General features: G+C 32.7%; 6 protein-coding genes across 8 annotated transcripts; 3 read left to right on the top strand and 3 right to left on the bottom strand.

The window, feature by feature from the left end:
* Positions 1–10,484: 10,484 nt before the first annotated feature.
* On the top strand, positions 10,485–16,467 carry LOC129875243 (plant cysteine oxidase 2). Its single transcript, XM_055950697.1, has 5 exons — positions 10,485–10,977; positions 12,079–12,197; positions 12,436–12,601; positions 13,055–13,273; positions 16,077–16,467. Exons 1-5 carry the CDS (start codon positions 10,785–10,787, stop codon positions 16,187–16,189), a joined length of 810 nt encoding a protein of 269 aa, XP_055806672.1. The 5' UTR covers positions 10,485–10,784; the 3' UTR covers positions 16,190–16,467.
* A 7,416-nt stretch (positions 16,468–23,883) lies between these two features.
* LOC129874097 (probable WRKY transcription factor 72) lies at positions 23,884–26,747 on the top strand. Its single transcript, XM_055949323.1, has 3 exons — positions 23,884–24,019; positions 24,659–25,195; positions 25,870–26,747. The coding sequence occupies exons 1-3, from the start codon at positions 23,927–23,929 to the stop codon at positions 26,593–26,595; spliced, it is 1,356 nt and encodes a 451-aa protein (XP_055805298.1). The 5' UTR covers positions 23,884–23,926; the 3' UTR covers positions 26,596–26,747.
* Positions 26,748–27,916: 1,169 nt separating this feature from the next.
* Positions 27,917–32,787, top strand: LOC129874254 (ubiquitin-conjugating enzyme E2 2-like). Of its 2 annotated transcripts, none has more exons than XM_055949514.1 (6): positions 27,917–28,062; positions 28,997–29,130; positions 29,255–29,280; positions 30,066–30,155; positions 31,024–31,112; positions 32,417–32,787. In XM_055949514.1, exons 2-6 carry the CDS (start codon positions 29,006–29,008, stop codon positions 32,543–32,545), a joined length of 459 nt encoding a protein of 152 aa, XP_055805489.1. In that variant the 5' UTR covers positions 27,917–28,062; positions 28,997–29,005; the 3' UTR covers positions 32,546–32,787. The 2 variants fall into 2 exon arrangements, with proteins under 2 accessions (XP_055805489.1, XP_055805490.1); XM_055949515.1 differs by lacking the exon at positions 27,917–28,062 and adding an exon at positions 28,083–28,255.
* A 1,225-nt stretch (positions 32,788–34,012) lies between these two features.
* On the bottom strand, positions 34,013–36,137 carry LOC129874252 (homeobox-leucine zipper protein HAT7-like). The gene is made up of 3 exons (XM_055949513.1): positions 35,994–36,137; positions 35,157–35,533; positions 34,013–34,369 (listed from the first exon to the last, which is right to left on the bottom strand). Exons 1-3 carry the CDS (start codon positions 36,112–36,114, stop codon positions 34,034–34,036), a joined length of 834 nt encoding a protein of 277 aa, XP_055805488.1. The 5' UTR covers positions 36,115–36,137; the 3' UTR covers positions 34,013–34,033.
* Positions 36,138–44,496: 8,359 nt separating this feature from the next.
* LOC129874001 (binding partner of ACD11 1-like) lies at positions 44,497–50,398 on the bottom strand. 2 transcript variants are annotated; one of them, XM_055949208.1, is made up of 5 exons: positions 50,296–50,398; positions 48,354–48,511; positions 47,722–47,797; positions 46,040–46,153; positions 44,497–45,292 (listed from the first exon to the last, which is right to left on the bottom strand). In XM_055949208.1, exons 2-5 carry the CDS (start codon positions 48,467–48,469, stop codon positions 44,798–44,800), a joined length of 801 nt encoding a protein of 266 aa, XP_055805183.1. In that variant the 5' UTR covers positions 48,470–48,511; positions 50,296–50,398; the 3' UTR covers positions 44,497–44,797. The 2 variants fall into 2 exon arrangements, with proteins under 2 accessions (XP_055805183.1, XP_055805185.1); XM_055949210.1 differs by lacking the exon at positions 50,296–50,398 and adding an exon at positions 50,092–50,220.
* A 9,758-nt stretch (positions 50,399–60,156) lies between these two features.
* On the bottom strand, positions 60,157–61,873 carry LOC129874206 (transcription factor PRE6-like). The gene is made up of 2 exons (XM_055949458.1): positions 61,624–61,873; positions 60,157–60,487 (listed from the first exon to the last, which is right to left on the bottom strand). Exons 1-2 carry the CDS (start codon positions 61,750–61,752, stop codon positions 60,335–60,337), a joined length of 282 nt encoding a protein of 93 aa, XP_055805433.1. The 5' UTR covers positions 61,753–61,873; the 3' UTR covers positions 60,157–60,334.
* Positions 61,874–64,241: the final 2,368 nt, after the last annotated feature.

Genomic DNA, 64,241 nt, shown 5'->3' with positions numbered 1-64,241 from the left:
AAGCCTGCATATGACTACTAACGAACTCTCCTCTATTATCAGTCCTGACATATTTAATTGCAGTATTAAACTGAGTAAGAACCATTCTAAAAAATTGTTTAAGAGTTATCAACACATCCTTTTTTGTATTTCAACAAGAAAAGCCACACAATTCTGGAATAGTCAGCAAAAATAGTAGGGAAAAACTTGTTGCCATCAAAGGTTGGAGTATTATAAGGACCCCAGACATCCAAATGAAATAAGGCAAATACTTCAGTAGTTCTATTAGTACTACTAGGAAAGGCAGTTTAGTATGCATAACTAGTGGACAAATTTCACAATTATTTAAAGTTAATTTACAAGAATCAAGATTGTAGCCAAACATGTCTTTTATTGAACCTATAGAGGCATGTGCTAATCTTTTATACCACAGCATGATATCTTCCTTGTTACCATGTGCAGTAAGGCTCTTAACACTTTCAGTGTCTCTACTGGTAGATTTGATAGCGCTCTACTTAACCAAAAGAGAAAGTCTATCATCCTCCTTACCAATTCCCTTCAATCTCCCTTTGAAAATGTCCTGAAATAAACAAAATCCAGGATAAAAGAATACAAAAAATTAAGTTCTCCGGTGACTTTTGAAATAAATAGGATGTTATAATAAAAGTCTTGTACATATAAAATATCATGTAACTCTCTTGTGTCTGTAAGTTTACAACATCCAGTATGTGTTATCAAAGTCACACCTCCATTTGGTAAGTGTACTTGTCTGTTATCCCTAGGTTTAATATCTTTTACATCATGTAAAATATCTAAACTAGATGTCATATGGTTAGTTGCATCACTATCAATTATTCACTTTCGATCTTCTATTTTAGATGTAGAAGTGTGAGCTATACATGTCGTGTTGAACATCATATTAGGTGAAGAAGTATCATTGTCAAGCATCTTCAGAATTTAGCCATGTTGATCACCAGTCATCTGAGGAGCTCTTGGTAAATCTTTGGGAATTAAATGATTTATGTTTGTGCCTTTTATCCCTGATTGCATTGGTGAAGTTGAGTTATCAACTTGCATTGTGTTTGCAGATCTCTTCTTCTTGAATTTCCAATCAGGTGGATAACTCATGGAGCCTATAACAATCATCTGCTACATGACTCTGCAGCTTCCAATAGTCATATTTTTTATCCCAATTTTTCTTACCTTTATAGTAATTCTGTGAATTCCCTTTGTTATAATGATGAGGCATTCCCTTTCCAGCCACATGACCACCAAAATCTGTAGTACTATCTTTATGAGTAGATCAAAGATTCATTCCCTTTCCTACCAATAAAGCTGCTAAATTTGTACCCTCACTACTCATCGAGGAGGATTATAGCACCTTCTTTGGGAAGATGCCACTTACGAAACAAAAGATAGTGTTTTTTAAATCACAAATAGTCAACACCATTGCGAGTCCATAAAATACACAAAACTTGAACCAGTAGTTATTACAAAACTATTATCTTCCGTTGTGCAAAATGACAAGCCAACATATAAACGCAGTACAAGTATGACTTGAGTTAAAATCATACTCCAAAATAGCAAAACTAGTCACTCTGTTCAAGTTACAAGCATATAGTTTTATTTTCACAAGCCTTCAAAATTTCATACATAAGTGTCACATGTATCATGTACAAGTCCCCAAAATATTTACAAAAACTAGATGCATACGCAGATGTGATCTTCACAATGGCTCCAAAAAGTCTACTCCAAATGGTCATCTTCATACCTCTTCCGCACATTATCTATAATAAAAAATAACTATCGCTAAGCATAAAGTTTAGTGGTATAAAAACTTTGGGCTTGGAGCCATTAAATTCTTCAATTCCCTTGTTCATCGCAGGTGACTCAATAAGGTAAAAGTAAGCCCAAGTGAACAAGTATATCAAGTATCAAATACAAACCTTGAAGAGTTTCAAAATCAATATCAATATTCGAAGGCTCAAGTATCAAGAAACTTATAATTCAATTTGAAAGAGTTGTCAAATAATCAATTTCTCCCAATAGGTACGTCATGCCTTCACACTAAGCACAATCAATATTAAGACGGATCGAAACCCCAAAATCAAGAAGGGTCGTCACCCAATATCAAGAGAATCAAGAACCATGTTGAAAGTGGATTTTCACTCGTACTCGAGAATGGAAGAAACACTATCGTCAAGATGAATGTAAATCCAAAGTCAAGATGGGCAAAATTCGAATCGTGAGGCATGCCAATATCGATGACAAGTCACCCTAAGAAGAACGATAAAGTCCCAACAAGAATGCAAAATGATCAAGCAATTCGTACAAGTAGGCGGTTTAGCGAAAGTTTTGCTATACTTGAGATATTAATCATACCATAATACAAGACAAGGAATAATGAAACAACCCATCAAGATACTTCAAATTTTGGAAAGTAAAATATTTCAAGTTTAAATTTATACACGAACCTTGGCGTTTTAGCACATAATAACATGTTCTACCACAACTCGAGGAACTCAATTCCTCTTCGCCATAGACCAACCAAAATTTACTTCGCCAAACAGTTCCTCTTAGCTTGTATAAGCACATATACACCTTAAATACAAAATAAAATATCTACTTAAGTTTATGAGTCTCATCATATCGAAACTAAACATGAAATTAATAAAAATCAACCCAAATTATTCAAACTGGATTCTGGACAGCCCACTGTCTTATATTGTTGCTCAGTTTCGAAGGGATAAATGGGAGAAATAGGATTTGTGGCCTCAATAAAAGTTATATACTTATGTCTTAGGGTCACATACAATTTTGAATAATCCCTACAATAATTTTGTATAAGAAGATATGCCCAAAATACCAATAGCAGTTCGTGTAGAATTTTTGAAACAAAATCTGGGCAGCACCTCCCCTATATTTCATCACCCTTTTTTGAGCAGATAAAAGCAAAACTGGGTTTTATAGCCTAAATAAAAGTTATATCTCTATTAAATAGCTTTCCAAAACATCTTGAATCACTCGAAACGAAGCTTTACACAAGGAGTTATACTAGTATACTAACTGTAGTCCCATTTTAAAAATGGGTTTGGTAGCAAGAACAAGAACCTCCTCGCTGCCCCAATTATAAATTTTATGTTGTTAAACACCATTACTTAGATAATTAATTTACGAAACAAAATCGGAAGACTTATCTTGTTCTTGTTGCTGTCGTTACTCTCTCTTGTCCTCTAAATTCTCTCAAAGTCTAAGTATAATTTACTGAAGAAAATGACCTCTTAGTCATCTTAACATGTATATATATTCTCCCTTAAAGTGTGACATGTGTTCAGCCCCTAGGGTGCCACTTCATCTATGCGCCCAATCCAAAACTGCCACATGGCAGAGTGGGGTCCACTCCAAGTAGGTGCATCACCTACTTATTTCAAGTAGGTGCTACGCCTCCTTTTCCCTCTTTCGTGGATTCGTAATCTCGTCTCACTTTAAGAACCTATATAATCCTTGCTACTTAAGCTCGATGTGTACTCAAGTAGCTTTGTTACGTCAGACATCCCAATCAATAGCTTACGCAAGTGGGTTGATTACCACGACTCATTACTTGGCCTCCAACTTCTTCCAAATTCCTCTAGACTTGTTTTCAACCGTCCCAACTCGCATAGAACTTCATAGATAATGTGGATCACCTGGCAATCCTTTAGAAAAACCATAAAAAGAAAATTAGGGTGTTACAAGGATGCTATAGATCTTTGACTCTCCCTCTCAACAAGCATGTTATGTGTCTTGTTGATGATAGATGTAGGTTCAACCATCAAAATTTGACTTCTCGATTGATCATAGTTCTTATTTAAGCAAATTAAGAATTGCATAAGTTTTTGTCTTTCCATATGCAAAGTGAAATCCTTAGAAGTAGGACAATTACAAGGTAGAGGAACAATGCTAGAAAATTCTTCTCATAAGTTTCGTAGTTTAGAGAAGTAACAAGGAATACTATCATTACCTTGCAGTGTAGTAGCTATGGCTTTGTGTAATTAATAAATCCGCGAAGCATTTACCTTATCGAAACTTTCGCGAGGATCTTCCCAAACTGCTCATGCACTTATTGCATAGATAATGCCTGTGTGGAATCTTGTATAACTGAACTCATGGTCCATCCTAAGACAATTGCATTGCATCGGTCCTATTGATGCCCTAATTTGACTCTAAAATCCTCTTTTTTTCCAGCTGCCATCAATGATCCCTAGCTTGTTCTTTCCAAGCAGTTGGATTCGCATAGCCCTGCTCCATATGGAGTAATTATTGGATCCTGTTAACTGCATCAAAATAATGAAAGCATCGGTGGTGTCGAAAGGATGTAGAAACAAAGTGTGATTGTGATCGAACTTTGCAGCCGCCATTGTCGAATCTTAGTTTAGCTTGAAACTTTCACAATTCAGCTTCAATATACCTTACAATTGTAGGTGTTTAGCTCTGATACCATGTTGAAATTATATGCAACTTGATCAATCCAAGTTCACCATTAATGGACAATCAATGAAGCAAAGTAGAGAGTAAGAAGAGGAGATGTTATTCTGTAAATTGGGAAATGATAATCGTGCCTTTACAATGTAATAGTGAAGTGTATTTATACACTGTTAATTCCTCAACTAACTAACTACTTTGTGTAACAACCTAACTAATTACTTAACCACCTCCTAATAGAATTTATACATCCAGTGAATTGATTCCTATTTCACTAATTGATCCGTGCATATGAATGCACGCAATCTATTGCATATTTTTCTAACGGAACGATGTCAACAATATTACATTTTATATAGTATTTTGTTATGATCCTTTCAATTCGTTATTTTATTTTTGATGTACTTTCAGATGTTTTTTCTTAAGTCGAGGGTCTATCGAAAACAAGTCTCTACTTTTCTAGATAAAAGTAAGATGACCTACGTACATTTTATCCTCCCCGAACTCTATTTGTAGGATCAATATTATTACACGAGTATGTTATTATATTATTGCATCTTCTTTTCTTCTAATTCAGCCAAAGAATGTTTATAACGAGAAATCGAATTCTGACAAGGAGTGATGTATATATTCTCCCAATAGATCAGAAAAAGAATCCTATAACATTTTGAATATCAGAATCGACGTGTCTAATTTGAGCATCACTTTAGTCTAATTATTTGGGGGGGGGGGGAGGGGGGAGATAAGTTTTGGATTCATCTGTTTAGTCGTAGGTGTATGATGCTAAGAGCCGTACATACCTAACAATATTGTATCTGTATAAATATGTGCATCTTTTCTTATTCTGTCTTCAAATATTACATACCCTTCTTACCTAAAGTCAAGCATGTGTTTTACATTTTGGTCGATATATATCTAAGATAATTATATATCAAGAATGAAAATACCAACTATTTTAGTCAACTTTAAGTGCCTTTACATTTTGGCCACCAAATTCACGTCACTCCATTATCAATTGTGCATCATGGAGAATATTTTTGTTCAAACATATACTACTAAGTATACGTGGTACTTGTTATTTGTGTTTTTTAAAATTCTTTTTCTGTATTGTGTTTTTTTAGTTGGAGCCTGAAACCAACTCTGATTAAGGATAGATAATTTCAAGCATTACTTTAACATGAAAATGTTATTTCTATGCATAATCACTTATCAGACTAAATTGTGAATTCCATAATTACCACTACTTCTACTTCGGTTCAACCCTATTTTTAATCAAGTTGACTCATTGGAGATAATCGTGAAAATAATGCCATTTCAAGTCATATTTCTTTTTTCTTCATAAAGGATATGAATCATATACTAATATCCTTGTTGAATGCTGGAAGTTGCTCCAAACAGTGAGGAACCCACAGATCAGCCATAGTGAACGAGATCAGAACCAGATGGTTGATATACTAGCAAAGGAGGCCGTAAACTAGCGCAGGATGTAGATTTTATGAAATGGACACTTCCCTCCGTGTTTGTTTTGAAGACACTTGAAGAAGACAAGGATGGAAATAATTTTTCTACGCATAAAATGTATGTCCTTAATCCGGATAGTATGAATTATGTTAGTAAGCGTTATGATGCTAATATAGTAGGAAATGCTCATGTTTGTACTGCCTCCGGTCACGCTTCTTGTATGGATGCATATTAGTTATAGTGATAAGTGTGAAAAATACACCTGAGCTATTGTTTAAGTGTGTTTAAAACTAATAAGTGATAGTTTAAGTATAAAACTCACATTTTCAATAGTTTAGGTATTAAATTAAAAAAAAATAGTTTAAGTGTTTTTTTGACACTTATATCTTATTTATAGATAATGAAGATAAGTGACAAAAACACACATAAATTATTCTCCTTTTTAAAAATAAATTTAAAATATTTTGCTCACGCACTTCATCATCCCCCCGCAATCCTCATCCATTTATTTTTTAAAATTTCTTTTATAAAATATTTTTAAAAAATCATACTTCACCCCCTCCCTCACTCCTTCCTAAAAATGTTATTATTTTTATTTTGTTAAAAAATAAAATTATACCCACCCCATCGTACCCTCCACTCGTAATTAATATTTATTTTTTATATATATTTTTCTCGTTTTGTGTTAGATATGGTGCATATATTTTTAGGAAAATATTTTTTCCTACTTGCGTACCGAATATAACAGAAATAAAAAATTATTTTAAGAAAAGTCTTGCGGCAAGTAAAAGCTACTTTCCAAAAATCATATTTATATATTTAACACAAAACGAGAAAGAAAACTGAAAGCGGAGAGTTAGGTGGGGCGGGGTAGATTTTTTTTTTTAAAAAAGAAATATCTAAATTATTATTTGGAGGGGGAGATGAAGTAAGAATATTTTTAAAAACTTTTATAAAATATATTTAATAAATAAAAATAAAACAAAAAAATTAGGGAGGGGGGGGGGTTATGGTGAGAGAAAGTGGTGGAGTGAGGAATGAAAAATATTTTATATTTTATTTTATAAATTTTTTTGGGCGGGAGATAGCAATACTTTAATCTTTAATTTTAACTAATTCTAATAATTTATTTAATTTTTGTTAAGGTGGAATGTTTTGTCCATGTGGAGTGTGATGTGATAAATTTTTTTAAATTAAAGAAAGCGTGTAATACATACACCATGATGAGAGTAGAATAAAAGAGAAGAGTGTGTTTCTCAAACTAATAATTGATAATTTAGGTATCAAACTCACACTCCCAATAATTTAGATATGAAACTCAAAAAAGAAGAATAACTTAAGTGTGTTTTTGACACTTATCTTTATATAATATAATATTTCCCTTTTCGACCAACAGAAAAAAAGTCATATTTTTTTTCTATGGGCAATACTTTTCATTTTTTTTAAATATATTGCAATTTGATATCATGTGGATGTAGTTTTATCCAAATTTGTCAAGTTGAAAAGCCATATGCATACCAAATTATTTCAAGTGGATTTAGACCCTAGATAGGAAATTCGTTTCTTAGTCGTTGGTCAATTAGGGAATAAATTACGTAGCTTCTTTATAATTTTTTATTTTTTTTTACAAAACAAACATAATTTCTTAAAGTTAAGCACAAATCAATTACATAAAGAGTCGAGGTGTAACACTTATTGGTTAATGCTTAAAAGAAATAAGAACGGAAGTCCTCAGGTGAATTCATAAAGAGGTGTGTTTTTTATTTTTTTGAATTTATACTGCTAGACAGAGAATGTCTAGAAATTCTTTTATTAAAATAAAAATCATTAATATAGATAAGTAGAATAAGGGGGGCAATGCCTTACCTTAATAATTCTAATATGGTAAAGAACCTTTACTAATTAACTAGCATGAAGAAAATAAAGCTAGAGAGAACTAGATATTTTATGATCATCGCGGAATTTGTAATACACTGTAGGATAATATTACAAATGATAATGCTTATAATAATGCAAAAATATAAAATTCAAGAAGAAAGTTGTGTTATCCACCTCAAACTCCCTTTTATAAATGTATAAATTAAAAAAGATAGATAGTTCATCTAAAGTAATCTGAAGTATATATTTTCCAAACCTGTCAAACAACACTTGATAGTTCATTACTTTTTGAATTTATTAGATAACTCTGTATCTCTCTTCTTGCTTCAAGAAATTAATTAATGAAATAAATATTTTGTATTTATCATTCTTTTCTTTAAACTTTTGTTAATACTCTATAGATTTTTTATTATCAGTTAAAGTAAGAGGTTAAAGTTTATGTATTTTATGTAATTTCAGTTCTTTTTTAAAAAAAGGAATTGAACACTCGTGATCATCAAGGGGGCAATAAAGCTTAAACAAATTTCACTTTCACCGCTACACCAGGAAATTATTTTATCGCCAAATTTTCAATAAATATTTCTTATATTCAATTAATTTTTTAATATAAATACAAAATATACGTGAAAGCTAACTCCAGCCATAACCTAGATCCACATTGATCAAAGTTCAATAATCCAAAGTCAAATTTGTATCTTTTTCAAATAGTCCTGTCATCCCAACTAAAATATCCCATGTCAATAATCGATAGTTTGATAGTTTGCGTGATGCATATGTTATTCATGATGAGCTAAAGATATGATTTGACCATTTACAAATAAACTAATTGTTTCTAGTATACTTTCACTCAATTCTCAACCCTCTTGAAAATTACAAAATGTGATCAAATAAATAATTAAATTGTGCAATTATATATGATTATACTCAAATTCAATTTTGGTATCTCCTTCCAAATAAAAGCCTTACAAATTTTTCCAAACAAATTATTAATTTTTATTCATTTTTACTCATCACATTTTATTTTACGAGAGTTAATTTAAATAATTATTAAAGCTAAATTAAATATTTAAATTTTAAAATTTAAATAATTTAAAAATTATATAAAATATACTATAAATTATAATTATTTTTATTATAATACATCTTAAAATTATAATTAAAGTTCATGCAATTTGTTTAAAAAGTATATGAAAAAAATAATAAGATGCAATTAAGGAATTTTAGTGAGGATGCGTGGGGTTGGTTAGTCCAAAACTGTTGGTTGGATTTTACGGCGGATTAGGTATTTACAGACAGACGGGACTCGGGAGGCCTTATGAAGTACTATTCTCCGTCTCATATTATTAGACGGAGGCTTTTAATTTTATATAGTAATTAAAAAATTATTAATAAATTGGAAAATTTTATTATTTTGTTTTTTATTTATATTAATATAATATATATATAATATAAAAATAGCTGGTATTGAGAATTGTTTATCATATTAATTTTAAGAATAAAATAAAAAAAATTAATTAATTCTATTTTGATTTAATAAGTGATCAAGTAATATGAGACAAACATTCTTAGTAAGGTATCCATCTAATATGAGACGAAGGGAATATAATGTCCCTAATTAAAAGTGTTAATTTTAATTTTTTAAATAAATGGTCGCTGGTTTTAGAGGCAATTTTAAGTTTAAAAAAAGAAACTTTAATAAGCCAATAAGTTAACGAAACGTAATTAATACTCACTCTATTTCATATTAACTGAATTTTTGAGTCTTTTTTTATAATTCAAAACAAGTGAATTATTGAAATTTAAGATAAATGTCTAAATCTTTTTTTTATTCTTGCCCTTCATTTACATTGTCTATGTGATAAATCCAAGATAATTAATTGCTCATATATATAATTTTACTTTAAATTATTTCTATTTTCAAATATAGTTTGACAATTACTAAAAAGTTAAAAATTGAAAATAATGTTCAATTTGTATTTTAATTTTTTTTTAATAAATATATATTATCTTATGAATTTAATTAATATGAAATAGAAAAAATAATTTATTTTTCACTTTATAATTCCTTCTCCATTTTCCTTTTTCTTACTTTTTTTTTAAAAAAAATAATAGAAAACAACTCTGACGCCGTAAGGAATATTTTGAACCTTTTCCCACTTAAGAGGATTTACAGTTATTCTTATTATATATGAGATTATTCCGAATTTCAAAAGTTAACTAATTTTTTATATTATTTTTGTCGGGTTTATAGATATTTTATATTATTAATTATTATAATTTTAAAACTTTTATATTTAATTTTCTCGTTGAAATTACAAATTTTAATTTTTAAATTAAAATTGTACCTCTAAACAATTTGATATAATAACAAAGAAACCAATAAGATGCGGTGAGAAATTAAAAAAATACATCTAAATTCATATCTAAATTATTAAAAATCAGTCAACATTAACATATATTTTTCAAATTAATGAATAATAATTTAAATGTATTTCTCACATTTTAAATAATTTAAATATAAAACTATAAAAAAAAATTTAAATATAAAAAATTCTACTCATATAAAAATTCAAATTTAATTTAACTCAAAATAGAATAAGTAAAAAGAAGAAGTGGAGGGTGGTGATTTTTTTGTTTGGGGAAGGAGAAAGCATAAACAAAAATCCACTGTTAGAAAGAGCCCATTGGAAAATGGCCCCTGGTTTTTCATTTTCCCCCCCTCTTTTCATTTTCTACTATACGTATGGAGCTCTCTCACCCATAGCTATCCACTATTCTCCATTTATATATATAATATACACCTCAACACCCTCCCCCAATTTCTACTCATCTCTCATCAAATCAATCTTCACGCACAGCAGCATGAATTTCTAAATTTTTTCATTCCTCTGTTTCTCTTAATTAATTTGTAAACAACTCATACATGTACAACACTGTTCATACAACAGTAAAATTTTGTTGCTCTTTTTTTTTGGATTTTCTCGAATTAATCAATATTTGGATTAATGATGACGGAGAAAAATGCGTGTGATCGAAAGGGTAACGAGAACGGAGAGTTGAAGAAGAAGCGGAAGCGAAGGAAAGTAGGAGTCTCAAGGATTCAGAAACTCTATGGAACTTGCAAACAGGTTTTCGCTAATTGCAGACCTGGCGTTGTGCCGTCACCGGAAAATGTTCAACGTGTCAAGGCAGTTTTGGGTATGTTGTTGTTGTTGTTTTTCTATATATAAATTTGTAGTTGTTGTTTAATTTCTACTTTTTATTGGGAGCATGTGTATAAAATGTTGCCGCAACAATTAGCTTTGAAACAAAGTGGTGTTTTGAGGTGCAACTTTTAGAAACGGGGCATGATCTAGCATTGATAGAATTGCCATTGCCATTATAAATTCGTCTGCAAAAACAATAATAACATACCTTGCATAATCCTACCAGTGGTATGGGAGAGTGGCGTGTACATAGCCTTATGCTTCCTACTATCGATGAGGATCAAGATAGAGAGATTGTTTCACATAGATTTGATCTCAGATAAATTCTCGGATCAAGTGAAGCATATTGGACAACTATTTCCTATAGATCCATCTTAAGTGACAATTGTACGTTTTTTTTCTCGTTTCTCTCATTCATTTGACTGCTGTTTTTTAATACTATTTTTGTTGGGGATTCTATATTTAGTACATGATCTTGACATTTTGTCATATATTTTTCCTCCCCATTGAGAAAAATGCGTTACTTTTATAAAATCTTTCTTAAGGGTGACGTATAAATGTTGGATAATGTTGCTTCATTTTAACTGCTTTTTTTTTTATAGCTGAATTTGCTTAAAACTAATTTCTGGATTAGGTGTTGAATTTATCTGCACTTTAGAGTTTAGTCCATGGAAATTATTGTCTTGGTGGTTAAAAACAGGAGCAATTTTTTTAAGAATGGGGAAGTAACTGCTACACTGTTCCCTTTCTTTGGTTCCATATATCATTTTTCTATCAATACTTTTCCCTTTTATAAAATTTAAGGATGCTTACATCAATTCAATGGATACATGACATGCGTTTGAACATAGGCAATAACACTTAATCGTGATTAGTTAACATATAATTTTACTTCATTAAATCACTTCATCATGATTGCCCATGATTTGAGGATTTTCGTGTCTATCGGGTGTGGGTTGAAGAGATTCATTAGTAAAAATAAAATAACTCTTACAACATACAACGATGAAGACTAATCCTTTGTTTGCTTCTATTTTCTTCCTTATATGACTGAGTATTTTAATTAATAGTTGCTCTATTTTCCTTGGTACAGATAACATGACGGAAGCAGATGTTGGCTTGAGGCCAAATATGCCATGTTTCAAGTCAACAGTATCAGATAAACCTCCTAAAATAACATACCTGCATATCCATGAATGTGATGAATTCTCGGTATGTAGCCAAGGCCAACCTTTCTAATATTTCACTAATTAAGAATATATGCGGAGTACCTATTAATGTCGTTTAATCTGTTGTAGCAAATTACTTATTATTATTAGTTACCTATGATTATCTTTTAGGTGATTTAATAGTTAAATTCTTTATTATACTGTCAGTTTATAGAAGTAAAACTTGCTATTTCACTTCTTCCTCTTGATTGAAGATTTAAAGTTAGTTTATATTTTGTTAGATTGGTATCTTTTGCTTACCACCAAAAGCAGTCATTCCTCTACATAACCATCCTGGAATGACAGTTTTCAGTAAGCTTCTCTTTGGGAAAATGCACATAAAATCTTACGACTGGGTGGACAATCTCCATCCTGAATCAACTACTCCAAATGCCAATATTTCTGACAGTAAGTCCTCTTCAGTTTGCTTATATGATCTTGTTAATTTACACTTTGAAAATGGCAAGTTGCATTGCACCGCAAAATTCATATATATATATATATATATATATAAAAGGGCAGCCCGGTGCACTAAAATTTCTGCTATGTGCGGGGTCCGGGAAAGTGCCTGATCACAAGAGTCTATTGTACGCAGTCTTACCTTGCATTTCTGCCATAGACTGTTTTCAAGGCTTGAACCCGTGACCTCCTGGTCGCATGACAGCAAATCTGATATATATTCAGATTTGTGACTGAAAATATCTATGAATGCAACTATTAATGTATTTTCCAATTATATCCAGTACATTAATAGTAGAAATCAACTATTAATGTTTCTAGCTCTGAAAAAACTATATAGTATTTACTTCTCTTGTATAAAGTCAAGAGTAACATAGAGTCTTTCTTTATTTGATGATGCAGGGGATTGTAGAGGACCGCGTCTTGCAAAATTGAAGGTGAATTCCAAGTTTAAAGCTCCTTGCAAGACTTCAATCCTCTATCCAGCTGATGGAGGTAATATGCATTGCTTCACAGCAAAGACAGCCTGCGCTGTACTAGACGTTCTCGGCCCACCTTACTGTGATCCTGAAGGTCGCCACTGCCAATACTATTATGACTTCCCCTTTGCCAACCTCTCAGGTATAATGCAGTATACTTCTACTGATTTTAAATTATGTGCACTTGACAGTTGACAGAGTATAAGCTTGTTACAATGTTAAGTTGACATTCAATGGCGTAGCTACTATTTTTACTAAGGGGTCAGATAATGAAGAAGTAATCACACGAATTTTAACCATGTATAAACTGTGTAACTTTTCCAACGAAGAGGTCTGGAAGAACCTCCTCAAGCCTACCTGGTCAGCCCATTTATACAACACAGAATAACTCTTCATAATAAATTTGACCTTATATTTAAAGGTTTGTTTGGTTGGGATACAAGTTATGATGGATTAGTTATGCTCAGAGTAGTTTTTATTGCTTGTTTGGTTTGTTATATTCAAAATTACATTCATTGTATGAATCTAAGAATAAGTTGTTTGTTTACAAAAATACCCTCTACCTTATTTTATTTTTTTCATTTACTTAGCAAGTTTTTACTTATTCATTCTTAAAAATAAAATTTGCATCTTATTTAACTAAAATATTTTTGTTTATGCATTTTCATGATTGTGCCGTGTGTTTTTAAAATTAAACTTTCATCTTATTTAGTTTAAAAATAAAACTTCTATCTTATTTAGCTTTAAATAAAATTTTCATCCTATTTAACTTAAAAATAAAACTTTCATCTTATTTAGCTAAAAAATAAAACTTCCATCTTATTTAGTTTAAAAATAAAACTTCAATTTAAAGTTTATTAAAGTAAAATAAATTTTATTATTAAAATTATCTACACTTTAAAGTTATTTACATTCTAATTGATATATAAAATATAATTTTAAGTGAGTAATAAACTATTTAATTAAAATATGTAATTTAGTAGTGAAGTCAATATTTTAAGAGAAATCAAAATATAAATAAACATAAGAATTAGACAAATAAATTCAACTTATAATATATTCATAAATAGAAATTTTTATTTATAAAATGTAATTTTTTAATAGAAAATTATATTATCATAAAAACAACGACTAATTAAGTTTGTAAATATTGTTAAAAAATATGTTAATATACATTAATATAAAAAATAGTTTATAAAAGAGAGTTTAAGGGGGTATTTTAATTATTTAATATATGGATAATACATAAGTACCCCCTCAACTATAATCGAAATCGTTAGGACACACCTTAACTATACATGCGTCCTATTACCCCTTGAATTATTTTAAAGTGTAATAAACCCACCCTAAAACCTATATAATCACTCACATTAAGGAAGTGCTTTATATTCGCCTCCACATCATCTTTACGTCAATGCCACGTCACTAGATTGTCAAATCTAAAAAAAAAAATTAAAAAATTCATGTCCTTTAATTCCCCCTCTTTCATTACTATCACTACACCCATCATAACCACTAAACCCACTATTTCCACCATTAAAACTAATAGCCACCATGAAAATTGTAATCCACCTCCAAATTCAGTCCTTCACCACGACTAAAATCATATATTTTATCACCTACCTCCAAATCTACCGCAAAATATCACTCCAATGGTCAAAAACTCAAGCTATTCAATTTGAATTTAAAATGTTGGATCTCTTGTATCCAACTAAAATTTGTGACAATAAAAAAAGAAAAAAATAAATCTCATAAAACTTGATCTAAAATTCTTATTGAAGAAGTTACCCCAAAACTGAAATTTCAATTCGCGAAAAATTGAACATTGGGGTCCTTTTGTTGATCGAATTTGGATTATGATACACAATTGTTCTCATTCAAAAATTATTTGGTCAAGATGAAGAAACTAACCAATTGAAATGGAAAAAGAAGAGAAGGAGGCGGGGTGTCATTATTTTGAAGAATCGAATCGGATCTGGAGTGGGTTGGAGGTGAGGGTGGAGGTGCTATATCAATGAAGAATTGAAGGGGGGTGAGGGATGGGTCGAGGGTGGGGCTAGGGGTTGTGGTGGGGGTAGGTTGGGATATGACGTATATAATTGATGAATGGGAGGATAATTAAAAATTATTTTTTTAAAGGAATTTAATTTAAATTGTGCTCACCATATATTGTCTAAACTAAATCTCTAATATGCAAAAAAAAATTCCGAATTTTATGTTAAGTATTTGAGTAAAAAATAAAAATAAAAAGAATTTTTTTCCCAATATTATACAAATTGATGAAATATCTGGAAAAAGATCACTTGTAATTTAAGTATGTTCTAAAAAAATATTTATATTTCTAAAAATGATAAAATTGGCTCTATTTCATAATGAAAAAAAAGAAAGATATCAATTTAAGTTTTAATATTAACTACTTATGTGTATTAATTAATATTGGAAATGAACATGTGTTCAAATTAATCAGATTTTAATATTTCTTTTTCGTCTCTCACATGCCTCCACGAGAGTGAACATATTCTTTGTGCCACCTCAGCACTGAAGGATGTGTTTATTACACTTTCAAATAATTCATGGGGGTAATAGGATTCATGTATAGCTAAGGTGTGTCGTAGCAATTTTGGTTATAGATTCAATAAATGTCTTTTGCTTTTTTCAATTCGTGTCAAGTTAAAGAAATTGAAATGGGGAAGTACCTTGATTTGATTCTCCAAAATATAGGAACCAAAGTGGAGTTTAGTACTATAATTTTACTAAAATATCATTTTCCTTGGTATTATATTAGGTGCACTTCTTTCTCCAATATTTTCCCATAATAGTAAAACGATTTGATTGATTGTACTTGAAAGGACATTTTAAATATGGAGTTTTTTTTGTTGTCTCTCCGACATTATCCATCCTAATTGTAAGCTTCTTGTTTTCTTGTCTTTTTTGTGGAAGTATAGTGGATGGCTTGTCAGTACCCGAGGAACAGCAAAGTGAGTATGCATGGCTCAAAGAGAGGGAGAAACCTGAGGACTTAACTGTAGCTGGAGCACAGTACAGTGGACCAAATTAATTTAGTGTAGTAAAGTGATGGATCAATTCATTGGTCAAAGCAGAAGAGATCTTTTTTTTTTTTAAGCTTACTTTTTACTCTTTCCAGTGATGAATGAATAGTAGTCAAAAGGGATAAAAGTTAGGAGGGGGAGGATTTTTTTCTTTTCTTTCTTTGTGCAAATAGCTCATGTAGTCAAGTAGTACATATTCAGACAGATGGGAACAGGTAAGGATGAATTAAGGAACTGAAAATGCATTTTTAAAATTGTATGTATAAATTAATGTTTTCTCTTTGGTTTGAGAATTAGACTATTTCCTTCAAGTTTCGATTATGCACGTAAGGAGTTGCAACAAGGTTGGATTACGAGCCCGTTTGGATTGGCTTTAAGTTGTTCAAAACCAACTTAAAGCCCCTTTTTAGCTTTTGAACGTGTTTGTCTAATGCTGACTTTAAGCCATAAAGTTCTTAAAGTCAGTCAAAAATGAAAAGTTAGGATTCCTAATTTTTTTTTCCAAAGTGCTTAAAGTCATTTTCTTTGACCATGAAAATTACTTTTTTATCCCTTATATTTTAACTAAATTCTCAAACTACCTTTTTTTATTCTTTTAACCCTAAAATTCACATCATAAGCACTTTTATCCAAACACTCAACTGCTTATTTATAAAAATAACTTTCAGCACTTCAAAGTTCTAAAAGCACTTCATACATAAAAGTTATTTTTTTTAAGTCAATCCAAACGGGCTCTACATTAGGTCTATCGTATGAGCTATGCAGCGTTGTGTTGCAATTTGCGTGAGCTATTTTTTACAGCTTGAATACATGGTGACTGACGACTCTTGGCTTCTTGTTGTGTCAAGCTTCTCTTTTTGTTTTCCAAACTATGAATCGGATTTAGTTAATTTTGGATGATAAGCCCTATGTCCCGCCTTGAAACTAAGTAGAAGATTTAAGTATACTGTGTAAGGTGATTGTGAAGATCATTAAGATTTAAGTAATTAAGTCTACTGCCAATAGGATCAGCCAAGGAAGAAATTGAGTTATTTCAAGAAACAATTGTGGAAAGGATCTGCATGCATGTTTCAATTAATTGGGTGCATGGACTATGACTTGTTAGGCGATAATAGAATTGAATAAGACGACCAGAGCTAATGTTTCATTAGTGTGGTTAGCAAACACGTACGACAGCAACAAATTCAAAGCAATAAAAATGTATATGTTAACCTTTAGGTTCGATTATTAGCAGTTATATGTATGTTCGTGAGTAAGGTAAAGTATTGAATGAAGATAGTAAAGGAAATAAAGAGAGTCGTACGAAGCAGTAGAGTTTCAATAGTGTTTGCTTGCTCTCTATACGGGAACGTTGGAGTGTTGGTCTCAAATCCGGGTACACTACAGTAAGTAAAAGCTATGAAATAAAGAGTCGGTGAAATATGAAAAGCTTGGAGCACAAGAATATCAGTATATTGCTTTTGGTATTGTTCATAATCCAATAACCCTTACAATTGTATTAAAACTACTATTTATAGGTAATAAAAAGTAATACATCAATCAAGAGAAAATTAAGCTCCAGCCCTAAAGTACTACGTCCCATGGCCACATTCCACGTGGAAATATCATTGGTTGTGTCAACTAATATTCCTTTGTTGTTCGCAGGATAATGTACAATCTGGTGTGTATATGTCCTTTTGCCATGTCCCTATTTCTATCTTCGGACCATAAGTTTTCGTCTGACGTGCCACGTGTCTCACCACGTACATAACCTATTTAATTTCATGCCCAATACAACTATCCTGCATGGCTGCATGTTTGCGTTCCTGTGTTGTTGAAAGAATAGCAAAAGAGAGAAGGAGAAGAAGATAAGGGCTGGCCGCTGGCCCATACAACTAAAGGAAGTGAAAGCCAATTGTTGCTTTTGGGATTGTAGCCCAAAATTCTCTTGACCACCTTCATCCCAGCCCATTCTAACGACTTCCTATATGTACCTAAAATAATTAATAAAACAAACACCTATAGTATCGTCATCTAAATTTGGTTAAGAAAGTATTTATAAGGGGAAACTTTGTAATATTAAAATTATGTCTTCCTTCTTCCACTGTTATATTATTATTCCACTCAATTACACTTGCACATAGGGGTGTACATGGACAGAGTTGGTTCGGATTTTTTACAAATCAAACAAACCATTTGTGTCGGGTTATTAAATCTATAAACCAACCAAACCAATAAAAGTCGGGTTTTTCGATATTAATTTTTCTCGGGTTTTTCAGATTTTTTCGAGTTTTTCGGGTTTTTCATAGTATCTAATAAAAAGCACAGAGCGGTGCTTCTTAAAAAGAGTTCTAGTACAAAATATCAACATATAAGATGGAGGGAGAATACTGTTTGAAGTTTTAACTTTATAATATAACTTTATAAGATGAGCTTTTTTTTGTATATTATTTAGATGGGCTTCTCAAGTTCAAATCTAAATGTAAGAAAGAAAATAAAAATTATGATTTTTTTTTAAAAAATATTTATAAATTACATTTTAATAAATATATTTATGTATAACATAATTTAAAAGTAGTATATCTATAATCGGGTCGGTTTGGGTTCGGTTTGATTTTTTTTAGTTAAAACCAAACCAACCCTATAATGGTCGAGTTTTTTTTTTCCAAACACCAAATCAAGTCAAACCAAACCACTAGTCGAATTTTTTTTTCCGATTTGATTCAATTTGTCGGTTTGATGCGGTTTATCGATTTGCCCTGTACAGCCCTACTTGCACATGTTAATAAATAATGTCCCAATTATTTCAAAAAAATCTGATGAATTTATTGCTTGCTTCCCATAAAAAGAATTTAAAAACACAATAACGGTTGGTTCCACGAAACGTCATGGCTTCAGGTCAAAGGTTAATCAGTCTTGTTTTTTTTTCTTCATTTTCATTTTTCTAAAATTTCCTTTTTGTACAGTCAACTGTGCTTAATTTCTAATTAGATGCTTAAGTAATCATCCTCAGTTGAAATACTATTTTTTTTAAAAAAATTCTGTCCAGGTCCTCGACTTAATGTCTAATCTAAATCATTGACCCAAATTCATTTGAAAAATACAACTTGGCCTTAATGTAGGCACTTAGATACAATAATATTTTCACTTATTATTTCTTCCATAACAAAAGCTAAGGTTTCGATTCGAATTCTGGAGATAACAAAAGCACAAAAATAAAAATAAAGCTGGAGTAGATAAAAAAGTATATGTATAATGAAAAGAACAAACAACAGAAATAGAAGGAGAGACAATTTTATTTTTTTAGATAGTATTTTGAGAATTAAAAAAGATATTTATATTATAATAAGTAAAATTTGTTGTTAAATTAAAAATATTTATATCCCGAAATATTTTAAGTATGATGTGATCAACTTAAGATTTTATTTTTATAATTTATAAACACTTTAGTGTTGTTAAATACATAAACAAACAAATATACTTGATAAATTAATTTATAGACCAATATATACATTTTCTCTTCCAGCGGCTTATGTAGTGGTCGGTTGCAACCACAAGGGCTCGCCCCACAATCTTTATTTGAATTATGTTAGGAGATCTTTAATTTTTGCCAAATTTAAAGAAATATTACAAATTCTCCGCATCAGATTTCATTGCACTTGATCCGAACACCCTTTACCGTTAAATTAAAATTAATTGATGTGATAAGAAATTAGCACTTTGGTCTCTACTTTAATTATTGCCACACATTGACCACTTTTAAATAATAACGTACTTGTCAGCAATTAATATATAGTAACATCAAGACTTGGATTTATCAAGTCATGAGATCAATCACTACTTTTAATTTACCAAAATCAAATATTTCTTTTGTTTTAATATGTGGGCTATCACTATACTATTAGACCATTTAAATTTTGGAGTGGTTTGCCAAATGTTGGTGTAAAAATAATTTAATTAGTCAGTGTATGATTCACAGCTTTTATGCTAGAAAACGAAATAAGAGTTTTAAGATTTGACTTTTAAGTGATAAAGGTCTAAGGTTTTGTTTGATTAGATACATCATTTCTTTAATATGTAAAAGTAAACAAACAAACAAACAAAAAAAAGTTCAGCAATATTCAAATTGAGTTGGCAAAATATCATTGTTTTAGAACATAATAAAGTCACTATAGCAAAGAAAATTTAGTACACCTAGATGCCCTATGGTTTTAAAAAATAGTGTAGAAGAACTTTACATTATCAGATAATCTAAAAATTAATCAGATTATTTCTTCATAATATATAAAACTTATTATAACATAAGTCAAATTTAATTTGATAATATTAAATACTAACATAAAATATTAAAAATGCAGTGTCCAGTCTTCAAGAATTTGACAAGGTAGATGGATTATGGCGAGATCAGAAATGTCTCTTGTTCCAACGGTAGGCTATTTTGTTAGGAGTTCAACAAAATTGAAGAATCACTGTAATTAACGTGTATTAAAAAAAGAAATCCCTTAAGATATTGATGTCATGCCATGTTCAATTTAAAAATATATAGTTGACACTTTGACAGCAGCTCATTGATGACCAAGTTGAGAGATTGAAAAGGAGAAAAAAAATAATTGAAAATCATGTATAATACTAGTTCAAAAACCTCTCCTCCTTCCTCCAAAGATTTTGGTGTGCTGGAAAGTACTTCTTCATATTTAGGTAGAAATTTTGAGTTTGAGTTCTGAGAAAAGCTTTTTCAATATAGGACTTTGGGCATAAAATGTGAATCGAAAACCGCACAAAAAAAAATAAGGCTCTCTTTTTTTTAGTTAGTTGCTACTGGCTACTACAACATTTTATAAATGTTTTATCTAGGCACTATTGGTAATTGCACCTGATATATAATAGTTCAAAGACCTCTCCACCTTACCTCCAAAGACTGTGGTAGGCTGGTGAGTGTCTCTACATTCTTAATAAAAGATTTCGAATTTGAGTCATTGAGAATGAATTTACTTTTGATAGAAAACACTTTTTTAATACAAAATTTTCTAATAAATGAATTCAGATTATTTGGACCAAAAACATATGTATCAAACACTTGACGAAAAACATATATGGCTCTCTTATCTTGAGTTAGTTGCTAATACTACTACAACATTTTAGAAATGTCTGTCTAGGGCTCTTGGTGATTTTGTACAATTAGATCTTAGGTCAACGAGTCTTATTTAAAGGGTGTGTTGTCACTACTCTTTCAAATTGGCAATCATTTTCTGTTATTGAAAATTAATATGACAATATTTTAAAATTAATTATAGAACATGAATAGATCAACCGTCGAAATAATTCAACGTTATAATACAATTAAGAAAATCCTTTTGAGGGACAGATGTAAAGAGAGTCAAGAATATATATTTTTTTTAAAAAAAACGTCATAATTTTTTTGAAATTAATGCAATGTAGAATTCACATTCTAAAATTTTCAATTCACCGTCAAATTAAATAAAATATGCATACATGAGTTAAATTTTTATGCAAACTATAACAACACATATTAGTAAGAAAGAAAACGTGTCTCCTTTTTTTGTGTCTTTCGAAAGATTTTTTTTTTCTCCTCCTTGAGAGGGTAAAAAGGGAAAAAAATAAAAGGAGTTAGGTTGTTACAAAATAAATTAATGCTACCTTTGATCCATTTCAGTTATCATAGTTGTTAAAACTTAAAAAGTAACTCGTCCAAAATAGTTTTCGTTTCTAAAATCAGAAAGAAAAAAAATGTGGTTATTCAAATTTGAACCCGCGAGCTGAGACAAGTTAAGGCAAAATATTGAACCCCCTTTGCTACTGAGCTAGTCCCTTGGCTTATGTTCAGGGGATTCAATGTTAAATATATACTCATAAATTAAAAAAATTATCTTATATATATAGTGTAATTTTTTAACGAAGGGGGTTCGGATGAACCCCTGGATACCACGTAGGTCCGCCCCTAGTGGTGAGGAGAACAGTATTAAATTGAGATCAACGAATAAATAAGGATAACATAGTTTAATTCTCATTTTAGTTAATGTTAAGAAAACATGTAAAAGGAAAATATGACAAGTAAAATGAATAGAAGGTAGAAAATATTTTTTTTTAAAAGGTACAATGATCACGACTTGCACTAAATCAGCATTCATGAAAAATAACTCGTAATTGTAGGTTTCCAAAGTAATAAAAAAAGAATCAAAGCTATTATTGGGATTCAAGACAGATGCAATATGTTTAATAAATTAAAGAGAGTGGTCAATATGTGAAAGCGTTTTAACACTTGAAAACATACGTAGAAGGCATCAACAACAAATTAAGAGGGGTGGTGAGATAATGGGGGAAAAAAATCTTCTTACAGCTATTGTTTATATCAAGTTGCATTAATTGACAAGTTGGGTTCATGATATATTAATTAATTATAATTAGTAATAAACATATAAGACATGAATATCATGAATTAATTAATTTGATGTAAACACGCATGCTTTGATTTTTGAAGGGGAGCGTTGGAGTATCTTTGTGGTCGGACTCTTCCCCGGATTCTGCGCATAGCGGGAGCTTAGGTGTATCGGACTGCCCTTTTATGCATGCTTTGATTTCTAAGGCTTCACATATTTTTTTGATCGACTTCTAGTTGATTGCCTTAACCAATCGATTGAGTCAGAAAAAGTACGTAATTATAATTCATCATCCGACTCAAGAGGGTGTGTTCGATTGGTGAGAATGAAGAATTTTAATAACGTGTGAGTTAACTTGACCAAAAAATAAAATTATAATAGACAAATTACTTGCAAGAAATTAATAAGCAACAAGCATTGGCTGGCAACGTCATCGAAAAAGGAAACTTAGAAACACTGAAACTATAAAGAGTTATGAACTTAGAGAGCTTAGTATAATGCTTATGAATGAATTAAATTAAGATGACACTCACTTTCTGATTCATACATCAATCGAGTTCGAATTTAGCCTATACAATACCTTGTTAGAATTTATCAAGTCAATAATTTTCGAATATCCAACCGTCAATACTAAAATATTTACCTCTCCTTTGGACCCTACGAATCTGTCTGGTCACCGGCCATGGCAAATTAAGTTACTAGTATGTTATCGTTGACCCTTTTGCCATGTGACCTTTCATTTCGTACGAAGCTTCAAAGTCATACTACTAAATAAACTAGGTGGCACAACCAAAGAACATCGTGGAGCAGATAATATTTTTTTTATTATTATTTAAAGGTCTCGATTTCGAGTTATTGGTATGAAAAAATTCTTAATAGGAAACGGTTTTTCAAAATGTGTTCTACATGGCGTAAATTCAAATTAGTCGCACTCCAATACGAATATGAGAAACGATAAGAAACTAAAGGGCACAATATTTTCAATATACTTATGAAGATGAGAGACAGCCAAAATATATGTTGTTTTATCATAAAGTCTTCAAAACTCGTCTGTCACTAACGTTGAATTTGAACTTCAACTGTTCTTTTTTTATTCTCTTTTTCTTCTAATCGTCAGGTCATCAACAGAGTGTGTATAGAATAATGAATATAAAAATAGAATATAATTGGCGGTCACTAGCTTCAATTTTGTTTTTTAAAAATGTTTATGTGTAAGAATAGCGATTGGAGGAGACTTAGATTTAAGTGAATTTAATAATAGTATTAGTTTGAAGACAAAGGGCTCCTTTGTGGAAGAATTAGTACTATAAGATACCTTCAAAGACTCTTAAAAAAGACCAAAAAAAAAAAAGGCTTCCAATTAAGCAAATGGAGAAAATTTTGGATAATTCCATCTCAGCAGTCAGTGTAGCTAGAGAAGACCAGAATAATCATGAAGAAGATATCACAAAAGCTTTAAAGGTAATTCACAATCTCTATTAACTTTTTTGTTCATTCTATACGTTGACTAGTTGAACGTTTGATTAATTTTTTATGTAAGAGATTTTGGATTTGAGCCTTAAAATAAAATTGATTTGTGTCCAAGTTTTAGTTTCGCTTTTGAAATTCGACCTTATATGTTGTTCTGGCAGAAAATTCATTAGTTTCCAGATTTGTTTCAAGTCAACTATGATTTCTATTTACAACGGATTCATATGTGATTCATAATATATATTACCCTTCTTAGTCAATGGAAATATGGAATTCAAGTATATATTGCCTTCCATTTAATTTCATATTTGTACCAGACCTAGCTTAGTTATTTAATTTTGTTTTGATTTAGTTGAGAAAATTAAAAATAAATATGAGAAATAAGACAATTATTTGCATTTAGACATGAAAAAATAGATGAAAAATTGTGATTGAAAATCGTTATTTCACTCGAAATGAATTTTCAGTTGATTCATTAATATTTCAACTACTAAAGTACAGTACTTTAAAATATTGATATGAACAAATATTTTGCAGATACTGAATTTTACTATTTGTTAATAATGAAATTTTATTTATGATATAGAAAAATGATATTGTTTGACTAAATTTTTACAATTGTGAATGTAGGATGATGAATTTAAGTCAGCCATAACAGAAGTGAATGAGGTCAAACTAGAAAACGCAAGATTAAAGTTGTTGCTTCAACAAATAGAAAAGGATTACAGTTCTCTTCAAACTCACTTCTTCAATATTTATCAACCAGTCTTGAAGAAGAGTGTCAGCCCAACATGTACTCATGAAAACATTGCAGATGAAGAAGAATCTGAACTTGTCTCGCTTAGACTCGGGAGAAGTCCGAGTTCAAGCGAATCCAAAAAAGTTGATAAGAAAAGAAGCTACGACAAGACAATAGAGGACTATCCTTCTTGTGGTAAGTCCAATGATGGGCTTAAACTTGGGCTTGACTATAGCACTGGAGTATCTGAATCAGAGCTTGTAAAGCCCAGTAACGATCCAAGCCCAGGCCCAACTAGTGAAGTTGTCAAGACAGTGCAAAAAGGTGATGATCAAAGTGTCAATAAAAGAGTTGGTGATGATGAAGTTTCTCAGCCTAATGTCAAGAGAGCTAGAGTTTCAGTTCGGACAAAATGCGATTATCCAACAGTAAGTACAAAAAATGAACTACCATAGCTTATTGTCTAACACATTATAGCGTCAGTCTGTCACATAATAAGTGTGAGTTCAATTCTTAACGTTACCTTTTTTATTTCCAATCTATATTTTTTTTTATAGTACAAATATCTAAAATATATTCATCTCGTAGATTTGATTTAGTTGCAAGTCTACTTACCGTGAAAGAATTGAAGTTTCTTAAAATACAATTAGTTGATTAGATCAATTCAAACCTTATTCACCATGAATTCTAACTTTCAGGATATGAATTCATGTTTAGTGTACTAGCTAGACTTTACCTACAATTTATTTCAAGTTATTATTTGTGTAAAACTTTTCACTTCATGTATGTAATTTAAACTCATTACGAGAGAACATATGGTTAGGAAATTGATTAAAGTTATATATAAGGTTAGTGCGCAAAAAAAAATATTCCAAAAGACGAGGACCACTTGTTTCTTATGCTTTTGCTTTTAGTTTTCTTGTAGAGAGGACCTAGTGCATATGTAAAAGCTAGAATTTTGAATTTAAAACCTATAATTTCAAATTCTGAATTCATTCGTCTATATAATTTTGACTACATATTTGTTTCCACACCTTATTCCCTTTTTTTTTTAATCCTCTTTCATAATATTTTCATCTTATGATTACTCTGTTGATGGCAGATAAATGATGGTTGTCAATGGAGGAAATATGGACAAAAGATATCTAGAGGTAACCCATGCCCACGATCATATTATCGTTGCTCAGTCGCTCCATTATGCCCTGTGAGAAAACAAGTCCAACGATGTCTCGAAGACATGTCTATATTGATCACAACTTATGAAGGAACACATAATCATCCACTTCCCATTGAGGCCACAGCTATGGCCTCTACTACTTCTGCTGCAGCCTCTATGCTGCTTTCTGGTTCATCAACAAGTTCCCAAACATCCAAAAATCTCCCAAATTTGTCCAATTTTTCGAAAACTACACCTCTCTATTTATCCAATTCTTCTTCCAATCCTTTTCCTACTATCACATTAGACTTCACCACATTCCCAACTACTTCATCATTCACTAGTTTCAATTTCCCTTCCAATTTCCAATCCGGTTCGGGATTTCTGTCTAACAGCTTAAGCTTTTCCTCACCGGAGTCATCCACAATGCCCAAAATTTTGGGGAGTGGATGTCTAAATTATGATTCTACTAGTACATTACCATATCACAAGAGCCTCCTAAACATTGGCTCATCCCAAAAACAATTTGACAATAATAGTCATAAATTGAAGGAGGATTCTTCTCAGCAAGCACTAACTGAAACATTGACAAAGGCAATTACATCAGATCCTAGTTTTCAATCAGTGCTAGCTGCTGCTATTTCATCAATGGTTGGTGCAACCAAAACATGAATTGGAAATTGGATGAGCAAATTCAGTTTAGTGAAGTAGACATATTTTAATTAGACATTGTTTTTGGTCATTTAATATATCTTGATACATATACACAAATGTAAGAGCTTTGACTATTTTGTTTTTCTTAATGAAAATGACTTTTTACTTGATCTTAGACCTTATTATATGAATGGTATTGTCGGGCCTTGTTAGACAGTTTTTGCACCTTTCAGGTCACAAAAGAAAGTTACATCTCTAGCTGGTGATTGGATGTGCCTTTTATGGCCCTAAACAAATCGGCCAACTAAATGGTATATATTCGTAACTTTACCGATACATTTTTCTGAAATCACAACGAAAAGCTTTCTTTTAGCCAAGCAAAACATGTTAGCTTATGCTTTTAGCTAGATTTTCTTAGAGACATTACTGTCAAGTAATGCTTGTGAAAAGTTCTGTTTTTGGTACTAACTTTTGGTTAATGGAGGCAAAAGAGATCTCATAATTCCTTCTTTTAGTGGTTATGTCTAAGTCTTCTTCCCACATTTTGTCTAGTCCAGTGGAACCAGAATACCTGTTATTGTCCATCAATATAGGTACGGAAACTTTTTTCAGTAAGTGCATATCACCGGTTAAAATTTAACTCTCGTTCCCAAGGTGACACTCCAACTCTTTACCACTTAGGATGCCACATTGAGAGCAAGTCCCCAGAAAATTTAAGAGCACACGAGCTAACGTCTAGCTACTGGTTATAAAATAAAGAAGTTAGCTTTGGAGAAATAATTATGTATTGTCTATTAGTACTACTCTTATGCATATTGTTCTACATATACATGAAAGATAAAACTTACATATACAATGTATACTTAAATATTGTTCGAGTTATTGTTTGTTTCTTTGTAAAAATTGTTGTCTAGAAAAAAACTCTCCTCCGCCCAAAATTCTGACCCAAGTATATGTACGCTTTGGCTAAATAAACATCACTAATTTATGTGAGTGGTACATCATCATCAAGCCAAAAAATACTAACTTGTAGTGTATCTTATAAAATTCTTTCATCTTTCTCTTTCATTTTGGTATGAAAGCTTAAGATGTAACATGTCCCTTAATAAATTAGTAGTTTTAGAACTTGTTTGATCATGAAAATTATTCACTTTATTTAAGAATAACTGTTTGACAATAAAAATTTCAAATTTAACTTAAAATTGGATTTCAATTTTGAAAAACAATTTATAACATGTTTTCAAACTCCATTTATATTTATGTTACAGATTTATTATTTAACTACATCAATTTAAAAATTAAAATTAAATAGAGCCGTCCGTATATATGATTAGTGTGAAACACCACACACCGTTTGGCATGATGCAAAGTCAAGGTCTTTCAGTCTTGTAAGTAGGCGCATTGAACAGGGGAAGCCAATCAGGGGCGGCCGATTTTTCAAACTCAAATTCAAATCCCCTCCATTATCGCCGCTTGTGCTCTCAGGTACATCAAACAATCAATCACCTCCCTCCCACCTATGCTTTTTCTGCATCAATTCACGTGATTTACCCGAGTGAAATTCACTTTTTTATTTCTTCCTTCTTTATACGATACTCTTAGTTACTCCATTTCTTCGATTGAGGACTAGTTGTTGCTGCAATCGAATACTCTTTGAAATCTCTTTAGGGTGATCTGGGTATGTTGTTGTTGATTTCTAGTATTTGATTGCCTTTTATATAGGCCTATATAGCTTTGTGGCCGATTGGTAGTTCGCAAGGCGCTCTCGTTGCTTTTACTCAAACTATATAGTTGAAGAATTAAAAATGTATATGTCTTTACTAAATGTGTATAGTTCAACTAAACCAAGTTTAAGAAAGAAAGGTTGTTTGTTTGACACAAACTAATCCAAACCCCACCTAAATACACGCAAAGCACTAAAAATCCCTGGTACCAAACAAACCCCCTGTAACAGACAGTTTATTTTGTATTCATGAGGAATTCAACAAGTAATTTCATTGACAAATGGGAGTTAAAGCTAAATATTTTTTAAAAAGATCTCTAAACAAATTGAGACTGAGAGAGTATGCACTTTTATAAAGTCAATAGCCATGGTCATAGAAAATCTGTGGGTTCAATCTCATCAAGTATTTTAGCATTATATTTTTAATGTTATGGGTTCAAATCTACTAGTATTTATTGTTGTGTTAGTAAATTCTTACTCCGCGTTGAAAGTACTGGGTTCATATGAACCCAGTATCCTAAAGCTACATACGCCCCTGAGTGCAGTGGTATTCTATAACCACTAGTTTAAAATCTTGAATCTGCCTATTGGCCACAAAGGAGAAATTGTGTTATGTTTCTTAGCTGCCTTTTTACTCTTGGAAAGTAAGGTTCTTTGTTTAGTTTTCTGTGTTCCTGAATTGTATTTGTTAAGTAGACGGTGAGGATGTCGACAGCAGCTAGGAAGAGATTGATGAGGGATTTCAAGCGGTTACAGCAGGATCCTCCTGCCGGTATCAGCGGTGCACCTTATGACAGCAATATAATGTTATGGAATGCTGTTATATTCGGGTATGGCATCTGGAATAGAATGAAAATCATGGTACCATAATGATTTGGACTTTGGCGAGTGATCCCTGTCCAAACTGTTCTGTTTGTGTACTTACACTTCTCTTTTTTTCCCTTTGAAATGCAGTCCTGATGATACTCCCTGGGATGGAGGTGAGGCAACATTGCTTTGTGACTACCTTTGGTTTGTGATATGAATTGAAGCATTCTTGTTAAGTATCACTCTGTCATAGCTATGCTTCCTGAAACTTAGTTATGCCTTGGCAATTGCTGTTTCCTGCTTTTGTTTTGGTAAATCTCACTGATTTATGAAAAAGTAAAGTGCCTTTTAACTGGCATATCGGAATGTTAGCTGCATCTTTACTGCATCTATGAACAAATATTATGTGGATTTGGTCGAATATAGGGCAGACCGGTGCACTAAAGCTCCCACTATGCGCAGGGTTCGGGGAAAAGCCCGACCGCAAGGGTCTATTGTATGCACATGGCAACAACTTTACCAGTTACTCCAACGCTCTCCTTCAGGATATGGTCGAATATGAGTTGTGAAATTGTAGTTCAGGATTCTTTCTATATGTTGCATTGTGCCTTTAATTCTTGGATTTTCTTGCTTTATCCTCCCAACGAAGAAGGTTTTCTAGGATTGGTGGTTGGTTCATGACGAGTTCCCTCTGCTGAATTATATATTCCTTATAGCCTTATGCAGGTGGTTAGAGCAAGTGGCCCTCCTTTTATCGCTCACTGTTTCTTTAGTAGCTTTCTAGTTTCACGTTGATATTTGTCATTATTACCTTTTTGCTGTTTCCTTTTCATCTTCCATTAAAATACTTCAAATAAAGTAAAGCATCAGAGTTTTGGCTAATTTGTTTGGACAATTGCTTTTACAATTTGCAGATATCTCCACCCCTGGCTGTTCTGTTAATAATGTTTACTTACAGGTACGTTTAAGATGACACTTCAATTTTCAGAGGATTATCCTAACAAGCCACCGAGAGTGCACTTCATCTCCAGAATGTTCCATCCAAATAGTAAGTAGCTCAAGTAAAATCCTCCCTACTCCTCCTTTTATCTCTACTCCTTGTTGTATTTAGAAGAGTTGTAATCCTTAGTGAGGGTAATACCGTTCACTATATAACTTCTTATGCGAGGATAAAATCTATTTACGTTCTCTCTTTTGTATACACATATATGTGCGTGTTTGTGTATGTGTACTGTTATGTATGGGAGGGCAAGGTTGGTTAGTGTAAATCATTGCAGCAATGTCAGGCTTTTTGCAAAAAACAACCATAATTTAGCCTCAATTGCAAGCTAGTTGCCTCAATTCCAAGCTAGTTGGGATATGCTATATAAATCTTTACTATCCATTTTGTTCCATTTAGACCCGTCTCATTTCAATACACAATAATTTAGGCTCTCAAATCCCACAAGTTCTCTCTCATTTCAGTACTCTTTTTTTGGCTAACTTTGCATAAATTCCAGAAGATTTTTAGTCTTTCGAAATAACTTCCATGTACTCTTAGGTCTATCTCATCCCCTTTAACACTATCGACCATCATGGTTTCATGCCTGAGCTGCACATTTGGAGGCAAACATAACAAAACATCTCAAGCAGCCTTCTCTTGTTTATCCTTTATGTGCTACTTGCACTTTTCACAAATATATATAGTCATTTTAACTCCAGTTGTTTGTAGTTTCCATCTGATTTTGCACATTCAGTTAACCCTAGATCTCCAACTCCAATCTGTGTTTTTGCCTTAATTTTTTTTTCCAGGACTTGCATATTAGGTTGTAATTTTTTTTTCCAGGACTTGCATATTAGGTTGTCTTATGCTTTTTCGTATTGCATGCAAGTAATAGTTTTGATGATCTCTTATGCCTTTGCTTATTGTTGCTCAGTTTATGCTGATGGAAGTATTTGTTTGGACATCTTGCAAAATCAGTGGAGTCCTATATATGATGTAGCTGCTATACTTACCTCAATACAGGTATTATAAGATGTTCTAAATGCCACTTCATGCCTCTTTTCTGGTGCCAGGTATTATTAGAATCCATCACACTATTGAGGACATAATGTTCTCATGGTCAGTAGGCTGGTGCCATTTGCTGCTAATGAACACACAGTCACACATTTGAACGAGTTTCCTTTCCTTTACCATTTCTCTATTTGGACTTGTCCCCCGCTTTGTTTGTGTGTGTGTGTGGGGGGGGGGGGGGGAGGTATACTATGAAAAGAACCTATGTCTCTATTATACCAGATCATTTAAGAACGCAACATGTACCTGATGGATTAATCGATGTGCTTGCAAGTTTGACTAGACATCACCTTTATAAAGTTTAATTAAATAATAAATTGAACAGATGAATAGAGGAAGAAAAGAAGCATCATTAGAAATGCTTTAAAGTAGACTGGTCCTTGTTTGCCCTTAAGATAACATAGATGTGTCCCCGAGTGACAATATTTTTGATGCCGATCAATAAGTTTTAAGTTCTCTGTTGAGATTATTAGTAGGCTAAGAATTATTTTTTTTAAACAAGTGCATGTAATTTTGATAAGATTCCACAGAAAGTCTGTCTTTATTTTTTCTAAATCTTATTTGTTATAAGCAATTTCATGCACGAGTTCAATTCTCATGTAAGAAATACTGTCAATAGTTACAGCTATTTACTTAATTGCTATGTTATTTTCCATTGGTCCATTTTATTTGACCTATTACTATTTAGTGAGTCAGTAGCTTTTTGCGGCTGTGATATTTTAGTTATCTCATCATTTCTAAATTCAACTATTTGTGGTTATATTGTTCTCATTTATTTTAAATTTGTATAAAGTAAGTAGATTACTGATGATGATAGACAAAAATAAATCAAATCAGTTCTTATAATTAACTGGATCAAAAATATTTAGCCTTTTTCAGCATATTTTAGGTGAAAGAAAGCTATCTATGCAAGTATAGCCACTACTCCCTCCATTTCATAATAAGTTGTGTTTTTACCTTTCCATTTTATTTCAAAATAAGTGTTGTTTGACATAATCAAGAAGGTACTGATTTTGTTCTTCTAATTTTTGCCTTATTTTAATTAAGGGAGTTTTACATAACCATGAATCTACTAAAGAGTACTTTTTTTTCAAGGCAATTTATTAAGGGTAAGTTAGCCAAAAATACATCTTACTTTCTAGGAGTGAATAGTTGTCTTAAGAGGTGTGTCCAAGCTGAAAACACAAGTTATTATGAAACGGAGGGAGTTGCATTTATGTTGTTAAGTCCCTGATATGTGGAATTTCCTTGTGCAGTCTTTACTCAGTGATCCAAACCCTAATTCACCAGCTAATTCAGAAGCAGCACGCCTATTTAGCGAGAACAAGCGTGACTACAACAGGAAGGTGCGTGAAATAGTTGAACAAAGCTGGACAGCAGACTGACTTCTCTGTTGCTAAATACATAACATGGCATTCTCATGCTCGAGTTGTCTGCATCAAACTAAGATGTTTTCCAGTGTTTTTCACTGTCAATGTAGTACAATTTGTCTTCTTTTTTTAAATGTTCTGTTAGGAGTTCTGAGTTTCTTTATCTTGATGTTTTGTTGCTCGACTATGAAAGACTCTGTACATATGATCTGTTGTATCCAATTATGTGGATTTCTATGAAGCTATATTCCCTTTAATTCTGACGTAGACTTCTGTGAGAAATATCTCAAAGCAATTTTGTTTCACTTGAAGTCTCTCTGGACAGCACTTGCTATTGCTTATACATCTGTAGTGTGTCAGTTGAAATAAGTAAATATTGTAGCAGGTAGAAGTGGTCTTTTAAGACTGGCTCATTGAGGAGATTTCAAGTCAGTGATTAATCCCTCATATTTTTGCATCATTCTGATTGGAGAAGCCAACGTTTGCCTTTTACCATTAAAAAGGACAGCCCGATCCACTAAAACTCCTGCTATGCCTTTTACCATTAGTTGCATGCAATAATACAGTCACGGAGATGTCATTGCATGTTTAAGACCGTAAGTTCAAAACTCTTGCTTTTGTTCTTATACTTTGTGTCTAGCCAAGTGTCCCTATATGAAATGGAGGGAGTAACAGATTTTTACAAAAAAAAAATGATACCCATCTGTTTTCTTGTTTGTGACACACTTTCTAATCTGTACTCTTTTTTTTTTGGTCATATTATGTGGAGAGAACCCTTTCATATAAAAGTTCACATTTTTATGTGGAAAGAGAATATAAAGGGTGTGCAGAACTCTCAAACTTCTTTTTTAATTGTTGATAATAAGGGCAATTTTGATATTTACGTATTTATTTATACATAAAAAATATGTCCTTATAATTTTTTAAACCATACCAACTCAAGCTAGCAAACACCATCACGTAAAATGAAGTTACATAAAATGAGATGAAAGGAGTATGGTATTATTCAGTTACTATTAACCACTAAAATATGTATGTGACCTTGATAAGAAGTGTTACCTCCGAATAGGGCTCAATTCAACGTGAATTTAAAATAATCAAACTTTAATGCCGGTATCAGATAACTGGCGAGAAACCAAAAAACACATTAATGCAAGAGGAGAATCTTCTCTTTATTTTTCTGTTTCCAAATTGTATAAGGTAATGGCCCCATAGCCAGAGAAGTTGACCCCACACCATAAGCTCCTTCTATTGCTCAGAACATGAATCTTTTATTATAATTAATCTGTCCTCCCTAGTGGTCCAACCTTGCAAAAACAAATTAAACAATGCCTCCGTCTCTGTCAATAATGAAAATTAAAATAGTAATATCAATTTCCAATTTCGTGATAATTCTGGTACGATAACATATGTGCATTTCACTATACACACAATCAATTAATAAACAATTGCCATAAGATGATCAACAACAACAACAAAAATGTTTAATTTGAATAAAAAGTTTCAGTAAAAATGTTGCTGCACTGGCAATGGCCAATAGTTTGTTTGATCTTCAACATTGGTGAACATGTTGCAAAATCCTTCTTCAGGGACATCATGAGTTTGTGGTTCTATTTTATAATTAGCTGTTGGAAAAACATGATCATGGTTGTTGTTGTTGTTATTATTATGTGGGCTGTTTGTTGATGATGTTCTTCCAAGATTTACATCTATTATTGTACTATTATCATCGCCACTTCCATTGTTCCAATTTGACCCTTCATTTTCTTTGTTCAAATTAAACAAAATTGGTGTACCTCCTCCACTTGATTCTCTGTTCCTCACTGTCAGTAACTGCAACTGAAAAAATATAAAAATTACAACATTGGGAATCGTGCACACGGAAAAAATGGAAATAATAATATTATTGTACTGAACACGAGAAACAAGTATTTATGTAACAATCTTTTCCTTTTTAATTAGTTCTCAAAGTAATAATATAACTTTAAAATATTTATTTTACTTTTTTTTTTCTTTTGGACCATCAATATACAAATTGAGATGGAGGAAGTAAAAAGAAACTACTACTTGTTTATTGTTGTAGACCGGCAATTTATAGTGTTTTCTTAATATCATTTCATAGAATTATATATATACAATAAAATTTATGATTGCATGATCTACTAATCTGAAAAATAAAGAAAAAATATTTTGTTATGTGAGGTTAATTATATGCACAAAAATTATGATTGCAAAAATCTACTAAGTGTAACCATTCTTAATGATATCAGTGAGTGTAACTTAAACCACCATTAATTTAACAGAAGGTTTAGTTATATAAATTGATCATAGTACAAAAAAATTTATATTTAATAGAGTAATATGGAAAGTTACCAATTCTTGTAGATTATTGATGTGATCAGGACTCACGCCATATAGTCGATTTAATATCCCATCTAGCTTATTAATTACATGAAAATATTCTGTAGGTTAACTAATTATGATTTAATTCTTATAAGATCAATAATCAAATACAGGAAATGAAATCTTGGAAAACATGCAATGTGTCGTAAAGTTGGGAGTATTAAGGTCAAAATAGTTGACTTTTACTGTAAATTCGAACATAAAATCTTTAAATTATACGTACCTCAGAGTGAAGATTCTTGTTTCGAGTCTTGAGTGCATCATTATCAGACTTAAGTTTATCACACTGTCTCTTCAATATTTCATAATCTTTCTCCAATTGCTTAGTCTTACACCTTGCCCTTCTGTTCTGGAACCAAATTGCTATCTGCCTAGGCTTCAGCCCTAATGCTCTAGCCAGTTGCATTTTCCTCTCAGGTTCAAGTTTGTTACCAATCTCAAAACTCCTCTCAAGTGCTTTCACTTGTTCCAAATTCAGCCTCCTTTTCTTCTCTCCAAGCAATTGTGAAGAGCCATCGTCATCCGACATGTCAATATCGTCCACTCGCGAATCTTGATGGTCGAATGGCATGGCTCTCCTCATTAACATCGATGAAATTCCTGTATCCGCCATGTCCACAATAAATTAATTTGTCATTCACACATACACTGGCTGATCTAGACTAGCCACATATTTTAAACTCATAATTTTAAAAGTGCTATGGGTTCAAAGTTTTAAAAATAAAGGTTATCAAAATTCAGTGAAATCGACAAAATCCACTACACATTTAGCTAGCTTGGACTAAAATTCCAAAAATAAAATAATTCTGATCTATTATATCAAAAGTATGATGTGTTCATTGCTAAAAAAAAAATGAAGGTTAAAACGCACTAAGTATAAATTCTGAATTCACCTCTGTACAGTGAAATTGACAAAATTCTTTGCATTTAGCCTTGCCTATAGAAATATATAAAATAACACATACATAAAGAGCATAATTCAATGATTCTAAATTTTAAATTCGTCACTGATTAGAGATAAATGAAATACATAAAGATAAGAGTAAGAGACATATAGAACCTTGAAATTCTTGATGAGGAGCACAAGAAGGGGGGTAAACACAAGGGAATGAAGGAGGGACTTCATTCTCTTCAGGTGCTCCAGGAACAAAACCCATGGTACCTGTACTACTAAAAGGCATGTTATAATATCTACAGGGATGGATAATCTTATACACAAAGTAAACCCTATTAAAGTCATCAACAACTCTATATATATCTTACGTCTTGTTCTTTTCTTCTTTCTCTTTGGGTGGGGTGGGATGTGGGGGGGTGGGAGGAGGGGTTGATGGCTAATGGGGACTTGAGGCCTGAGGGGTGTTAATCAAGGGCGGATGTAGGAGGGGGTGAGGGGTTCGACAAAAAATTACACAGTATATATATATATATATTAGTTTTTTTAGTGTATATATAAAAATAGACTTTGAATCCCATGAACATAAGATTAGAGGTTGACGTAGTGGCTGAGGAGGTTCAAAATTTATCTTGAAGTTTCAAATTCAAATCTCAAGCATTATATTTTTATTTTTCGAATCTCTTCATGAAAATTCTGAATCCGCAAGGGTTGTTAATAAATTTTGACCCTCCTAAGCCACTACGTCTCTTGAGGTTTCAAATTTAAATCTCAAGCATTATATTTTTATTTTTCGATTCTCTTTATGAAAATTCTGAATCCGCGCAAGGGTTGTTAATAATAAGTCAAGAGAGGGCTAATGGAGGAGAGGTTTTGAAGTGGGAACATGGAAGGTGTTGAAGGGAACATTAACATGGGGTGGCAAGATGGAAACACCGGAAAGCCAGCGAAGTTTTATTAATTATTTTTTGTGAAGAATTAACAACACATAACGTGAAATGTTATTAGATTTATTATCACACAAATATTCTCCTTACTTGCAATGTGATGTCCTTTTATTTTATTCTTCCTATAACTTGCGCTTTAGGTATGTAGATCTCAAGTCCAACTTTTTTACGTATTTTTTAAAAATTTAAATAAGAAGCTACTATGTCAATTGTTTAAGATAAACTCTTGGGATTGATTAAAGTCACTAAACTTTACCTGTTGTATCAGTACTGAAATCATAAAACTAGCTACTTGTTATCTCATTAGTAATTGACGTACATATTATATGCCCAGAAAATACAATCATTAAATATGTTAGAGTCAACGACAAAGCTAGAAATTTTGTAAGGAGTGTTCAAAATTTTAGTATATATCTCTAAAAAGTTATTTTTAACCTGTATATACATAGTACTATTATTTTTATACATTATAATTTTTTGACGAAGGATATTCAAGTGACCACCTATGCCCTTGGCTAGAACCATATATGTGTATTTGATAAAGTCAATCGTTACGATGTTTAAGATTAGTAGACTGAACAACCTTATATTCTTTTAATGAGAGAAATATACTATTAGTTACCATAATTGAAGCCCACATCAGAATCCAAAGGAAAATAATTAGTGAAATTGAGGTCAAGTTTGGTGTGAAGTAAATTGTTTTTCCTAAGTGATGATGCTCTTAATTTGATAGAATTGATTAATTGAATGGAATAATAATAAGGAAGATGATTATTATGGTCTGCCGCATAATCTTGAAGAAGGCATGTGGCTGGGCCATCTTTATAGATTTATTCCTCACGTTCTAAAATAAAATAAGTGATGATTTTTTATTTTTTTAAATTTCAAAATAAGGGACGTTTTAGATAATTAAAAAGACATCGATGATATTCTTCAAATTTTACTCTTCTTTAAATAATTTTTTTTATATAATCAAGAAATTATGAAAGAGTTACACTTTTTTAAAAATTGTTTATTATAGGTAAATTAGTAAATATATTTTTCACTTTTAGATATAAGTAGTTTTTGAAGGGATGTATTCAAACTAAAAATATACTTATTTTGAAACGTGAGTAATACTTAACATTCCCAAATTAATTGCAATAGTTTGATATGCCTTTCCATAGAAAAAAAGGTTTAAAAAGCTAAGGGCCGGCATTGCCAAATAATTTGGATATCCTTTTTCTATTTTGGTGCTTACTCTCTAGTTACTTTCACCGTTCATTTTTATTTGTTTATTATTTTTTAAATAAATTTTTATAATTATTTGCCACTTTTAATATATTTAAAAAAGATTAAAAAAATTATTTTACCCTCAACGTTATTTTTCAAGTCTTAGATATACATTAATTAATATGAGTATTATGATAATATATTCATTTTATATTTATTAAGAAACATGCAAAGTCAATTAGTGAAAGTGAAATAGTGAATGGATGGAAAAAATAAATAGTTGCAGATTAGTAAGTTATTAAATGGTTGATTCTTTTTTCTTATTTTTGTTGATAAAACAGAGGGGGGGGGGGGGGGGGGGATCAAGAAAATGTAAAGGGGTTACGAGTTTAACGTAACCATCAACCATGAAAGAATACAATCTAAGAACGAGTGTAACCTCAAATATCTATTCTATAAAATTATATGTGATAATTAAATTTTTGCTGCTTGTAATATACTCTTGTCGCAGTTTATATAATATACTTTCATTTTTAGTCATTTAAAAAAAAATATACACTTCTAAAATTGGAAACAATTAACTTTACATTTTCATTTCAATAATTCACACTTAGCTTAACTTAATAGAAGCTTTTACAATTACAACAATACAAATGTTATAACATATTTAAGGCCATAAATTTTAAAAGTTTTATAATCACATAATTATTATGACATGTTTAAAATTATAAGTTTCAAAAGCCTTGATGACATTTTCCTTATATTTTGTACTAATTTAAATTAATCACATAAATTAAAAGTTAATATAAAAACACATAAAGTAAAATTAGGAACCAAGTAAAATTTAGCCTTTTGTTTTGACATTCCAAGTCTACAATTTAATAAAATCCTATATATTCTGCAATTTAATCGTTTCTTGGTGGCTTTAGTACCTGCAATGCGTTTTTAAATGATAAAATTGCTACTTGGTAATTCAAAAATCAAATCTTTAACGATCCTTATCATCATGGGTTGTTTCTCACATGGTTTCATTACTTTATATTCTTGATTTTGAACCTTGAAATAGTATCTCTTCGTGTTTAAAAAAGATTGATACTATCAAGTCACTTAAAATGATAATTATTAATTATTCATAATAAGTGGAATTAATAATCTAAAAATACAATAAATATTCTACTGCAATACGTTAAAAGTCTATGTTGATCCATTATTTATGTGAATTAATTATAAATACCTAGTTTAACATACATGTATTATTGAGTGAATTTTTCTTTTTCCTTTTTTTTTGATATACTACTCTGCAAGTATTTGATGTCGCTCTGCTTTTTTTCTAAAGCGAATGAATATAAGTCAAAACTTCTACAACTTACTATCTACTAAAAGGCTCAACTAGGATTGGTTGGCGCACAACAATTAAAATTTGTGCGCCTAACCAACTCTATATTACTTTAATATAAAATAATGACCTTTCTAAAAAGTTATAACCAGTTCTCTATTAAAGTTGTGCACAACACGCAATGGACAATTTTATATTCATTTTTTTCTTGTAAATTTTAAACCTAACCTAAAATAATAATTAAATATTTCACTATAAAATTATGTAAAATTTCCATTTTTATCAAACCTAAAAACTAAAATTTAAAAAAGTATTTGTTTTCCCAAGATCCTAATGATTTCTTTAGAGAATAATAAGAGAAAATGAGGAACAAAATCGCTACACCAAATTAAAGAAGAAGAACAACTCCATAGCTATACTACAGAAAGTTTCAATTTGTACCAAATCTAGAAACTAAAATCCACAAATAAATATTGAAATTGGAAGGTGAAATTTCGGATTCACTATTATTGGTTTATTGTAATTTGATTTTATTTAGTTTTGCTTAAATTGGGAGGAGTTCAAGAAGAAACCTGAACTCCATTTTTGAGATTCATATATGAATTTTTTTGAGAGTTAGCGATTATTGTTGCTAAAAACAATTGATGTATGATTAACTAAACATGAATCCATTGCTACAAAATGATTCGGAGCTCCTAGAGACGAAATTTAGAAGACCACCATTGAAGACTTTGAGAAAAGCTTGAAGAAATTATGAGATGAATATGACAATTTTGTGATATAAAAAAAATGAATTAAAAAAATAAATTAACTATATAATCTCCGATTGGAGATCGACACATGGACTATTGAATTCAATTTTAGCAATTTTCTATCTTTTGTCCAACTTTTACGCACTACGAGGTGTATTCACCTTCTTGGACAGATCAGCTTATAAGGGTTACAAAATATTTAAAATGAATAATTCAGGGGTAATAGGACTCTTGTAAAATATAGATGTGTAGTTGAGAATTGACTAATAAGTTAGGGATTAGGGCTGGGCGTTCGATATTTTCAAAGTTAGGATTCAGTAATTCGATAATCGGTATTTCAAAGTATTTATCAAATACCGAACTTTTAAATTTCGGTTCGGTAATTCGGTAATCGGTAAATCAAACTTCGATTCGGTACGATATTGGATAATACCATATTGAAGTCGAAATCCAGTGTAAACTCGTGCCTGCCTGTTTGCCTTGCATGCCATTGTCTGATATTAGTTTTTGTAACAAGTAATCAGCTCGAGTTAAATAAGAAAAAATAATGTTGTAGGTTGATTGTCAACATTTGAGTACTATTGAGGATAAAGCCTGGGGACTTCAACATAACCAATTCAGAGCCCATAACCAGTTCAGAGCCCAAAATCCACCTGAAGACAAAAAAAGACACACAAAAAAGTAGAAGCAGTTCATGCTTTCTATTACTCAGCAACCCCTTTGCAACATTTCCACAAACAATTATAGCCAGTTGAAAAACGAACACACTTAATAATACCTTTAATAAATGAGGCCTAAATAAGTACTATTGACGGAAAACTTTGAATCCTATTAGAACATAATAGGGGTATTTTTAATATAAGTACTGAAGTTAAAAAATATGGATAAACAATTTGCCCATTGGACAAAAACTACAGGTGAAGCAATAGTTAACTGCTATCCTGAGGTTTGCTAACAGCTAGCCTAGAAAAAAAAAGAGGGGGGGGGGGGTGTGAACTGAACCAACAAATTTTCTAAAATGCAGATGGAAAGAATATGAGAGCACAGGACAGGCACAACTATGGCCTATGGGACTGGAAGTTTCCAGCAAATAAACATACAACAATTTGAAGTTGAGCAACTCCTCTACAAGTTAAATCTCCCAACATAACATACTTATGGAAGGTAACCAATCATAGATTTGTGTCCATGGGATAGCAGCCAAGAACTCGAATGAGTCTTGCAAATTCCTGTATAGAAGAAACAATAAGTGAAGGACGTATAAGTGAATCTTGCAATTATTTAGGCACTGTTACAAGTGAAGGACGTAGAGTGAAAGAGGAAGAGAAGAGGCAAAGAGAACTTACCTTCAAGTGAAGCGGTGAAGGTGATGGCGGTGTGAAGCGGTGAAGGCGAAGGCGGCGTGAAGCGGTGAAGGCGAAGGCGGCGTGAAGCGGTGAAGGCGAAGGCGGCGTGAAGCGGCGAAGGCGGCGTGAAGCGGCGAAGGCGGCATGAAGCGGCGAAGGTGAAGGGCTGAAGGCGACGTAAGTGAACTCAGAACAAAAGACTGAAGTATTGAGGTGAATAGGTTAAATGTTAGTGTAATAGTGTGTTAGGGACTTAGGGTTAGATAAGTTAAAGATTATTGGGTTTGGGCTGGACTTTAAAGATTATTGGGTTTGAGCTGGACTTAAATTATAGCAATGGGACTATAGCCCTTTATGTTTAAAAGGCATCTTCGATATTCGGTAAATACCGAATACCGAACGGGAAAATTATAAATATCGAAATCGAAACCGAAATACCGAACTGTTAAATTTCGGTACCGAATATCGAACCGAAGTATCGAATACCGAAATATCGAAATAGCCGGTTCGGTTCGATAATTCAGTTTTCGGTATTTTATGCCCACTCCTATTGGGGATGTATTTGGCTATTTTCCCTTGTTCAATATAAGTGGATTGTTCAAAGTTCAAAATAAATGTTTGAATTTTTTTTTCCATTTTTGCCCTTCATTGATATTGTCTAAGTAGTAAGTTCAAGAGAGTTAATTGTTCATATTTATGATTTTGCTTTAAATTATTTCTATTTTCAAGTATAGTTTGAGAATAACTAAAAGTGTTAAAGTGGAAAGTGGTGTTTAATTTACGTCCTAATTTTTTTTCTTAATAAGTGTGCATTACCTCACAAATTCACTTAATATGAAATAAAGAGAGAATTAAATAACTTTAAACAAATGTAATTTTAGTAGTTTCTTGATTATGTAAACTCTCTATATTTGAATAAGGGTAAAATTAGAAGAACATCATTAGTGCCTTACTGATTATGTGAAACTTTACTTATTTTGAAACAAAATGAAAAGGTAAAAACAATAGTTATTTTGAAATGGAGGGATTAGTTTTTACTTCCTCCATTCATTTTTATTGTCCATTATTTCAAAAATTGATTTTCTTTGTCATTTTTAACATATTAAAAAAAGATATTTATCGTTTTCCATATTTTATCCTTAACATTGATTATTTATTTTTCAAATTATTTTCAATACTAAACATCTATTGAATATGGGCATTATGGTAAAATTCTCGTATCAATCAATGTTTTATACTGGACGTGTACGGAAGGAGTAAATCGCATTTTATGAATGCGTTTTATTCTGTTAATGCAAATCATATGCTAAAACTACATTCTATTTAATCCAATCACAGCCTTGTTAGAAAACAAATGTGCATCTTCATTCTATAAGATCAAATAATTCGTTTTTTTTTTCAAATCTTTGTAGTACTTGGCATTTATGAAGAATTATGATACAATAAGAAGAATTGACTTTGTAAGCCACTTAACGTAAATAATGAACAATTTGTAGTCGAATTACAACAAATTAAAAATTTTCTACGCACAGCTATTCTGAATTCTTTTATTTTTGTGTCTGCTTTTGGAATTGAGGGATTAACATATAAACCCAGCGAGTATTCATTTTTTACTTCCCCGATTATATACTCTCTGTCCTAATTTATATGAATCATTTTTTTTTGTATTTTTTTTTTAAACTCCAAGTCAAGTTAAACTAACTCATATAAATTGGACGGAGGAAGTATAATTATGGCTCATAGAGTATTCAAATGTACCACAATACCCTTTAATATTGTGGTGTTAAACATGTTATAGATAAAGTTAAAGAGTTGCTAAAAAAAAGAATCATTTTTTTAAACGGTATAAAAAGAAAAATAGGTCAAACAAATTAAAATGAGATAATATTACTTACCATGGTTAGTTAATATATTTTTTCTCTAGTATGTATTAAATTACTTAAAATATAGTAAATTGAATTAATTTATAAAGACACGAGCAAATAATTTTTTACCATAAACAATTCTACTCAAAGCTTTGGCCGCAAAAGATTTTCCACATTCTCCGAAATTTTCATGCCTCCATCTCCAAACCAAGTTTAAGTGGCTTACTTGCTGTTGCTATTTAATTAATTAATTAAGTGTAGTACTGAGAGCCCGTTTGAATTGATTTTAAAAAATGATTTTTAAGTCGAAAAGAAATAAGTAAGGGGTGAGGGGCGGGGGGCTTTTGACTTTTGACTTCTTTTTGTAAATTGTAACTTATTTTAAATATTTTTTTTGATTTGTTAAATATTTTCAAAAGTTAAAAAATAGCTTAAAAACTAATTTGACCAACTTTTAAGCCAATTTAAATGGGCTCCAAATACATTAAGGTAATATTAAGTTTTAGGTTGTCGAAATCTATAGACTATACCCAATCTTCTTTCCATATCAATATACATACATATTCAACAAAAAGGCAAAAAACAATCTTGATTGATCTCTTTATATCCACTTCTCTAACAACTATTCTATTAATCTACCCATATCAATTTCTAGGCTGGACTTTTAGCAATGGGTTGCACCAATTCAAAGCCAAGAGTATGCCAAAAATGCAATGCACACTATTCTCCAGTGCACCAAATCTACTCCATGAATAAAGAATATTCCTATCAATGTTTGGGAATTGATGGAAGAACTAGAAGATAATCTTCTTAAATCTCCTCATCATGTCCGTAGCTTTTCTTTCCATGTCTTAGCCAACCCTTACGATCAGCTTATGCCCCGACTCAAATCAAACTGTGAAGTAACAGAGCATAAATTGGTGCAACTTGGTAAAGACAGGCTGGTTTTTTACTTCACAAGCCTGAAAGCTGGTTCATCCAACTTTTAATGCCTATTCAGCACATTAGTAGCAGTAGTGTAATAGTAACACATCCAACTGAGAAACACGGTTGATAAGATTAGCTTCAAACAAATGACTTTTCCAGCATTTGGCATGAAAGTAGCAATAGTTTCCCCAGTTTTTCCAGCTCTAGGACTTGCAAGTCTAGGCACATTCATATCAGTAGTGTGCGTGCAATAGCAGAATGAAAGCAAATTAACTTTGTCAACAACACTTTAACGAATGATTAAATACCAGCTCACTGAAAAACATGACATGTATGATCAATTTGTAATACAGTCAAGCGTATTACTTATTATACTCCCGTGAGTAAAGGAAATCAAATTGATTAAACCACAGTAATGACTGCACAACATCAACATGTTACCATATGTCCATATGTATGAATCAGGTTACACCATGTTGGTGCACTCTGCTTCAACTAGCTAAAATTGTTCATATTCACATTCATGTCTCCAAGGAAAGCTTACACCTTTGGACAATTCCATGTGGGCAGACATTGTGTCAGCCCTGTTAATCAAGTTGGTCCATTTCCATTGGAACTGTTTCTTTTTTGACATGGCCCATTTCCATAGGAACTGTTTCTTTTTTGACACCATTATTACCCAAGTCAGCAGCTACCTTGGCAGCACAACTCAGAACATCTGAAACCCAAAGAGCTCCCTTGGAGAAGTAACTGCTGCTAACCACAGCGGTTGCAGCAGCTACAGCTGTTTTTCCTGTATAAGATGCAGCGGACATGGTAAGCTCAGAAAGATGGTACTTCTCGTCCACGCATTTAACAGTCTCCATGCCAGATTGAATTTTATCAGTAAGCCCAATTCTCTTGCTGAGATCTACCACCTTTGCTGCTGCAGTAGATGAGACGTGATGAGACTCATCAAAAGCTTTGGCTTTGGTTAGCGCATCCTTACTTAGTTGATATCCCTTCACTATCATGGTTTCAACTACCTGCTGTGCCATGGTCACAGCTTCTCCGGGAGTTGAAACAAACTGATTAGTATGCACCTGATAATTTACAGCAAAATTTCAAAATGACATCAGGGAAGCTAAGCAACAACAACATACCCAGTGACCAATGTAATCCCAAATGTTGGGTCTAGGGAGGGTGGTGTGTACGCAGACCTCACCCCTACCTTGTGAAGGTAGAGAGGTTGTTTCCAAAAGACCCTTGGCTCAAGTAAAGCATCAGGGAAGCTAAGGATAAAGATAAAACTGGAAAACACCAGAGTAAAAAACAAAGAGGAAAAAAAAGGAGATTATTTCAGAGAGATGAGTGAGTTGTTTGAAGAATTACTTTGTTCTGACATCTCCCACCGACATACCTCAGTAAATAGATTTTATAACTTTCTGAATGAACTTTCCCCAGATTAATTAACAAGAGTCTTAACTGAATTTTAGGGAACTCAATAATTGTGATAATGTACAAATACATTTATCAAGAAAATAATAATAATAATAATAAAATAAGCTATATTAATTATGTATCCTCAGCTCTAGAGCTCACCAAAGAAACCAAGTCATGATAAGCTCAGTTCACAAATTGGATATTCTTTGCCGTGCAAACTGTCCCTTAGGGGCTAATTAATCTCAAAAGCGGAACTGCCACTGATATCATACTCCTATTAATTTACCCATGAATGATATAACAATTTTATTTCCATTTACCCTCATAAACAGCCAATAAGAGAGTTCATTGTCCAGATAAATAAGGCAAACTTTAACTGAAAAGGAGATAAAATGGGAAAAGCCTACCACAGAGCTGCTTCCATTCTCCACCTTATCTATATAGTTATTCCAAGGATCGTCTTCATCTACATGGGCTTCCAAGCGAGATATACGAACACATTGATCTAGTATAGTGGATCCCTGAATCAAGGCTAAAAGGTTAAGAATTTTTTTTATAGGTGCAAATTTGAAACATAAAATTAGCTGTATGAATTTAGTGAATGCAGAACTAGCACCTAAGGAATAAATCTAGCATTTCACTCAATGCACATATGTCCAACTAAATGCAGAGAGAACAAGGAAAATGAAGCAATTGAGTACAACGACAAGAAAACTAGATATGGAACTAAAACATTAATTTTTTGATGGTGTCCAGTCCAACTTACGCACCTTGCCTAGTTCCTCGGGATACCTGTCACCTCTCACGAATTAAAACATTAATTTCAAATATAAAAGTAGGAAATTGGTATACACGACTCAAGCACTAGTACCAAGACGTCTCTAAATGCAGATACTGAATAGAAAAATGATATAGCAAAAAGATTAGTTTGCATATTCCCACGGCCTAGAATCAATGATATACTTCCTCTATGGTTTGGTGGGTACACAAATAAATAAATAATTGGTAGCTTTTTAAAAAAGAGTCATTTTACCAACTTACCTTTTTCAAAAATTCAAAAATATACAACAATCACATATATTTTCATGGCGAAAATACAAGATAGATGATATTAACTCGTTGCAACCATAAAAATAAAAAGGTTTGTCAAGTAGTCAAATGTATGTGGAATTAAAGTATCCTTTAGTGCTATCACTCAGAATTGTTCGTCTCTTGGTTAAACTAGACCAAATAGAATGACACATAGGTAGTGGTCACATAGTTTACCACCAAAGCTCATCTCACATAGCATCAATTGCTCTTATAGAGTCTTCTTTTTGTCCTAAAAAGGAAAAAAAGCAAATGAGAGTCAAGGTTATAGAAACCTTGTAGGTAGTAATGTACCGAATCATATTGGATTTAAATACAACATATTGTGTCAGAGATAAAATTGACACCATTATTAAGAGAGATAATAGATTCAAAGAATTGACACAGCAGATTAAACGAGGGAGTCCACACTGCATTTGCGGATATAACAATTATATTTAATAAGAACATGTCCAAATAGGATAGCACATTAGAGCTCTTTAAAAGGACCTTCTAGGTTTTGTACAAAGGCTGTTAATTTGTGTTAAGATAGAAATCAAAAGGCTCGAACACTTATAAGTGAAAAGAACGAGACAAAAATCTTAATGAAAAGTTCAAGCAATACGTAGAAAATTCATGACTAAGGAATCTAGATATAAATATTCAATGACGCTTCCAAAGCTTGAGTTTAGAAAGTTACCACAAGCTGCTATTTTGGTAGATAATTGACTACTCTCTCCCAAGTTAAACAAAGAAATTATAAGCTTCGAGGGATATAACAATAAGCAAGTCAACTAAAAAAAATAAATTGAAATTTTGGGCAAAAAGTCTAGATGCTTAACCTTAAATTTTACAGAAATTGCTGGATAGGATCGTATTGATGTTCATCATGGTGTTGATACGTATAAACTTGACTCAATAGCATATAGACATGCAGATTTAAATATGTAACATCATTCTCCTTGGAGGCTCTATCTACTAAGTAGAACTAATATAACTGCAGAGTTGAGCAGAAACTTACACTGAGTAAAATAGCAGTTTCCAGAGCATAAGTATTCTTGAATGTAACATAGGCTATAGAAGCCCACTCACTCAATCTGCATTCAACAAAGGCAACACTGGAAATCAGGAAGGGTAAAGAACATTCATCCTTTCTCACACAGCTAAATAGCATTGAAATCTCTCTATCTGCTCCTTTTTTAAAAGTCTAAACATCCTTTTGATGGAGAAAGTTTGGAATGCCTTGTAGTGAGCATCAGGACATTGAGATTCGTATGTTTCACAAATAGGCACAAGCACATGGGTTTGTCAAAATCGAACATTATCGGATGCTACCTTGTTCTCTTTATTCAAACTTTCTTAGAAATTATAGGAACACAAACTCTTTTGACATTTCATAATGCTCTAAAGAAGTCACAGGGAAAAAAGTGGCAAGACATGTCTTATTTGACATTTTTCATAAGTCAGAATTGAAATAGGACATGCAAACAGAATACTATTGATTAAGCCTGTACATCAACTCTTACATCTTAGATAGACCAATTCTGAAAACAATCGTCAAGCATAAAATTACAGCACCGACAATAATCAGCTCGAAATCACAACTATGCTCTAGCAGAAATTGCAGGAGAACTCAAGCAAATGAAAAGCTACCTGATGATCTCTACTTGTTCAATTTCACCACAGTGAGAGAAAAATTCGAAGACATCTTTCTCTGTAGCTTTGGGAGAAAGACTTGTGACTTCTGCCGTGTAATGACCCAAATACATGGATATAGACACGGTTCAAATCCCAAGTAAAGGCGACTTAACCTGATTAAATCAAGAAGAATAGATCATTCAGAACTGATATGAGCTAAAATAAAGTAAGTTAGTTGAGAGTTGTCTCGCTTTTTTTCCCATACTAGTAGTCATAGTATTACTCTAGAAGTTTCTTGTTATTCCATTTCTGTTACTATTTAATGTTCCTTGCACTTTGATTATCGTATTATTTTGTTGTAGTAATTGTCTCTTTTTGTCTTTCGGAAACAGCCTCTCTACCTCCACGAGGTAGTAGTAAGGTCTGCGTACACTCTACCCTACCCAGACCCCACTTAGTGGGATTTCACTAGGTATGTTGTTGTTATTGTTGTTGACTGCTTCTTTTTAGTATACTTTGTCATACGTTCTTTAGCATTTTGTCTTGCTTCTTCACTCCCATTGTTTTTGTTTTTCAAATTGTTTTGTAATGCTTTTACTTGAGCCAAGGGTCTATCAGAAACAACCTCTCTCAACATTCCAAGTTAGAGGTAAGGTCTGCGTACACACCACCCTCCTCAAACCCCACTTGTGGGATTACACTGGGTATGGTGTTTTTGTTGCAAGTCTATTGATCTATCACCATGTTAATACTTCTTTTTATGACGAAGGAACACGCAGCCGCTACCCTTTGGATGCGCACAGGGTAAACCTCACTCATGTGTAATAACTAGCAAACCACACGGGAGAGGTAAATTGCACTAGGCAAACCTCGTGCGATGAGCTCGACCCAGAAGGTCAACCCCATGCTGTCGCAATCACGCGTTTCAAACTTGAGACCTCCATTATGGAAGTCCCAAGCCAAACTATTTGAGCCACCCCAAAGGGTTCACCACATTAATACTTCTCAATTCATGGCTTGTCGAGACTACTTTGAATGAAAAGAACAATGAAAAAAATAAACAGATTCAATCTTTATGATCCTTGTATAGACATGAAATAATGTATGATCATGATATTCATTTCTAAAACCCCTTTTTATCAGAACTTTTTTTTTATCAGGTTAAATAAAGATAAAATATGCTTTAGGATGAAACATCTGCAATTATCTTGAAATAGAAGAACAAAAGAAGTGTTTGTATTAAGATCAATCATATTTTCTGTATGAAGAAGTAAGAAGCACACAGAAACAGCACAGCTCCCAGATAAAAAAGGGTGTTCCAAAAACTTTATCAGCTCAACAGTACTAAGTGCATTCTGGCTATTGAAATAGGAAATAGTAATTTAATCACTCAGATAAAGCCAGTAATCCAGTATTCTTGATAAGATTTCATAACAACTTTCAGTTAGTTCTCCAAATAATATGATAAAACACTTTAGACTAAATAACTAGTAAGAGGTCTTCATAGTCGGTCGTTATATTTATCCTTAACCTCAACTAATTCCAGGATATACATGTCACCTCCCACCCACCAGCAACAGTAACTCTATCCACAAAAGGCTTAGGAATTTAAACCTATACCTCATGGTTTTCAACTCACTTCATCAGTGTTCCAAACCCATTTCATATTATCATTATAATACTCAAATATATCGACTTTAAAGAATAATTAGGGTCTCCATAAAAGCAGAATTTTTCAGAATCTCATACTTACAAGAATCCACAATGATATTCATAAAAGTTACAAGATTTGGGACAATACACATTAGGGTAAAGCGAAGAAATTCCAGAACCAATAAAACCTTTAAAACAGAATGATTGAAGTTACAGATGCATCAAAATTCAATAAACAAACAGAAAATTCATATATTAGAAAGGAAATTTACGTATTAAAAAAAGGTACAAATTAGAATCGCACCTGATAATGATAAGATGGTCAAAGCAGAACAGAGCAATCAGCCAAAGGAAACAGTTGATTCTATTTTTACCACAAGTATTTTTTAATAACGGCAATCTAATAAAAAGTCTTCGCTTATTTCTTTGACTCTCTCAGAAAATGTCATAAATAGTCTCGTATCTAAAATAATTTTTTATTTTTTAACTATTCAAAAACTTATTAAATTTAATCCTTAATAATACATTATCAATTTTAGTCCCTTAATTATACACTTATTAATTTTAATCCTTTAAATATATATATTAAAAAATTATCAAGTTTTATCTTTGTCCATTTTTTTTATACAAATAATTTAGATTTATATTAACGGAACTCATGCCTTCCTAAAATTACATTTTTAACTCATTTTTTCAGTTATTTTCCTCTCCCTGTTATTTGTTCTTCAAATTACTCTTATGAAAAGAACAATAACCTCGACGATTCAAAATAAAATTAATGAGGAAAAAGAAGATAGAAGTTCTAATTTTATTCAATGAAGGATAAAATAAATCATAATATTATTTCTGATGACTTAAATATGTTATATTTCCTTCTTTAGCGGTTAACGGTTCTTAATTAATGCAAATTGTAATTATTCGTTTGATACAATTTGAGCTCGTGGGGCCTGCACATTAATAATCATCCGGATAAAATATTAATGGCGAATTGTAATCAATTATAACTATAGCTAAAATAAATAATTCACCAGTCTATGATAATTTTTCGTTGTTTGTAAACTACAAATTTCACACGTCTTATAATCATTATCCAGAACGTCGCATATTACAAGAATTGGATAAAGAATTAAGGACATGTTTTTTTTTAAAAAAAAAAAAAGAGAGTATTGTGCAATAATTATTTTTTAAGTGCCAAAGTCTAGAAGCATTTAGGTGTTATAAAATAAACTAACTTAGTAAAATAAGGTTATTTATAGCCTGATGAATTAAGAGGATAAGAGAGAACAATATTTTATTTTTAAGTGGGTCCCACAAAGTGGAACATCCACTACATTTTATCGTTTGTCCTTTCATAACACTCCACCTTAGATGTCCACATGTAATGTGTCTCATTAAAAACATTACTAGAAAAAATCCAATGAAAAAAAACCTAATGAAAAAAAAAAAGTACACACATCTAATAATACGTCTTGAGTGCTGGCTCATTAAAAATCTTATAAAAAAATCTAATCTAAAAGCATTTAGGCAATTTTTTGCAATTTATTTTTAGAGAAATATGGGATCCCTTTTGCCATACAGGTCCTTTACTTCAATAAATTCAGTGACAATGGACCATGTGTTCAAATTTAATGTCATTATTTACCTTGCATTGAAAGTGCAGTCCCTTGTAATGGCCCGTTCATTAATTCTTGCACCCCTTCATTTTAGCTGAACTGGAAGCTCTAATCAAGGGTCCCAAGCTAGTGGCATTCCATAATCTAACACTAATAGAAATTTTTATAGACAACACAGAAATTATTCGGTACCTAAAAAGTGATCATCCATTTTATTCTAACATTTTGTTTGATTGCAGAGATCTAATCTTGCAATTGGGGAGCCTGCCGATCTAGTATAATTATCGAGAGAAAAATCAAGTGACAGATATCCTAGCAAAGGAGGGTACCAAGCTAACTGAAGTCAACAAGTTTTTGATATGTGAAGTTCCGCCATTATTTGTTGTATCAAAGCTAAAGGCAGACAAAGCCCGAAACTCTTTTTGTTGGAAATGTAAAAAGTAACTCTAATATTAGTAACGTCTCCTCCCAGCATATTAGCAATAGCAAGGCTCTGTCATTATCCCTGTAATGATGCATATTAAGCTATCTTAATATATTACAATCCTTCAATATAAAAAAAATAAAAATTCCTGCATCCCTTCAATTTGTTACAAGTTATGTATATAGTTGATGGGCTATCAGAAAGAATGTCCCATACTGATCATGCAAGGATAACTAATCGGGCTTATAATTACTATGGGTTATTTTATTACCAATTTAAGATTTTAAGTTAGATAGTCAGCTTCTTCTAGTATTTAATATCGAAATAAGGCACATGACTTTTAATATGTAGATCAATCGTCCTAGATAGACAACTACATAGATCTTTTGATCTTTCGCTTTGGAATCCCCTAGCGTCGGTCAATTCGGTCGGTTTTAAGTATTATCGGTTTGGTTTATTGGTTTTTATTTTTTAAATATGCTAGACCGATAACCAAACCACTAAGATATTTGTTATCGATTTTTAGTTTATCGGTTTTTGGTCTTAACGGTTCGGTTTTTAATTTAACCAATAAGTAAATGCTTTCAAAATAAATATACAACTTCTCCAATAATTTGACGCGATACATGCATACAATGAAATAAGTAAATCAGACGTTCTTGTTGTGCATACTCACAATTCACAACCCTAGTCATTGCCTAATCCTTGCCATTGTCGTTGCAAATCGTAGCCACCACCGTTCTTAGTTCTTTAGATTTTGACATTGTGAACCTAAGGTAATACTGTTACGACCCAAGCCTAGGGCCTAGACGTGAAAGGCGAATGGGACACCCGGAGGTACCTCATCCAAGCCTATTAGCATTCATCAAGCATTTCATTGGTAATGATAAACAAAACAAGCGAAAAACATGAGGGAAATAGGGGCTAAGTATTATGACCCGCCACTTGATCTTGAAGAAGGAGGAAGAACCTAGAGTCTTAGAGAGGCTTGTAGAAGACTCTAGATTCTTGTAGAGAAATCTTGAAAGACTTAGAATTCTCTAGAATTCTCTAAAGTGTGTAGAGAATTCTAGAGTAGGGACTTCTTTGTAAATATGAAAGAACTTGTATAGCAATTTTTATTTACACTTAGGCCCCTTAGGAGTAATATAAATATAGGGGGCATTCATTTGTAACAAACCATCCAGAAATCAAGCATTCTTCCAAGTAATATAAAGCCTTCTTCATAAAAAGTTCTCTTGTCTTTCTTATAATTTAGCGTTCCCTTAGCGATCTAGTCCTAAAGGCTTACTTGAGCTTGCAAGATCATGAAAGATTCGTGAGTAAGTTGTCAAGTACCTCACAGAAGTCTTAGTTGAAGTCTAAGTCCGTGAAAATATGGTATCATAGTAAGGTTCTACTAAGGGATATGGCAAGTGAGGGATACATCAACGCTACCCGCCATCAACATCAAGCAAGATGTTGGAAAGAAGCACCGTAAGGGAAAACAAAACTCTAAGAGAAATGAGGAAGCACCGCTTGAGCCTACACCAAGAGAGGCACTAACATCCTACTTACCCTCGGCCACTGAGGTGAGTGACGATGAGCGAGGTGAGGAGCCCGTGGATGTCACGCCCGGCATAGAGTGGATCGCAAGGGTGGATGCTGCCCGGCATGCCATAGAGATATTGGGCAAGCGTTTGAAAAAGTTCGACGGCAAGTTCAAGTCTCTAGAGAAATTCACCCTTGAGGAGAATGAAAACATCCGAAAAGAGTTGGATGTGCGTAAGGAGGCCGAGTACGAGATGAAGAGGCGATGTGAAGGAGTTCACTACACTTACGTTTCAAATCCCCAATGTCACGGATGAAGAAATGCTCTTTCACTTCATGGATGGACTGCAAAGTTGGGCCAAAACGGAGTTGGAGCATCGCCAAGTCAGAACCATCGACAAGGCCATCACTCAAGCGGAAGCCCCGACGAACTTCAGGCATGACAAGAGCAAGGGCAAAGAAACGAGGAGTAGTCATGCCAAAGGTAGGGGAGATCGTGGAGAGGGTAAGGAACAACACCCTCCCACCAAGAGCCATGATGCCACCAAGTCCGATGGCAGGAGGTTCGAACGATAGGGCTATGCTGAGAAAAAGGAGCAGACCACAAAGGGCAGAGGCTGCTATATATGTGGGAGTCCTCACAGCTATGCTAGGTTCTCGGAGATGAAGAACCTTGGTGCCATACTGCAGGAGTGAAAGGACAAGAAAGTGGACCAAGGGCAAAGTTTGGGCATGACCCAGCTAGGCATGAACGGGTTATGTGGAGCCATCACGAAGCAAGTTGAAAAGGTGGGAGATTACTTCGCACAATATGTTGACATATCCATCAACGGATGGCCAACTGATGCTATGGTGGACTTCGGAACGGAAGCCAAGTTATGGGCCAAACAATACCCTCCTGAAGACGGTCAATGCCCCATTGACTCATGTGTGTGGAGTCTCTCATGGAGTGGAGATCACGTTGGGCAAGTAGCAAGGTAAGACCAGCTTCACTGTCGCCCCCTTAGATATATTTGATATAATACTTGGGCAGGAATTCTTCCAACGGTACCATACGATGATCGATCTCTACCTCCAACAACTCTAGGTGATGGAGCAAAAGGGACCTTGCATGGTACCTCTAGTCAAGATGCTAAAGAAGGAAGGACAAACCCACATGTCGGTCATGCAGCTTGTGAATGGCCTAAAGAAGGGAAAGCCGACGTTCGTAGCCATTATTGTGAGCTTGGATGAAGACAATGGTGCTAAAGAGGAATTGCCACCTTGCATAAAGAAGGAGCTTGAAGAAAACAAGGATGTGATGCCTGAAGAGTTGCCGAGACATCTACCTCCGAGGCATGAGGTAGACCACAGGATCGAGCTGGAGCCAGGAGAAAGGCTGCCCGCATACCCGTCATACCGCATGGATCCACCCAAGTTATAGGAGTTGAGGAAGCATTTGAAGGAGCTCCTCGAGCCAGTCATATCCGTCCATCCAAGGCACCTTATAGCGCACCGGTTTTATTTCAAAAGAAGAAGGATGGCTCATTATGCCTATGCATAGACTACCGGGAGCTCAACAAGATGACCGTGAAGAACAATTATCCCATACGGCTTATTGCCAAATTGTTTGATAGACTAGGACAGGCCAAGTACTTTACCAAGGTCGATCAAAAGAAGGGCTACTATCAGGTACGCATAACGGAGGGAGATGAACTGAAGATGACATGTGTGACAAGGTACGGAGCTTACGAGTGGTTGGTGATGCCCTTCGTCTTAACCAATACACTCACCACCTTTTGGGGATTGCCAAGACACATCATTAGCGACAGAGACCCACGCTTCACCGGGAACTTTTGGAGAGAATTATTCAAGATTCTTGGCACGAAATTACATTTCTCCACTAGTTTTCACCCGCAGACAGACGGCCAGACGGAGTGAGTCAATGCCCTACTAGAATGCTACTTGAGGCACTTTGTAAGCTCCTATCAGAAGGATTGGGCGAGGCTATTGGACATAGACCAATTCTCATACAACCTGCAGCAGAGAGGGATCACAAGGCGAATTCCGTTTGAGCTAGCCACAGGCCAACAACCACAAACTACACATTCACTACCAGCCATATTCGAGGGCAAGAGTTTGGGGGCTTATCACATGGCCAAAGGTTTTGAGGAGAAGCTCGACACTGCCAAGTCTTATTTAGATAAAGCAGCGGAAAAGATGAAGAAGTTTGCTAACCGCAAGCATCGTTCCATGAATTACAAAGTTGGAGATATGGTCTTGGTCAAATTCAACCCAAGGCAATTTAAAGCATTGCGAGGAATGTATCAAAACTTAGTGTGAAAGTATGAGGGCCCGTTCAGAATCGTTGCCAAGGTTGGAAAGATCTCATACAGGTTGGAGCTACCACCACATCTAATCGAGGAGAATCAAGTCGGGCACCTCTCACAATTATCGCCTCCCATGATCGAGACATTGAGGACATTATGGACTACCAAGCCAAGAAAAAATGGGGACAACAAGCCACTACTATGTTCTTAGTCTACTGGAAGGGACAATCTTTGGAAGAGGCTACCTGGGAGAGGTATGAAGACCTGTGGCAGTTTAAAGATAAAATCCGGGAGTACTTGCAGCAGCAGTGCACCGCGGTCATCGCCACATCAGGTGGAGGAGAATGTTATGACCCGCTACTTGATCTTGAAGAAGGAGGAAGAACCTAGAGTCTTAGAGAGGCTTGTAGAAGACTCTAGATTTTTGTAGAGAAGTCTTGAAAGGCTTAGAATTCTCTAGAGTGTATAGAGAATTCTAGAGTAGGGACTTTTTTGTAAATATGAAAGAACTTGTATAGCAATTTTTATTTACATTAGGCCCCTTAGGAGTAGTATAAATAGAGGGGGCATTCATTTGTAACAAACTATCCAGAAATCAAGCATTCTTCCAAGTAATATAAAGCCTTCTTCATAAAAAGTTCTCTTGTCTTTCTTACAATCTAGCATTCCCTTAGCGATCTAGTCCCAAAGAATTACTTGAGCTTGCAATATCGTGAAAGATTCGTGAGTAAGTTGTCAAGTACCGCATGGAAGTCTTAGTTAAAGTCTAAGTCCGTGACATAAGGGACTTCATGTTAATAAGAGTCAAAACAATATAACATCTTTGATTATGTCCAACAATACCTTCTACATTTAGATTTGGCGGGGGCTAAGACATGTCTCTAGCTCACCCTCAAGATTAAGTCAAAAAAATACCAATCTTAATTTAAAAGTCTAAACATAACATAAGCTAGATAAGATAGGAGTGTCATTCCTGAAACATGAGAACTCACCAAAGTAGTAGCCTTCAATGCTCAACTTAGCCATGGGGAGAAGAGTATGGAGCAACGTCGGTCTCTACATGGTGATATCATGTAGGAAAAAATATGTGTTAGTACTTTGAATGGAATAAGTATGTGAGTGTACTATGAAATGAAGAACATAAGAGAGAGACATGTATAGGCAATATGTATAAGTGAATGCATGCATGAGAAATCATCACATAAATCCTTAAAACCATTCATTTTGTGGGAAACAATCTTAACCGATATTTAAGATCATGCAAGCTATTACATGGAATCCAATATAACCCACTACATTGGCATGGGGAGACTACTTGCTGGATAGAACTCTGTCAACTTTGCATTTATTTTGTTAACTTTGACTTTAATGGCTAATTATGGATCCGCTAACCTTAAATAGCCAACAAAGGCCCCAATGGTGGCACATAGTTAATGCAACATGAGACTTTACTTAAGGACCCCTTCGGTCGAGCCTCCATCTACATGCTACATTCGGTGCTAGGTCAAGTCCTACAGAATAACATTTAAACATCAATATAGCATAAGTATTATGTAACTTTAACAGTAAAACATCAATAGGTGGAATAACTTTAACAGTATTGGTCGTCGTCATAACGAAGAGTCGTGCGAACAACCTGTCTTATAGGCTTGAGAAAATGGCCTAAAACATAGTCTCTGAAGTTTGGGAACGACTCCTATAAACGACCCGTTCTCAAGGAAATGACCCATTTCCTTTGCTCATCTTGTAGGTCCCCAAAACCTACAAAATTCAAGCCTCAGAAGTTTATAAACGACCATTGTATACGACCCGTCCTCCCAGGAATGGTCCATTCTCAAGGCTCATTTTGCAGAGCCTAAAACGTAGTCTCTGAAGTTTATGAACGACTCGTGTATACGACCCGTCCTCAAGTAAACAGGTTTCTTTGGCTCGTAGACTTGGCCTTGAGAGGTCCTTGAGACTTGGTCTTTGAACTTAGCCTACGAGGGGTTTCTATGACCCGTCTTCCGGAGGACGACTCATCCTGGAAGGTCGCAGAACCTCTCCTGAGGGGGACTCCAAATTTTCTTCTCTAAGGGTCGCTCTACGACCCAACCTTACGAGCCGTCTAAGGATCTACGAGCCGTATAGGGGCCCGTTCACATGGATGGGTTTGAAAATTTAAGACTTTCCTCTTTGGTTTCAACTTTTTGACTTACGGGTTCTTACAAATACTAACGCCTAAATGGTAAATACAGTGTGAACTGTGAATTGTGTAGGGTACTAATAATTTGATATGATGATTATATTAATATCTTTTGTTTGATACTTTGATATTTATGTATGAGTAAAAATTTAAAATACTAAATTATTATAGTCTTAATGGGTTATAGGTTTACCCAATAATCAAATATTAGAAAACCAATACCAAACCGATAGCCCAATAATTTTTTTTATAAAACCATTAAATAACCGTTAACCCAATAACCCAATAGCAATAAACCAATAACACTTTTTCGATTCGCTTTTTGCACACCCCTAGAATCCGTTGACATCTCGTCGGTATTAATTTGGTGTTTCCTAACATAATGGTGAGATTTTTAAAGTGGATCATGTTGCACAAGACATTACTTAGGACCAACGAATTATGCGATTGGTGGACGATTTACTTTGCACATTGAGTCATACTCCTATCGGCTTGGGATGCAACAACTTCGATTTCAATTTGTTACACTCAAAAGCTTCAAAAAGCCCCCAAATCTCTTGCCACATGTATAGGCTCATGTGATGTGTACATCTTTCAAGTTTTAGGTGGGCATAAGAAACAATAGTCATATCCCTATTGATGCAGAACGTACATATTCTAATGTCCAATACTCTTGGCACAGCTAGTCCCCTTGTAAAATAATAGTAATAACTAATAATATAGTTCCTACATAGTTACTTATTGGCCAATAATTTAAATACGAAAGCACACAGAATTAATATTCCAAAAGATGGATGTGTCAATTACAATATTTGTATAATATAATATAATATAGTTGTCGACACAGGCAAGAGGGATGAGTTTTCAACAAATGAAATTGATATGACACAGGGTTTCTTGATTTGCTGTCGTCTCAAAAGGTGACCATACATAAAGGTAAGGGCAATATCAAAGTTTTAATTAGTCAATGAGGGCTCATCCCTTTTCACAATCTCTGCATATATATGTTTTATTTGAATATGACATATATTAAGACACCAAATCGCCCTTTCCATGAAACACAATGCCAATGTCCCTTTCTCTTAATCTCCTTTACAAATATGTCCATTGACAACCGAAAATATGAAATTAGCTAATTGAATTTTCATATAATTCGTTCCTAACCTGTTCTTGTTGTTTATGTACCAAATTTTGTCTATCACTAATTTCTTTTTTTATTTATAGTGAAGTACAGTATATATATATATATTTATTGTCACTGTAAGATTTTCTATCTCTAGCGTAACATTATTCCCATTTTAATGACATGCATTAATTATCCAATTAACTTTTTAATCATAAAATGAGTACTTTACTGTGGACGCTGACGTGGTTTCGTTAAGAAGTCATTTTCTCACTTCATAAAGGATTAATTAAACCAATACTCTAATGATCTAATCACTGTATTATGTCTCTATTACTCTAGCTAGAATGTTCATTAGAGACTTCCAGACATAAAGGCTATTACTTTCTCGTTCCAATTTATTTGATTTATCTTGATTTGGCAACATTAAAACGACTTTTAAATCTTATGGTTTAAAATTAAAGATATATATGTCAAGTATATCAAAATGTCTTCTCTAATCTTATGGCCTTAAACATGTCGTATGAAAATTAAAAAAATAACGAAAAAAAATATTCTGTTTTAAACAGACAAAAAAAAAATGTAGATCGAAAATATTCTTATCCCGAAAAGAGGAGCTCCGATAAGAAAAAAAGCTTTAAAAATTCTTTATTGCTTCGATATATAGGTGTGAACTGGAAAAAGAATATGTACTCCCTTCATCTCTTTTACTATGGGGAGTTAATTTGATTAATCTTCAGAGCTAGTTAAATTAAATTAAATTAATTTAATATATTAAAATTACAAATTAAATATTCAAAAACTACAAAAAAATACTAGTATTAAATTACAATTCTTCTCATATTAATTTAATGAAAAAAAATATCTTAAAATATTGGTCAAAACAAATCTAATTTGATTTTTGAAAAATAAAAAATGACAAATATTATGATCAGACGGAGGGAGTATAAACTAGAGCAAAAAATGACAGTGTAGAGAAAATTAAAGTCCATAATTAAAATTGGGAAACATCATTACAAACACATCATTAGTTGTGAGATTGGCCTATTTAATATTGACCAAGGTCTAGAGAGGAATTAAGAAGAAACACAGAACTATATAGTAGATTAATGCATCGAAATATATATAATATAGTAATATATAAATAAATGATTGAAAATTACATAATTAAACTACGAATAATTGCAGCTTCTGGACTATCAGCATCAATGGTTGACAATAACTGAGAAAGTCGATCACTGAGATCATCCACCTCTTTATGCAAATTTATAATGTAGTTGCATGTTTCTTGGAGCACCTTAGATGCTGATGCCTGCAACATCGTCAATTTTAACATTTTTTCATAAATTCATTATCGATATTTTTGTTATAAAAATAAAATTTTAAACAATTCATATATAATTACTCTAGATACTATGTCGGTGCTCAAAATTTAAACTTGAGTAGACAAAACATGCCTTAATTGGTGGAACGAGAAGTTACCATCTTGAAAACAAGGTCAAATCTTGACTTACATTCTAAATTGGCTCTATGCATGTACATTATGGGACCCAAAGCCTCATTCTGGAATTATGAAAAACTTTTACACTTTCCAGATTGTACATAAAAGGTGAAAGAAATCATGCTGTTTTAAATCAGTATAACCAATGGGACTAAAAGCACATAAACTAGAGATCCATATAAATACACCACCAATTTTTTTTGTAGGTCTAATAAAGAGTGTATTTTTACTCTCGGTTCTTAATTAGTCCAACCTTAAAATGTGACCTAGACTAGAAAACAACAAGAAAGAAAGAAAGAAAGAAAGAGAGATCCATAAGGCATTAAATGTTATAGTAAGACTCCATAGATTTCATCTCCAGTGCTGGCGGATACACTTTTACACAAGTGATGTTATTTGATACTATCATTTTAAATAAATTAAACATCAATTTGGGACGGGAACTTGTACAATTTCATAATCGAACCTACATAAATACAAGCTGAATTATAATTATATATAGGTCGATTACACTAGCTAGCACAAAATCTTGGGTATCATACGTACGTACTTTTACGACACTGCTGTTAAGAAGTCGAGTAGAGGGATGAGAAATTGGTCTTCTTATATAAACTTGGACAACCTTTCCCTCATGAGCTAGTTTTTGGGGTGTGAGCTAGGCCTAAGAGGCTAAGACCTAATTTAAAATGGTATTAGGTGAGACTCATTCCAATTTGTTGTTCACCGATGTTGGGCCCCCATTTATAAGTGCTCACGCTCCAGTTAAGGTCTGGGCGTGCGAGGAAGTGTTAAGAAGGAGGGATGGGACCTTCACTAATTTAACAACGTCTGCATCATCTAACGCATGCATCCTACAACTATATATAGTGTACATGATTTGTACACATACAAAATGAAGTGCATATTTATTACAATTATATTGACATGGAAGGAAGAAAAATAAAAACCTTGTTGGATCGACGATTGAGAATTTCAGGAAGAAGTTGTTGCAATTTGGAGACGAGTTGTATGATCTGATCATCTGAAATCCTGGAGGTGCCCCCTTCTGATGACTGCCTCGACCTTCTCCCTGACATAATTCAGATCGATCTTCAACTATAGTTGAGTATAATATTTGTTAATTTCCCTTATTTTGTTGACAGAAATGATGAATAGCTAGGTTACTTAATTAAAGCTTGTGTTGAATAGCAAGTAGTAGTCAAGCTGGTAGTTAGAGGAGGTAATTATGAAGCTATATATATAGTAGTAAATGTAATGAAGGAGGATAAGGACCACAAATTACAGAGAGAGAGAGAGAGAGGGTGATGGTACGTATTACATACAGGAAAAACATAGAAAGTGATGTTGGATGTGAAGAAGACAAGTGCATGGGAAAAAACCTTCCTGTTTTCTAACTGCACCTAACTTTCTACCTCATCCTTCTATCATATACGCTTATTCCATCTCCTATTCTATTTTTTCAACTTCAAATTAAAACAAGATCCTCACTAAGTGGGCGGTGCCGCAGACGATCGGAGGCAGGATATTCATCACAGGATTTAATATGTATTTATTTTTTCGGTTGGAGGAAGTGTTTTCTATTAAGGATTTTTCATATCCAAGATTTAGCTTCAAATTCTCAAATATTCTTAGTAAATTATTTTTGGGTGAAGTTTCACCATGCGTTTGGCCACAAATTTTCTCAAGAATATTTGACTGTTTCAAAAAATATTATTTTGTACTCGTAAGTTTTAAAAATTATTAAAAATATCCATAAGTTCGTATTATCATTTTATAATGAACATGTTCCGTTAAAAAGAATCTTATAACATAATTGATGACAATCAACAACAACAAAAAAATAAAATATGGGCAAAAGCAATACATTAATCGTATTAAAAACAAATTATTCTTTTTTTTCAATCTTGTCACTCAAACTATTTTTTTCCGGTAGAGGTAGTAAAACAAACTATTCTTTTATTAATAAATAGAGATGTTATTTAATGGTGTTGGTTGACAATGTTAATGGAGTAAGTTGGTAGATAAATATTAGTTGAAATTAATAAATGATGGTGTTTTTATAAAATATAAAAAAAATTGGGTAATTTTAATTTTTTTTTAAAAATTCCCAAATATTAGGACTTGGCCCAAATACTAGTCTTTTTAAAACTTGGAATATTTGACAAATACATTTATCAAGTTATATGATCAAACACTAATTACCAATTTTTTTCAAATTTTTCTAAAAATATTTTAGGGCCAAACGGCTCCTTAAACTCGACACATCTGGTTAAGCCAAGAGCATCATCATCTACTGATGCATTCTCTATCCGACGGGTTCAATTGAACCCGATATTTTAAACCCTTTACTATATGTTTGAACTCGAAATAAAGAGGCGCCGACGCATAACCCTTAACAATGAAAGAATTAATATAACTCTACAAATATATATATATATATATATATATATATATATATATTTTGATTTATTTTTTCGATCTTGGATTAACTTCATAGATATTCATTCAAATTTTACTTTATTGCATTAAAGTTATTAAATTATATCTTATAGAAAGATCACTCAACTTTATTGCGAAATTCAATAAACATTTTTTAGTAATAAATCAAAAAGCCACTCAGTTTTGCCTAAGTATTATAGAAAGTTATTAGGAGAAAATAAAAGAGATATTCTATATGATACTTAGACAAAGTAGAATGACTTTTTTTATTATATATATAAAAAAAGAAGTTAAGTGAAATTAGGGAAAGTACAGCAATTTTAATCTTACAAAAAATAGTTAAGTGACTTCCTATTACAATTAGATGAAGTTGAATGACTTTTTTGTTACAAAAATATTTAGTGGCTTTGATTCAATAAAATAAAAGTTTAGTGACCATCCATCAAAATAAACCCCTCAAATATCTTCGATGTACAAATAAATATCTCGAGAGAGATTTGACATCAAATTTTTAGAAAAACAATCATATATATAAATGGATTACAAAACCAATTGATACGAAAAACTATTAAAACTTTTAACAAATAAATACTACTTGTGAAACCACAATATTGACTGTATAACGTGTTCAATATTAAATACTCATTAAATTTAAATCTTAGATATAAATATTTCTTATACATAGAGAAGGAGGACCGGGGACCGGGTAATGACGGTTTGTTTGGGACGGCCAAGGCCTAAACCTGATTTAGAAGTTGGTGTTTTGTGTGTGTTTCCAAGGTTGGATTTGATTTCAAGTGGGCTTAATTGTGTTTGTTATTGTACTAACAACATGTCCCTTCTTCTGCATGTCTCCATGTACAATACCACGTGATTGTTTTTCCATCGTCGTCTCCTTACACAAAATTATTGACCTTCAAATAAAGCCGGATACAGAATTTAAATTTTACAAGTTTAATCAATTTTAAAATTTTTAGTATCGAATTTATAGTATTTTTAAATTTATGTATTAATTGCAGTCAAATTGATAATGATTGAGTGACATTAATTACTTCTTCGATATCAAATGAGGAATTCCTTTAATATGATGCAAAATGACTCTTGTTCTATGACAAGATGCGACTAG

Source organism: Solanum dulcamara, chromosome 11 (assembly GCF_947179165.1).
Source record: "Solanum dulcamara chromosome 11, daSolDulc1.2, whole genome shotgun sequence".
NCBI classification, from domain to species: Eukaryota; Viridiplantae; Streptophyta; class Magnoliopsida; order Solanales; family Solanaceae; genus Solanum; species Solanum dulcamara.
This window is presented reverse-complemented; position numbering and strand designations above follow the sequence as displayed.

Excerpts from the sequence above, each read along its gene's own strand:
- LOC129874001 (XM_055949208.1), bottom strand. The coding sequence starts at position 48,469 with ATGTATTTGGGTCATTACACGGCAGAAGTCACAAGTCTTTCTCCCAAA. Across the intron at positions 46,154-47,721 it reads AAACTGCTATTTTACTCAGT|GGATCCACTATACTAGATCA; the intron begins GTAAGTTTCTGC and ends GCCTTGATTCAG. Across the intron at positions 45,293-46,039 it reads AGAATGGAAGCAGCTCTGTG|GTGCATACTAATCAGTTTGT; the intron begins GTAGGCTTTTCC and ends GTAAATTATCAG.
- LOC129874254 (XM_055949514.1), top strand. The coding sequence starts at position 29,006 with ATGTCGACAGCAGCTAGGAAGAGATTGATGAGGGATTTCAAGCGGTTA. Across the intron at positions 29,281-30,065 it reads TGATACTCCCTGGGATGGAG|GTACGTTTAAGATGACACTT; the intron begins GTGAGGCAACAT and ends GTTTACTTACAG. Across the intron at positions 30,156-31,023 it reads CAGAATGTTCCATCCAAATA|TTTATGCTGATGGAAGTATT; the intron begins GTAAGTAGCTCA and ends ATTGTTGCTCAG.
- LOC129874097 (XM_055949323.1), top strand. The coding sequence starts at position 23,927 with ATGGAGAAAATTTTGGATAATTCCATCTCAGCAGTCAGTGTAGCTAGA. Across the intron at positions 24,020-24,658 it reads ATATCACAAAAGCTTTAAAG|GATGATGAATTTAAGTCAGC; the intron begins GTAATTCACAAT and ends TTGTGAATGTAG. Across the intron at positions 25,196-25,869 it reads CAAAATGCGATTATCCAACA|ATAAATGATGGTTGTCAATG; the intron begins GTAAGTACAAAA and ends TGTTGATGGCAG.
- LOC129874252 (XM_055949513.1), bottom strand. The coding sequence starts at position 36,114 with ATGCCTTTTAGTAGTACAGGTACCATGGGTTTTGTTCCTGGAGCACCT. Across the intron at positions 35,534-35,993 it reads TCCTCATCAAGAATTTCAAG|GAATTTCATCGATGTTAATG; the intron begins GTTCTATATGTC and ends TGGCGGATACAG. Across the intron at positions 34,370-35,156 it reads ACAAGAATCTTCACTCTGAG|TTGCAGTTACTGACAGTGAG; the intron begins GTACGTATAATT and ends ATATTTTTTCAG.
- LOC129875243 (XM_055950697.1), top strand. The coding sequence starts at position 10,785 with ATGATGACGGAGAAAAATGCGTGTGATCGAAAGGGTAACGAGAACGGA. Across the intron at positions 10,978-12,078 it reads ACGTGTCAAGGCAGTTTTGG|ATAACATGACGGAAGCAGAT; the intron begins GTATGTTGTTGT and ends TCCTTGGTACAG. Across the intron at positions 12,198-12,435 it reads ATGAATGTGATGAATTCTCG|ATTGGTATCTTTTGCTTACC; the intron begins GTATGTAGCCAA and ends ATATTTTGTTAG.
- LOC129874206 (XM_055949458.1), bottom strand. The coding sequence starts at position 61,752 with ATGTCAGGGAGAAGGTCGAGGCAGTCATCAGAAGGGGGCACCTCCAGG. Across the intron at positions 60,488-61,623 it reads TCAATCGTCGATCCAACAAG|GCATCAGCATCTAAGGTGCT; the intron begins GTTTTTATTTTT and ends ACGATGTTGCAG.